General features: G+C 50.7%; 1 protein-coding gene, 2 long non-coding RNA genes and 2 pseudogenes across 3 annotated transcripts; 3 read left to right on the top strand and 2 right to left on the bottom strand.

The window, feature by feature from the left end:
• Positions 1–2,480: 2,480 nt before the first annotated feature.
• Positions 2,481–3,795, top strand: LOC139585561 (uncharacterized; annotated as a pseudogene).
• A 13,481-nt stretch (positions 3,796–17,276) lies between these two features.
• LOC139585560 (zinc finger protein 774-like) lies at positions 17,277–35,590 on the bottom strand (annotated as a pseudogene).
• LOC139585550 (uncharacterized) lies at positions 22,861–25,805 on the bottom strand. Its single transcript, XR_011677115.1, has 2 exons — positions 25,383–25,805; positions 22,861–25,016 (listed from the first exon to the last, which is right to left on the bottom strand). It is a non-coding gene; the product is annotated as an uncharacterized lncRNA (long non-coding RNA).
• An 11,067-nt stretch (positions 35,591–46,657) lies between the features above and the next one.
• On the top strand, positions 46,658–64,257 carry LOC139585559 (uncharacterized). The gene is given in 13 exon segments (XM_071418356.1): positions 46,658–46,720; positions 47,059–47,169; positions 49,513–50,170; positions 50,362–50,425; positions 51,255–51,303; positions 52,343–52,452; positions 53,209–53,326; positions 53,720–53,819; positions 54,242–54,438; positions 55,340–55,477; positions 58,386–58,531; positions 58,570–58,729; positions 63,706–64,257. Coding segments are annotated over 13 exon segments (2,466 nt in total).
• A 3,473-nt stretch (positions 64,258–67,730) lies between these two features.
• LOC139585554 (uncharacterized) lies at positions 67,731–69,614 on the top strand. The gene is made up of 3 exons (XR_011677118.1): positions 67,731–67,842; positions 68,499–68,564; positions 69,287–69,614. It is a non-coding gene; the product is annotated as an uncharacterized lncRNA (long non-coding RNA).
• Positions 69,615–70,905: the final 1,291 nt, after the last annotated feature.

The raw sequence follows: 70,905 nt of genomic DNA, 5'->3' as shown, positions 1-70,905 counted from the left end.
GACTGACACCCCACCGTGGGTGGATCAGTGGCCCCTCTCAACAGAGAAATTACATACCCTCGAGCTTCTAGTGGAGGAGCAGCTCTCCAAGGGCCACATTGTACCTACCAACAGCCCTTGGAACTCCCCTGTCTTTGTTCTCAAAACACCTGGCAAGGACAGGTGGACGCTCCTCCATGACCTTTGTAAAATTAACAAGGTCATTGAGGACATGGGTCCCTTGCAGCCTTCCTTCTCCGTCCTTGCTTCCTTGTGACTCGAGACTGGTGGTCGTTGATATCAAAGACTGCTTTTTCAACATCCCCCTCCATCCTCAAGATGCTCCCATATTCACCTTTTCCATCCCCTCCCTGAACAGACAGGCACCTCTGAAGCGGTACCACCGGTGAGTCCTCCCCCAAAGTGAGAAAAACTCCCCTATATATGCCAGTGGTACATGGCCCTTGTCCTATCTCCCATCCAAAGGACTCTCCCAGATGCCATTATCCTACATTATATGGATGGCATTCTGTCTTGGTTTGAAGACAGATGTCTGCTAAGGAAGGCAGGAGCTTCCTGTGAAATGGAAAATGTAAACCCCCTCCCTCTGAATTATTATAATTTTGAAATTAAAAAGCTCTTGAGCAAAGATATGGGAATAAGAATAACAGTTATTTACGAGGAAAACTAAAAATACAAATGCAATAGTACAAACAAAAAAACCCCACTGGCAGAGTCAGAATATGACCTGACACCCTGTGGGTCACAGTGGTGGTAGCAGTCCTATTAAATGGTGGCTGCAGTGCTCCTGCAGTGACAGGTGGGGTTCTGTTGAAGCAGTGATCCTGTAGAAGGGTGGAGTTTTCCTCTGAAGCTCCAGTGGTGGCGTAGATGGGCCTGGACTTCCTCTGGGAATGCAGTGGAAAAGAAAGCTGCTCCTCTGGGAATCCAGTGGGAAAAGGCTGTCTCTCTTCTTCCCAATGTCAAATTATATCCAGGTAGGAATGCTTGGCTCCTCCCTCTGGCCGGAGCATCTCACAATGGGATGATGAATTTTTCATCAGTCATGCAGTGACACTCAATGGCCCAATAACAGAAGATATCTCCCAGAGGGGGGGATTGTTGAGGAAGAGATAAAGTAAACTGTTGTAAGAGATGGTCTGAAGTTCCCCTCATTTGCCTCACAACCGTCACAAGGACAGAGAGGAAGACCCTGAAGACCCTGGCTGGAGTTCTGGCCTGGTTGGGGTGGATGCTCGCCAAGTGATTGTTTGCAGCTGTGCTTGCTGTGCCCCCACGTTGCAACTGCTTTGAGCAGGGGCTGACAGGGAGCGGCTTGCTCTGTACACTTACACCTGCTTCACGATCCCTGCTCATCACAATGGCCCATGAATTTCCCCACCTCTTGGCCAGATGAACTTTCTGGGGTAACTCTGGTGATCCCCCCATAGAAGATCCCTCATCTGCCTCACAAGCACTGTAAGGGAAGCCCCCTCCCAAGGACTGAGACTGAGACCCTTAAAATTCTAACACAGGGGCGCGGGCCTGACTGAAGTGGGATGTTTGCCAAGTGTTGCCTGCAGGTGTGTTTGCTGCACCAAGACTGGTTTCTCATAGACACCAATCCTGAAAACAATGGGTCTCGCTCACCGCTGAGATTGATTTGTCCTGTTTTGGAACATGGACTGTCTTACTCATTTTCAATAGACTAATTCTCCATTATCTTTTATCTGTTCTCCCCTTGGTGGATGACTATAAAAAACCCCTGAGTTATGCAAAGAATTTGAGATTCTCCCCAACGTGACAAGATGGATCTATTGGCTGGACCACGAGGATTTTGTCTCTCCATTGGTAGCTATTCCCACCCCTGTCTTCTTCTCTCTCCCTCTATCCTTTATCTCCTTTCTAATCCTTCTATTGCTTCTGCTGTGGGCACTCAATAAAAGGTGCATTTCTTTTGATCAAGACTGAAATCCCCTCTCTGTTGTTTTTGCACTCTGAGATCAGTTAATGAACCATCACAACCCCACTTGTACGAGCGGATCGTGACATTAAATTGGCGTCATGGACAGGATTCTCACAGACAGAGGGGTTTGCAGGGTTGTGTGTAGTCTGTAACAGGGGAAGGATGTTTCTCTCCAGCCGCACCGAGCCCAATACCCTGAAAGGGGTGAGTGGTTGTCTAAAAAGGAAAGGGAGTGACTCAAATTTCCCACAAACTGCACATGCCTAGGTGAAAAGCACCCCCATACTCAATTGAGGGTTCTGTCTTCAGAATTTCACAAAAGATCTCTTAGTGCAAAAAGGGAAACTGTTTTTGTGTATGTGTGAATCTGGACTGTCTGGGAAGTGAAGGGACTATTTGAAGTAACTGAGTAGAACCTCCCAGGCACACTTAGTCTCTTCACCCACCCAGGGAAGCAAGGGAAACACAGCAGAGGCTGTGTGGTTGTGTGCCTTAAGTCTACACCTCCCTGTCATGGTTTTGGTCCCTTCACAAAATGACGGAAAACCTCAGTGCAAAAGTTAAAGCTGAATTTTATGCTCTACTAGCCAAACACAATGCCAAACCTTCTCCCGGAGGAGAAGAACGGGCACAAAGTAACTGATTTAATTTGGAAAATGTTATTGATGGAGTATGTTCCTTACAACATGAAACAAAATTTAAACTGGGCAAAAATAAAACTATTCTCTGCTCAGTTTTGGGAGCTTGTCTCACAGCAGCTATAAAAACTCTCTTAAAGTGAAGAAGTGAGGAAAAAGCTATACTGGACTCCCTTCAAAACCTAGTTGAAATTTGGAAAAAAAATTAAATGAAGAAAGGAATGAGATCCATCTGTTACAAGCTGCCCTTAGAGAGGAACATGTTAAGAATTCACTGAATGCTGATTCCTCAACACAGGCAGAGGAAAAGAAACTCCTCACATTAAACAGATTTATCCCCATAAGGAACTAGAGGCAGTAAAAAAACTGTGGAGAAAACTGCTGCCCTCATTTGAGACCCCTGGTTAAAACAGAATATAATTATATTAATGATGAAGATTTTGAACCACATATCACAACTAAACAAATACCATTCAGCACTACCAAATTGGCTGAGCTGAAGAAAGAATTTGGGCGCCTCCCACAAGAATCGGAGATAGAATATGTCTTCCAAGTGTCCCTCACTGGTGGAGATCAAATTAAATTAACTGAACAGGTGGCCAGTGGGTACTGGGGACATGGAGTTTTCTTAACAACAGGAGATAAGCGTGACACGTGGTCCCTGACACAATGTGTGCCTTTCTGGGCCGGGGGAATTAATCCTTTGGAAAGGGGAGACCCTTTAGCTATAGTCAGTGCCCCCGACCAGCTTTTGGAAGGCGCCCACAAAGCCACCTGCCTGCAAATGATTCATGAAAAAGGTTGATTCCTGGTTTTCTGTCACCAATGCAATTACCTGTAAAGCCTGAAATTACGACTCCTTTAATTTGAGGGCTTCCTAAACCTACAGCAATTACTTTACAGAAAACCATAATGGCCTTGGGTCCCGTAGAGAGACTAGATAGATTCCTTGGTAACCCCACTGACCAAACTGGATCTACTGATCCTGGTTTCACTCCATACTCCATCCCCTCACAGCCCCCAGCTTCTCAGTCTGATTCACCTGCCAGTAGCCGTAAAGTTTGGGCATGGAGCGAGGTTGCAGTAGATTTGATTAATTACAGTAGATGATATGGACCTGTAAAAACCCTGGAGGAGAAATCAGAAAAAACAAACGGTGTTTGGTTTATCGGGGCTCCTCACGGTGAAAATTTAGGGAAGGGAAAACAGATCTCTAACTGCCAACGTTGGTAGTTGTTGGAAGTTAAAAGGGGGGTCCCCAGAGAGGTGATGGATGGTTTGCCCCTTGATAGATTACAGAAAATAATAACTAATTGGCACTATCGAAAACTGAATTTATCAGTTCAACCCAGTGCACCCCTCCCTTCTCAGAATCCAGCCAGTGAGCCAAAAGAAACCCTCTCCCAGCCTCTCCCTCAGAATTTAGGATGTGAGCCAAAGCAAACACAGAACCAGAGAAACTAGGCTCTCCATCCCTTATAGGTGAGCAAAGGGCTGGAGCATGGATGTATCTGAGAATGCTCACTAAACATAAATCAGGAGATATATTGATCACAGCTATCACAGGCCTCAAACAGGCACTTGTAACCTTTCTGATTGACACTGGGGCACAAATCTCTGCACTAACAAAAAGGATGCCCAGAAGTGTAGAATTGTTCCAACAAAGAAACAATGTTGTGCTTTAAATGCCCTAGGAACTACAGAATCTATGAATGTGGCCTTAGTAAAACTCATGCTCCATGGAGAGGAGAATCAATTAGTTGTCAAAATTGGGGATATTCCAAACAATTTATTAGGGATGGATGTTATTGCTGGGAGGCAGTGGGAAGATTCTGAGGGATTCCTGTGGTCATTTGGCGTGCCACGTCTTAACATTAGACTGCTCCAAGCTGCATCCTCCTCACTGTCTAGCAAAATTACTCATGTAAAACAATACCCTCTACCTTCTGGTGCCAAAGAGGGCATCAACTGGTTATACAGGACTTGTGAGACCAAGGAATAATAGTCAATACCCATTCTCTTTTCAACTTGCCAGTGTGGCCAGTTTGGAAACCCAATGAGAAGTGGAGGCTGACAGTAGACTTCTGCAGGCTTAATGCCAACACAGACCCTCTTACAGCAGCGGTCCCAAATTTGGCTGAATTAATGACATCAATTCAAGAAAAAGCTCACTCAATCATGGCAACTATAGATGTCAAAGACATGTTTTTTATGATACCTACACAGCCAGAAGATATGGACCGTTTTTCCTTCACATGGAAAGGACAGCAATACACTTTCACTAGGCTTCCCCAAGGCTACAAACACTCCCCCACTTTGGCCCGCCCTACTTTAGCCCAGCAATTAGAAAAAATACCCAAACCTGACAACGTAGCTGTTTATCAATACATTGATGACATTCTGGGGGGGGGGAGGTGTGTGTGTGAAATAGAGGTAGTAGGGAAACATCAGCAGAAAATAATCTCTCACTTAGAAAGTCTTGATTTGCAGATGCCCCCAGAGAAAATTCAGAAATCTTCTCAGGAAGTGAAGTTTTTGGGAATTTGCTGGAAAGGAGGTATGACATGTATTCCACCTGATATCCTAACCTCTTTAGATCAGATCAAAATGCCTGAATCCAGGAAAGATCTCCAGCAAGCTCTAGGATTATTAGTGCTCTGGAGAAAACACATTCCAGATCTTTCAATAATTGCTAGGCCCCTTCATGACTTGCTGAGCAAAGGGGTGAAATGGGATTGGACTCCTTCTCAGGAGGAAACATTGCAATTGCTGTTTTTTGAAGCAACAGCTCACCAAGCACTGGACCCTGTCCATCCCACAGATCCCTTTCAGGTGGAATGGGGATTTGGCTCCTCAGGGCTGTCAGTACAGCTACGGCAGCAGGGTCCTGAGGGTCCGATGTGTGGGAGGTTAAGATACTGCGATGTTACGGTCAGGCAGAACCCCTCCCCTTTTACTGTTACCTTTTACCATTAACCCCTGTTATAAATGACCAGGTTCAACTGTTAATCAAGGCCATTTTACCGTCCACCACATTGGTGTGTGCGTGTACTTGGTCCGTGTGGCAAAGGTGCTGCCACCGAGCCGTTCTTGACCCAGGACCCCATGCCCCAAGTGTCGGCAACAAGTGGTGCCAGAACCCGGGACAATCCGGGAAGCGGGAACCGCCTGGGCGAGTGAACGGCAGCCGGAGCAGCAGGACTGTCCCCGGCAGGGAGGACGCTCCCAGAGGACCGGCGAGAGGGGAAAGTCTCGCGCTTAGGACCGGCAAAGGAGGAAGTCTGGCGCCGAGGACCGGCGAAGGAGAAAATGGAGTACCTCCCAAAGGTCATTTTTAAAATTCATAGGCAGTGGGGCGTAGACTGCGAGCCAGGAGATTTTATCCTCGTAGTGTCGAGGCTCCTGCGGATTGGGGTTATTGGGCAGCTGGTGGATATTTTCCACCTCGAAGTGTGGGATAGTTGTACCGGGGCCCTAGCAGAGGAGGCTTTGTCCTCAGGCTCGGGGCGAAATCTTAAGTTATGGGGCAGAGTCACGCAGGCTCTGTGAAAAGTTCAGCAGGAGCAGGAAATGTGGAAAACCACACAGGACTGTGTGCAGGCGGGGCCCCGGCAGGGTGTGGGGGCGGCCGCACAGACTGCGGGTGATCGTGAGTCTGCCGAGTGTGGGGATTTACAGCCGCGGGGATGCTCTTCACAGCTCCCAAGCTCAGGCACGCTGGCTGAGGGGAAAAAGTGGTCATTTGGGACGGGCTGCTAGAGGAAGCGCGAGGTGCAGCTGTTAACTTAGAGGCATGGGGTGCTGCCATTGACTTGGAGGCGCGGGGCGCTGCCATTGACTCGGAGGCGCGGGGCACCGCCATTAACTCGGAGGCGCGGGGCGCTGCCATTGACTCAGAGGCGCGGGGCGCTGCCATTAACTCGGAGGCGCGGGGCGCTGCCATTGACTCAGAGTCCGAGGGAGCCTGGGCGGGGCCTCCGCCTTACGCGCCACGGGGTGGTGGGCGCCAGAAGGGGGGGATGCAGAAACGGGCGTGATCGGCAGAGACAGAGAAGGTCTGCAGGACAGCGCAGACACGCGCAGGCAAAAAGGAAGGAAAAGACACGGAGGGGGAGCTGACGCCGCTTGAAGCATGGGGTGGAAATCTCATTACAAGGCACTGGCCTCCCCCAGCAGGAGGCGGGGCAAGCCTAGAGGGAGGGAGCGGCCCAATGCTAAGACAAAGGGGCGAGGTCGAAGCCTGACAGAGGGTTTTACCAATTCCATCTGGCCAAAAGATCAAGCGCGCATCCTAGCAACCACCCTGCTGGCTTTAAATCAGTTCCCCAGGGGAGACGAAACAAAAAGTCCTGCCCAGAGGCACTGGGCCACCCGGGCACTAGAGGAAGGCCCACAAGTCATGATTAAAAATTAGTTAGGAGAATGGGAAACGGGTTGGAGGCTGGTACTCACAGGGCGAGGGTACACAGCCGTCAAGAAAAACAGTAAAATTAAATGGTGCCCGCTTAAGTCGATAAAACTGGACCTTCAGGGCAAAAACTAATGAAATTTGTAAAGCTTGTTTTGCAGGACTGAATCCTCAGACGCCCCCATGGCCCGTATACCCTGCTTCCTAAAGGCTGTGACGAATCATCAAGCAGCCCGATGGCAGACCATACCGGGGTCGTGAAAAACTCAGTGACCAAACTAAAGGAGAGGCCGGCGCAGAGAAGGACTGGGGGAAAAAAGCTCAACAAAAATGTTATCAGTCATGGTTCACATAAATGTTTTTGAAAGTCTTGTTTTAAGTGGTATCCATCAAGTAGAGTTCGAACTCTGGCCAGGTTCTAGCTCTACTTGAATGGAATGATCGCCAATCAGCCCAGAGTTTTTCTGTGTCAAAAGGTTCAAAGGGAGTTTTGGAGAAACGTGAATCCAGACATGAGTTCTCAACATCACTCTTCTTTTAAGGTCAGCTGTCGCAGACTCTGGGAGGATAGTTTGGTGCTGTGGTAAATGTATGATTTCAAATCATCAACTGTGTTAACAACTATCAGCCAAAAAACTGAGGAAGTCCTGCAAAGATATCCTAAGTCATGGTTCAGTCAGCCCCCATGACTGATTGCCCTTGGTTCTACCTTATTAGGCCCTATTATTGATCTTGGACCTTATATTTCAAAGAAGTTAGCATTGTTTATTAAAAACCAGTTAGAAATAGTTACCATTTCACCATCCACCACATTGGTGAGTGCGTGTACTTGGTCTGTGTGGCAAAGGTGCTGCCACCGAGCCGTCCTCGACCCGGGACGCCACGCCCCAAGTGGTGGCAACACCGAGGAGGCCTGTTGGTTTCTATTCCTGTGGTTTCAAAGATGCTGAGAAAAGATACACTACCTGGGAAAAAGGATTGTTTGTGGTTAGCTTAGCTCTCATAGAAGTGGGAAAAATTGCACAACAACAACCAGTTGTCTTGAGAGGCCCTTTCAAAGTTATTAAGACAGTCACTACTGGGACCCCCCACCCCACCCCCACCGACAGGGTGGCCCAAAGGGCCTCAGTTGCAAACTGGTATGCTCAGATTGAACATTACTGTAACATTTTCTCAATAACAGAAGGAGCTGTAAAAAATTTAGCGCTACAAGAAACTGAGGATTTGGGCAGCAGCCATGACAAACCTTCCTCTGTAATTAAAGTATCCCCTCCTTTCTCCACCAAACGATCAGCAAATTCTTGGTTCCCTGATGCCTCTGCTAAACAGGAGGGGAAGGTGTGGAGATACAGGGCAGCAGCCCTCCACATTTCCTCTGGTGAATGAATCATTACCGAGGGAGAAGGCAGTGCTCAGGTTGGGGAGCTGAGAGCTGTTTGGAGTGCTTTCCAACATGAGGTACAGAATACCTCTCCTGTCTGCATCTACACGGACTCCTATGCTGTGTATAAAAGATGTACTGAGTGGCTTCCTTTTTGGCAGCAAAATGATTGGGAAGTTAACAGAATTCCAGTATGGCAAAAGGAAAAGTGGCAAGAAATTTTCAACATCACAAGCCAAGGGAACTTTGTTGGGGTGGGCAGCCTTTCACCAGACAGATGGAAATCCAGCAGGAGAGTGGAACAATAAAGCTGATGATTTAGCAAGACTAAGTCCCCTGAAAAAGAACAAATTACAGAAGACTGGGATCAACTATTGTCGGGTTCAGCTCTCTGTCTCTGCCCCGACACGGGTAGGGTGGTTCTTGGGTGGCACGCACTTCAAAGGATGAGTCTGGACTCTTCAGCTTTTCGATCTTCAGATTGTTTATTGTTTCTTATCTACAAAATTTTCTGTCTGCCCAACAGAGGTCTGATCTGCAAGGCAGCCAAGGGCACTCGTGACCACCCACGGGGCGGTCATGTCTTTTTATACTAAAATCTACGTACATGATATTTACTTTTATTTTCCAATACTTTTCACCCATATTAGCAAGTACACCTTCACCATAAACCAATCCCCAAGTGCCAACATCACCACAGGAGATGGAAGACAAGAAGAAGAAAGAAGAAGGACGAGACACGCCCTGATCCCTCCATCTTGTCTCCATAACCCCCCTGTACCAAAAACCTTAAAGTTTATATTTCACCCTATAAATGTGTCCCTTTTACACCCTTCACTCGAAAGTGATTCTCATGTCCTCAAACTGCTGTCACTTCTGTGGATGGATCAAAATCAAGCCACCAAACACTCTTGGCAACATTCCAGGATTTCCGAGACCCCCAAGGGTTCTCCTGGCATCTCTGGACATCGGGAGCGATGTGCTGAGTTCCCACAAACTATTAGAATAGCTGCATGTAAAAAGACAGCACACAGGTGTGAAAGATTTGTACAAGGAAGCTCTTGCCCAGCGTTGGCCTGTCACCAAGGAAAGGTGTAAAACATGCGTATCAACCTGTGAGCAATCGCAGACTGGAGACTGGAGAGACATCCTTTGGAAGGTGACCCTCTGCATTTCAGAAAGGGTAAAGGCTTATGGGACGCATGGCAGGTAGACTATATTGGACCCTTTAAGAAGTCAGGAGTTAAACACTTTGTGCTGGTAGGAGTAGAAATTGTATCTGGGATGGTCCAGGCCAATGCTTTTAAAAGAGCTACAGGAGATAATACTGTAAAAGCATTGCAGGGATGGTTTGGAATTTTCCCAAAACCACAGGAAATTCAATCTGATTATGGGTCCCAATTCACTGCTAGAACTGTACAGGATTAGGCAAAAAATGAAGGAATTAAATGGACTTTTCACACCCCTTACTACCCTCAGGCTAACGGGATCGTGGAAAGGACCAATGGTCTTTTGGAATGACTTTTGAAACCAGAGGAGGGAAATTGGGATGTTCGGTTATGGGAAGCTGTGAAAAGTGTGAATGACAGATGGGGGGGTAAACGGGTGTCCCAAAATCACTGTTTTTTGCCACATAGCTCCAAGCATAATTGCCTCTCTAGGGAGACCAGATGATTTCAAGATTCCAGCATATTACCCTGGACCACCTGTTCTGGTGGACCTCCCTACTGTAGGGGAAGTACCACTAGTGCTAAAAACCCCTCTGAATAAACATGCATGGGTAGCCTCTGATGCTCTAGGGAGAGAGCATCGGATAAATACACACTGGATAATTCCATCATTCTAACTTTTTCTGTCCCTTAGTGGCAGAATTCTGTTGTGTTTACTTTTACAGAAGAACCCTGAGGAACATGAGGATCATCTGAACCATGATAACACTGGTGATACTTTTCTGCATCCTACCACAATTCCGTGGACAGAATCCTGCTGAGTGGTCGTGGTCTGAAGCTACCATCCATCACACTAATGTTCTAGGATCATATCCCAAGGGTCACCACCTGAACCTAGAGCCTATAGTGCTGCATGACTCTGAGATATATCGCCCAAGTGAGTGGGGATGGGATCAGAAGGACTGGACTAGAACCCTAACTGGAACAATTGGTGAGTCGATTGTGGTAGCGTGCAGAAAAGTGGAAGGATCTCTCTATCAGAAAGCCACCTCCATTGCAGGTGCTGGAAATTTTTTAGAACCAGATGGAAAAAACTATTTGCACATCCCTACAACAGAACTGTGTCCTACGACAAAGTGGGAGTGTACCAAACAAATTCCCCTCACTCTGTGCTGCTGGCAGGAGTACGTTGGTAACTACAATTTAGGCCCCAGAACCAACAATGCAATTACAAAGGATTGTAGAAATTAATCAACTGACTGCTGGCATAATTTTACTTTAGCCAAACCAACTTATGTGACACGCTGTTGGCAAAATAACTTGACAAATCCATTAATTTTAAAAGGCCTAGTTTACAAACTTAAGATAAATGCTATAACAAAGCCCACACTGAGTACAGTAGTCACACCCCAGTGGGTAGAAAGGACTGAGAGCACCCTTAGTCAACTTGATACTGAATGGCCTTGGTCCCAGGCTTTTGTTCATTTTTCCAGATCCACGGGAAACGTGAGGGATTTAAACCTATCAACTGTCATTATGCATGAAAATCAGATATACACTAGGCAGGAATGGGAAAACCAAAAAACCTGGCAGCTTCAAGGGATAGTGGGGAAAAAAAATCAGTATAGGATCCAAATGATTAACGGAACTACCCATAGTAACGCAACCTCAATCGGTGTTTTGACAGATCAAACAAATAAGCATGAAAAGGTTTGTACGCACCCAAGCTTACAGGATTGTTGGCACAATTTTACATTAGCACAAACCATAGAAGTGGTTTGTCTTTGGTCCAAAAAATGTAGGCCTGTAGGGCCTACATTTTAAGTTTATAGTAAATGCTATAGCCCAACTGGTTACAATTTACACCACCACCACTCCAGCCCAACCACCGCTTATGCTTAGCCCAAGAATTTTTGAAAATGGACCAGATATAATTAGGAAAACAGGATAACAACAAATACTGTTCAATCCAGCATGGTTCTCTTAAACAAGTCAAATTGCTGATGCAAAGTAATGTCTCAGAAATTCAGCCGGCCTGTTCACCTTTTTTGCAAACTTCCTTTGAGGGTTGGATGACCTGGTTGCAAAAGCGGAACTCTTTTAAAAGACGGACGCTAAGAGACATAACCGGTGTTGTGGGAACAGGATTGGGAATTCTAAAGAGTATTGATTCAGAAGTATTAATGAATAAAATTGGCTGCGACAACTAGAGATTTGACCAAGTTACAACAACCACTGCAGTCATCCTTATTGGCTTTAGGAACACACCAGTGGCTGCTATCAAACATTTTGACAAATTGGGAAAAGGTAAATGTAAATGACCACAAATTGGTAAATGATGCACTCGGTGCTACACAAAACAACATTTCTTTGGCTCTCAGCTGTATCCAGGCACAATTGTGGATGCAGTCAGTTGCTGCCTCAATGATAAGAGAAGGTGAAGAAGGCACTTTTCCTACTGAAATTTGGAGAATAATTTGGGACAGTGCCACTGATTTTGAAAGAGAATTCCAATCCTGGTGGAACCTGGTGAATTTTACTTACAATCCCATTACAAACATAGCCATGGCTTTTGTGTTAACCATACGTAATGCCTCAGTGCATTTGATATTTCCTATGATTGCATTAGGGCTGAATGATGATGGAGCTGTTCTCTATCCTTATGAGCATTGGGAATGGGCCCGTCAAATTGGTGAGAAATGGCAAAATGTTCATTTAGAATCTTGTCTTGTCCGAGAACAACAAGGGTTCATCTGTGAAAGCAATGCAATCATAGCTCAAGACATTTTTTCAGACACAGAGCAAAATATCTGTCATTTTGAAATTCATCCTAATGAGACTCCTGAAACAGTCCTTATATATATAGGCAATAGATGTGCATGCTTCAGACCTGCTTGTGATTATGTATTTGTAGAGAATGTTGTAGTAGATACTAAAAATTATTCAAATGTTTGTGCTTGTAACTTTACCAAGATTACAGGATGGGATTTCTCTTATGAAGCTCCAGTTACCTCTCACTACCTATTGCAATCCAACTACACACTGATTCACAAACTGATGCCTACTCCTATTGGGATGGATCTCACTTTGGTAAGACAACTGCTGCTCCATCGAGACTTAGTTGAAATCCTTGAGAAGATTGAGAAAAACGCACAGAAAGCCCTGGTGACTGTTCATCACAATGTGAGACAGATACCCCGTGTCATGGAAAGGGTGGAGAAAGATGCCCAGCACAGGGGGTGGGATACTCTTTTAGGTGGTCTCCTACTGCCACGGGTGTCCTGAGCAGTCTGTGTCATCCCATTGTTATCCTTTTGATACCAAATCTGTTTGGTTTTATTTTATCAGCAGTCCCATTCGTTATGAATTGGAGCATGAAACAGCTGACAAGATTGACATCTATAGTTCATGCACACAACTTGGCTGATGTCCTATGCACTGTGAAGATCCCCAAGACTTTGACACAAGGCAATTATGAATGAAACATATGTGTTTTGGAATAATCCTAATTTCCATTTATGATTTTGTGGGAATTACTTTTGATTTTTAGTGAATTGGTTTAGAAAATCATTTTAAAGTTAGTGCTTATATTATGATTTGTTTATTGCTTTTGCTTTTGATATTTGTGATTTGTTTTGACCATTTGAGAATGGTTATAAAAATAATACTATTTTAATTAATTAACCATTTGAAAATAGTTATCAAATTGATACTGTTGTGATCAATATTAATTATGTTTGTTTATTGTCTCTCTTTTTTTTCCCCCTCTTCTTCCTATCCTTTCTTTTCCTCCTTTCTCTCTCTCTCTCTCTGTCATGCTGTCCCTATTTTTCCGGGTTCTACTACCAACGTACAGCAAGTCATGAAGACCTATCAGCGACACTCCAGAGCCCTGCTGATGACGATCCCTTCAAGACAATTGTGAGTCACGGGGTCGTGTGAGAGTCTGTCTGAAATATCCCTCATCTGCCTCACGATCGTCACTGGGGACCACTGAAAATCTCGGGCTTTGTAGGAGAAAGTTACACAAGCCAAAGGCTTCGAGACCTGAGAGCACAATGTTAGGGTATTGTTTTCACAGGTGTTGTTTGCTGTATGCTACACTGAGCCCAATGAGAAGAAGAAGGAAGCACCGTGCCCTTTTTGCAACAACAGCCTTGGGAGCTGTCCCACCTCTCGGCCTGGCTGGATTCTCCTGAGTTCTGGGTGGTCCCCCACAGAAGACCCTCACCTGTTTTACAACCACCGTGACAGACAGACTGAGATGTAAGGAGCCTCTCCATCAAGGAGTGAGACATGAAACCCCCATGTGAAAAGGCCCCTCTGCTCCTTCCAAGGACTGGGACTGAAACCCCCAGCCCGGGGCAGGTGTGTGGGGGAGGCAAGCTGACCAAAGCGAGATGTTTGCCTGCAGGTTGTGACCGCTGGACCAAGAAGACAATGGCTCTCGTTTACTGCTGAGAACATGGACTACCTGTTACATCTATTCCTTATTGTATCTGTTTCCCCTTTTCGCAATTTCCAATAGTTATCCTAATGAAAACCTCTGACTTAGCCAGAGATTTCAAGATCTCCCTGACGTAACAGGCGGATCCTCGACTGGACTGGACCAAAGGACTTCGTCTCTATGTTTCGTAGCTCTATCCCCCTCTTTCTCTCTCTCTCTCTCTTTTGTCTCTCTCTTCCTCTATCTTTTTCTCTCCCTTAATCCCTCTCTCACATTTTGCTGTAGTCATTCAATAAAGGTGCATTTGTTTCGATTATCACTGCAAACCCCCTTGTACCGTGTTGGTTCTTTTTGCACCCTGAGATCAAATCCACGAACCATCACGAAACCCGTCTGTTAGGACGGATCGTGACACCCCCCGAAGAACCCTCCCCAAATTCCCCCCCAAAGCCCCCCCAGCACCTCCAGACCCCGCTAAAACCCCCTCAAGTTCCCCCCAGACCCTCCCCAAATCCCCCCAAACGTCCTCAAGACCCCTCCCCAAATTCCCCTTACGACCCCTCCAGGACCCCTCACCTGTTCCTGCGCCTCCTCAGCAGCTCCCGGAGCCCCCCGTCCTCTCCCAGCGCCTCCCCCGCTCTCTCCAGCGCCTCCCGCAGGACCCGCCCGAGCCCGGGGTGGCTCCCGGGGGTCCCCGAGGGGGTCCCGGGGGGCGGAGGAGGTGGAAGGGGGGCGCCCGCTCCATGCCCGGCCCCGGGGTCAGGGGGCGCCGCTTCAGGCTCGGCTCTGATTGGCTGGAGCGGCGCGGGGAGGGCAGGAGTTGCAATGGAAAGACGCCCGGTGATTGGTTGTTTTCGTAGAGGGCGTGGTGATTGACAGGAGAGGGGCGGGAGAGGCGGGCTTTGCTGAGGAGAGGTGCGCGGTGATTGGTTAGTTCAGCTCGAGAGAGGCGGGCATTGCTGAGGGGAGACCTGCGGTGATTGGTTGGTTCGGCACATCAGAGGCGGGCGTATCTGACGGGAGGTGTGCGGTGATTGGTTGGATTGGCGCACGGGGAGGCCGGTGTTCCTGAGGGGAGGTGATTGGATGGTTTGGGGCGGGGCGTCCGCTATTGGCTGGGAAAAGTCCGGGATTTTTAAGAGAACATTCCCGGTTTTCTGGGGAAAACCTCTCAGATTATTAAGGAAAAATTCCCGTTTTTTGAAGGAGAAACATTCCCTGATTTTTTGACGCCACATGACCCCAATAACCCAAATAACCCCGAAACACTCGAAATAAACCCCAAATAACCCTAAAAAAATCCAAACAATACCTAAAAGTCTGCCAAATAACCCCAAACAATTCCAAATAACCCCAAAAAACAAAAAAACCCCTCAAATTAAACATAAAAACCCCCAAATGATTTCAAGTACACCTAAAAAAAAACCATATACACCAACATAAACCCCAAGAACCACAAATAATTCCAAATAAGCCCAAATTAACCCAAACAACCCAAAATAATTCCAAAGAACCCCATATAAATAGAAATAAACCAAGTAAAACCCAAGATAAACCCCAAATAGTCCATAAATACCATAAATAAACCCCAAACAAACCCTAAATAAACCCAAATAAACCCCAAGTAAGCCCAGTTCCTCCCGTCCCCACGCCAAAACAGATCCCGACCAATCAGAACGCGCAGTACTGATGACAATCCAGTTGCTGGGCAGAAACCCAGAGCACTGGCCCCGCTCAGCGATTTTCAGCGAATCCGCGCCCGGCCCGACTCTGACTCATCACTTGCCAGGCACAGTCAAGGCCTCTCACTGCGTTCAATAATCAGAGACTGCGCGGGGTAATTTCCAGCCAATCAGAGCGTGTCTCGCTGATGACTCATCAGTTGCGAGGAGCGGAATTTGGGGACCGGGGGAAGGTGACCCTGAGGATGGGCTGGGGGCCCCAAATTAATCCAAAACGGGGTCGGGACCCCAAAACGGAGCAGGAGGGGCCTGGAGCCCCCAAAACCAAACACAGGGGAGGGGACTGGGGGAACGATTGGAAAGGGGAAGGAGAGAGGGGAAAAGAGGGGGGTGGGACCCCCAAATTGAGCTGAGAAGGGGATGGGACACCCCAAATTGAGCTGGAAGGGGGGTGAGACCCCCAAACAGGATGAAGCCAATTTTGCTCCTGGAATATGTAAAGTAGTTTATGGATATGCAAAAAGTCTATGAATATGTTACAGGCTGATGTCATGGGAGACAAGGACCATCCAGCAAAGGTTGTTATGGCCACTGAGACCTCCGAGTTATTTCCGGGGACACCCTTAATTAATCTGGTTTTAATTCCATCAGTCTGTTGCATATTCATAGACCCTCATGCATATCGACAAACTCATTTACATATTTCAGGAACTATTTTACATGTCCCGTCTTTGGGAGTGTCTCCCCATTTCAGGAGCCTCCACTGAAATGGAAAATGTAAATCTCCTCCCTTAGAAGACGAAGAAGAAGAAGAAGAAAAGAAGAAGAAGAAGGAGAAGGAGAAGGAGAAGGAGAAGGAGAAGGAGAAGGAGAAGGAGAAGAAAAGCTGAAATTTTGGGAATCCAGTGGGAAAATGGCTGATCCTCTGGGAATCCATTTCTTACCCCCCAAAGACAGGGCAAAGGCAGGGCAGTGGGGTTTTTATAGGGTATCCCAAGGGTGGAGTTGGGGTTTGGGTCAGGGGAGGAATTCTTAGCAACACAAGAATGATGAGATCAAATTCCTGCCTCTTAGCAACAGCAGCATTCCACACAGAACGTGTCCCTAAATCCTAAATTTCCTCTAAAACAACTGAGAAATTATGGAACTGCAGATATATTCGATCAATTTCCTTCATCTAACCCAGTTTGGAGAGTTTTTCAAGGATGAAGGTGAAGCAGAGGAAAATTAAGGCCAAACCAAAGGGCTAAGCAGCCAGGTGTGTTCCCAACATGGATCACAGGGAATGTGCGTGACCAGGGCTGTGCCCAAAGTGCCTCCTCCAGTGGGGGATGGAGCTGGAGCAGCGCACGAAGCTCTGCCCGCACTCGGGGCACTCGCAGGGCTTCCCTTACCGGTGCCTCCGTTGGTGTTGGGTCAAGTTAGAGCTGCTGGAGAAGCTCTTCCCACACTGGGGACACTCGTAGGGCCTCTCCCCTGTGTGGATGCACTGGTGGGTGACGAGGGTGGAGTTGTGCTTGAATCCCTTCCCACAGTCAGGGCATTGGAAGGGCCTCTCCTCTGTGTGAATCCGATGGTGCAGGAGGAGATGGGAGCTGGTCTGAGTCTCTTCCCACACTCCCCACACTCGTAGGGCCGTTCCCCAGTGTGGATCCTCTGGTGCCTGATCAGGTCGCAGTTCCACCTGAAGCTCTTCCCAATCTCCCCGCACGTGTGGGGCTTCTCCCCATCATGGAGCTGCTCATGGAGCACCAGCTCCGAGCTCTGGCTCCATCTCCGGCCGCCTTCCCAGCCCAGGCTGGCTCTTTCCCCCTCCCATCCCCGCCATCTGCGTTTGCAGCCCCTCCTCGTGCGGCAGCTCCGGGGCTTTTCCTCCCCGTTGGCTTCCTGTGCCGTGGAGCCGCTCAAAACAGCCTCTGCCACCAGGTTCTACCGTGGAGATTTGTCCTCCCTGCTCTCCATGCTCAGCTCCTGCTCTGGGGGAGGAAGGACAAGGACAGCATGGGATTTGCCTCCGTGCCACAGGCAAGGGCAAGGAGATCCCCCCAGGGCTGAGCTGCAGCCGGGGGCCCTGCTGGGCTGGGAGATGGAGCAGCACAGAGGGGAAAGGGGCACTGACTTCCTCCTCACCTGCCTCAGTGTCCCGGGGCATCTTCCTCTTCCTCCCAGCTTCCCTGGGGTGGGCAATGGGAAATCCTGGTTTGGGGGAAACAAGGGATGAGCGCGTTTGTAGGAGCGTCGGGGGGTAGGACGGTCGGGATGGAGGAAGACAAGAGATCTCTGCAGCCAGGCCCTGGAACCTGCGGTTTATTGCAAAGGGCCCAGGTGCAGGGCCCTGCTTGGAGCTGCCAGGCACAGCTCGGAGCAGGCCCGAGAGAAGAGAGGGGTAGAGAGGATGAGAGGTTGAAAGAGTAAGAGGGTAAGAGCACAAGACATTAAGGTTCCTGTTACAATACAATAAATCTTCTTCTGTGTTGAATATTCTATTTCTCACTAGCCAATCTAGTACAAGATACAAATCCTAGAGCATTTACATACAGCCTGTAAGAATCACTACATCACCAGACCGTGTTACATTTTAAATGCTAAAAACTCCTCTTTGGACCCCTTCTGCTGAGCTAGTAGGGTCTGCTCTGACCCTTGGATCTGTCTGCAAGCAGAGGGAATTGTTTCATTAAAAGGGGATTACCTTCAGCCAGCCACACCATTGTTTTCCAGTTGTTCACTAACTGAGGTATCTCAAAGCTTGCTTTCATTTCAATCTTGCTTATAGTTTCTATATTGCCAAAATCTTTCGCCAGACAATCATATTTATAAGGCTTTCCTGTTTCATCTTCCCCAACACACGTTGAGTTTGAAGGTTCCTCTGCCCAAGTCCATCTCTACAAGTCAGAGGCCATCTGGGCTCCAGAAAAACCTCCCAAACACCAAGATTCAGCCCTGAAAAAGCCTCCCAGGAGTTCCCTGTCCCTGGTCCCTCCCCTCTGGTGTTCGGGGGTTCCCCCTTGTTCCAGCTGCTGGGGTCATGCTTGGATTGGGGATCCCCCTTCTCCTCGGTGCCCGCCCTGCCCAGGCTGCGGGCAGTCCCAGCAATCCCAAAAGCTGCCCCCGCTTCGCTCTCCCCATTTCGGGATGCCGGGGCTGTTTGGGCTCCTAGGCTCCCTTCTCCTCTCATTCTCTGCTCTGGGCTGCAGCGGCTCCAAGGAGTCCCCCCTGCCCCTCTCCAGGCTGTTGAGGCTCCCGCCAATGGCGGCACTCCCCCCTCTCTGGGCTCCCCACTTTGGGCTCCTGGGGCACACAGGGCTCTGCTCCTCCAGGCTGCCTCTGCCGGCAGCCGCCACCGCCACCCCCCAATGTCCCCCCAAGGGGCCTTTTCCGCTCAGCCTTGGACTTCTTCATTCTCCAAAATCCCCCCAAAAACCCAACCCAGGGACCTTCTGGATATCTGGGCCGAGCTCCCCCTCCCCGCTCACCGGCGCGATGTGGGGGGTGATGATCCCACAGGTGGGGGCTGCGAATTCAGGCAGGGATTGACGGCCTGGCTCCCTCAGCTCAGCCTTGATCCGCCTTTGTCCCTCCTCCGCCTCCTCCTCCTCCTCCTCCTCCTCCTCCTCCTCCTCCTCCTCCTCCCTAACCCCACCTCCTTCTCCTCCTTCCATCGCTGCTCTCTGTCCACCTTCATCCCTCCTCTTCCATCCCTCCCCCCGTCCTCCTCCCCCCTAGCCCCACCTTCTTTTTCCCCCTTCATCCCTGCCCTTCCCTGCCTCCTCCTCCTCCCCCAGCAGCAGCCACACCCTCGGTGCCCGTTCCCGCAGCCCTCGCAGCCCGCGGCAGGAGCGGGGATGGAGCCGGGACGGGTCGGGATGGGCAGCGCGGGGCTCTCGGCTGCTCCCAGCCGCTGCGGGTGGGGGGAACCCGGCCCGGGCCAAAGGAGAGGCAAACTGGGCAAACTGGGGGCTGCACATCCAAACTGGGCCTTGCTGGGGACCCTGCCTGGCCACTGCCAGCCCTTGGGGCTCCTCCCGGCACATCCGCCAGGGGGGAACGCACACAGGGCTGGGGGATCCCAGCAGTGGCAGCACTGCCAGGGACTGGGCTGCACTGGGACCGTACTGGGAGTGACTGGAGCTGTACTGGGCTTGTACTGACATCATACTGGGATCATACTGGGATCATGATGGGACTGTACTGGGTTTGTATTGACATTATTCTGGGATCATATTGCCATGCCAGGGCAGACTGTGATCACACTGATGGACACTGGGATCATACTGGGATCATACTGGGAGTGATTTGGACTTTACTGGCTTTGTATTGACATCCTATTGGCATCATACTGGGATTGTACTGAGTTTGTACTGACTCCATACTGCGATCATACTGGGATCATGCTGAGATCACACTGGGAATGAGTAGGAGCCTGTGGGGGGCAATTGAGACCATGTCAGGGGTAAATGGGATATACTGGGATGAACTGGGATTTCGCTGAGGATGGCTAGGATCATACTGGCAGTGAGTGCCACTACACTGAGGCTGACTGCAAGTGCTTGTGAGCAAATGGGATCATACTGGAAGGAACTGGAAAGATGCTGGAGGGAAGTGGCGTACCCTGGGAGATTTTGGAAGTGACTGGAAGGAAAGTGAGGGTGAAAGAGACCAACTGGAACCATGTGGAGCAAAACTGGTTTATTCTGTCAGTGACTGGGAGCACACTGGGGCCATATTTGGGTCATACTGGGAGTGACTGGACTAATACTGGGACTAACTGAGAGTGACTGGGAACATACCCTGCACATCATCCCCCATACTGGGCAAGACTGGGAGCAACTGGGAGCACGCTGCGAGAAAATGGGCTCATACTGGGACTGACTGGGCTGATCTAGGAAGCAACTGGGGCCACGCTGGAGGCAGCTGGGACCATACTGGGAGAGATTGGGAGCAACTGGGATTATACTGGGACCACGCTGGGCGGGCTGGCATGTGACTGGGATCAAACTGGAGCTTACTGGGATCATATTTGGAGTCAAAAGGAAGTGACTGGGATCACACTTTGGGCTACTGGGAGCAACTGAGGGAAACTGGAATCATGCTGCAAGCAAATTGGAGGAACTGAGAAGGACTGGATGTGTGCTGGAGGCAACTGGGATATACTGGGCATGACTGGGGGATGATACTGGCATAACTAACACCTTACTGGGGCTACTGGCAGTGTCTGGAAATGACTACAGACATGCTGGGGGCAACTGGGATATACTGGGAGTGTCTGGAACCACACTGGGGGGACTGGAATCACACTGGGAACAACTGGGACCATGCTGGGGGCAACCGGGAGCAAGTGGGATCATACTGGGAGGGACTGGGATCATACGGGGAGTGACTGAGACTATAGCAGGGGCAACTGGGTTCAACTGGGACCATACTGGGAGTGTCTGTAACCACAGCGGAGTGATGGAACCACACTTGGAACAGCTGGGCCCATGCTGGGAGCAACTGGGATCACTCTGAGGGCGACTGGAATCATGCTGGCATTGACATGGAGCAACTGGGATCTCACTGGAGGCACAGGAATTGTACTGGGAGTGTCTGGGAGCAACTGGGATTAGACTGCAAGTGACTGGGATCATACTGGGAGTGGCTACAATCATACTGGGATTAGAGTGGGTGTGATTGGACCCTGACTGGGGGTTACTGGGAGCTACCAGGCCCATGCTGGGAACCAACTGGGGACTTAATTAGAGGAACTGGGAACAACTGGGAGACAACTGGCGGCACATGAACAACACTGAGGTGACTGGGAGTGCCTGGCAACAACTGCCAGAATGTTCAGCGCAACTGGGATATACTGGGAGGGTCTGAGACCACAAGGCTGTGGGACTGGGACCAGACTGGGAGCGACTGGAAATGTGCTGGGGGAACTGGGAACACGCTGGGGGCAAGTGGGAGTGACTGGGGCCCTGCTGGGAGAGACTGGGATCATTCTGGGAGTGCCTAGGTGTATGCTAGGGACAACTGGGAGAACTGGTTCAGCCGTCCTGGTCCGGATGGTCCCAGTCCATATTTGATCCCACTCCCTATTTGATCCCAGTCCATATTTAATCCAAGTCCATATTTGATCCCAGTCTATATAATCTCTGTCCAGTTTATCTCAGTCTGTGGGATCAAAGTCCATATTTGATCAAAGTCCATATTCGATCCCAATCCATATTTAATCCCTGTCTATATTTGATCTCAATTCATATTTCATCCCATTCCATATTTAATCCCAGTCCATATTTGATCCTACTTCCATATTTGATCCCAGTCCAAATTATACCAGTCCATATTTATCCCAGTCCATATTTGATCCCAGTCCAGTTTATCCCAGTCTGTATGGTCCCAATCCATAGGATCCCAATCCATAGGATCCCAGTCCATATTTGATCCCAGTCTAAATAATCTCAGTCCAGTTTATCCCAGTCTGTACAATCCCAGTCAATATTTGATCCCAGTCCATGTTTGATCTGAGTTCCTATCTGATCCCAGTCCATATTTTATCGAGTGCCTATTTGATCCCAGTTCCTATTTGATCCCAGTCAATAGTTGACCCCGGTCTGTATTTGATCCCAGTCCATATTGGATTCCAGTCAGTATGATCCCAGTCCATATTTGACCCCAGTCCATATAATCTCAGTCCAGTTTATCCCAGTCAGGATGATCCCAGTCCCTATTGGATCCCTGTCCATAGTTGATCCCATTCCATATTTCATTCCAGTCCCTATTTGATCCCAGTCCATATTTGGTCCCAGTTCATATTTTATCCCAATCCATATTTGATCCCAGCCCATATTTGAACCCAGTCTATATAATCTCAGTCTATTTTATCCCAGTCTGTAGGAACCCAATCCATATTTGATCCCAGTCCATAGTTTATCCTAGTCCATATTTGATCCCAGTCCATATTTCATCCCAATCCATTTGATCCCAGTCCATATTTGATTCCAGTCCATATTTGGTCCTAGTCCCTATTTGATCCCAGTCCATATTTGGTCCCAGTTCATATTTTATCCCAATCCATATTTTATCCCAATCCATATTTAATCTCAGCCCACATTTGATCCCTGTTACCTCTGCTGAGGTGTGATGACCTGGTTCAGGAACGGCATGGCAGCAAACCTCCAGCTGCTCGGGCCATGTGCTCACAGAAACCAATATGGTGGATGGCAAAATGGCGTTTATTAACTGGTTACATGGGGTTATATAACCTCGGTTCTGCTTGTGTCATAAATGGGGCTTAGGTAACTTTAACAGCTGAGGGGAGGGGTTCTGTCTGCCCGTACAACGCGATATCTTCCGATCGCCTGTCCCTAACTTCCCACATTTCCCCCTTCCCTCATGATTAGTTAAAAACACACGAAGTGTAAAGGTTATAAAAATGCAAAGGCTGTTAAACTGATTTATGGTAAAACCGACAAATGGTAAAAGGCAATGCAACATATCCGCAACAAGCGTGCCTCAAAGCAATTGTTGGCGGTCAACAAATAAAATGTTAACTTTTTCTAAACGGTTTTTAACAAACAACACTAATTTGTTCAATATGCAAGGCCCAAAAATCAATGTCAGGAGTATCATAGTAAGAGGGCCTATTAAAGTGGAAACAAGGGTAGTCAGCCATGGGAACTGGTTGAACCATGACTCGAACCATCCTTGTTGAGCTTCTCTTTTGCTCTTTCTCTGGGCTAGCCTTTCCCTTAGTTCAGCCATCGAGTCTCATATGACCCTGGTATGGTCTGCATAAAAACAACATTGTTCCTTCTAGGCGACACACAGACCTCCTTGTTGCATGAACAAGAGGTCTAATCCTCGTTTGTTCTGCAGGACAACCTCTGAAAGCGAGGAGATGCATTTCTCTAGAAAGGAGATGGATTTTTCAATTCTCTGTAAGTCCTCATCGATGGTCATCTGCAGTTGAGAAAGTTCTTGGTGTGGAGGTACATGGCCAAGACACCTGTGGCTGTGCCAGTAGCTCCTAGACCAAAGAGCATTGCAATGGTTATGCCCTTTATTACTTCCCTTCTGTGGAGCCGGTTGGATTCCTCTAAAAGTTGATATACTTCTTCTTCTCGGTGGTACAGGACTCTAGGAACAATTAGAACTTGGACACAAAAATCAACAGAGTTATTGAATTTATCAAGGAGCACACAGGGGCTTACTCCAGATTGCTGACAGACCCACATTCCTAAAGTAGTCGGAATCGCCCACTTATAGATCCTTCCATTAGGTTCGATAAATTCAGTGCAGATGTTGCCCATCTGCCTTGCTAAAATTGCATTGCCGAAGCACTTGCCTTGGCCTGTGACCTGACTCAGGGTAATTCCCCTCCGGGGGGTGTCCCACCTGCACTGATGTGGATTCTCTGCTATCAAATAGTTAAAGGGGACATTAAGGGAAACACCCTCATAAAAAGGGGGCTTTGCATCATAGCGATAAAAAGGTGGCATTTAATACATCAAGAAACTAATTGTAAGGAGCTGGTTTATCTAAAAGGCTGTATGGGGACGAGGTAGGATTTAATGCTTGTACATTAAGGGTAAAATTGGCGCTAGTTGTGATCCCCCTCTTGGGCCCGTAAGAATTAGATTGGGTCCGATTGATTGGGATACTGACGGTAGGAGCCTGATAATTTGTATGTTCACCCAAATGTCGTGAAAGGTGCGGACAAACACTGACCACACCTTACCAGTGGTCCAACTCTCATGGGTCGGCTGCAAAATTGTCATTGTGTCATTGTGTAGCTCGTACAATTGTGTTTTCTCCCGTCTTGGGGCGTGTATATTTGATTGTGTCTTCTAAATTTTGGTTCCAGACAACCATGGGGAGCATACCTGACTTGCAGGAACTTATCAGGTTGCTGTGGTTGCTACCTATTGCTTGTCATGATAGTTTCACACCCCCAATATCTGCAATATCCATACCCTGGATAGTTACAGAAACTTTTGCCTGGGTTGGAAGCAGGGCACCAATAGGTCTGGTATAGTGATAAATCTCTAAAATCGGGGAATCCTAGCCGTGGGGGAAAAATGTCCCTTAGCTGAAACTCAAAAGATGGGCTGTCAGGTGTGATGGTTTCTTTGATAGCATTATTGCTTGAGACATGGCGTAAAACCCACCTGAATGGCTGGTGAGGGTAATGCCCTGCATTGGCCTGCCCTCTGCCAATTAACCCTAAAAGCAAGATCACACAGAGATACCATTGCCGCTTGGATCTCACTGGTGTGGGATTCTTGGGAGCTGTCAGGCTGCTTGGTGATTTGTCGCTTTCTTCAGGTACTGGGGTCTATGGGTTGTGGGGATGTCCAAGGATCCAGTCCTGCAAATAAAACTTCACAATTCTCATTAGTTCGACTCTGAAGGTCTGGTTTGATAGACTTAAGTGGGCACCGTTTGACTATACCGGCTTTTTTAACAGCTGCGTACCCTCGCCCCGTGAGCACTAGTCTCCAACCTCGCTCCCATTCCCCTAGTTCATTTCTAATTATAACCTGTGGGCCTTCCTCTAGCGCTCAGGTGGCCCATTGTCTCTGGGCGGGGCTGCTTGTTTCATCCCCTCTAGGGAATTGATTTAATGCTAACAGAGAGGTTGCCAGTATGCGCGCTTGGTCTCTCGGGGGAATGGAGTTAGTAAAACCCTCTGTTTTAGCCAATACCTCCCTGGCTCAGAGGTTTTAGCCAATACCTCAATTTGGCTTTCAGAGATTGATTTGCTCGCTCAACAATGGCCTGCCCAGTGCTATTGTATGAAATGCCATGTACTGAAGTGATACCCCATTTTGAAACGAATGCTTGGATCAATTTTGAAACAAAATTGGGCCATTGTCTGTCTTGATCTGTTTTGGAACACCAAGCCACGCCATAGCTGTTAATCAATGTTGGATGGTTGCTTTGGAGTCAGTTTTTTGATGTTGTGTGTCCATGTGGCCACGATCACCCCGCTATATGTATCCACAGTCACCGCGAGCCATGCTCGGGGTCTTAGCAGCTGACATTATGTAAAGTCTGTCTGCCATATTTCTGCGGCTTTGAGGCCTCTGGGGTTGATGCCGCTAGACCACAGTGGTGATTTTTGGCAGTGGGGACATGTGGCGACAACGTGCTTCGAATCAGCAGCCGAAATCCCGCATTTTTTCACAAGTGCTTTAGCTCCGATATGAAGGGACTCATGTAGTTGACCGGCATTTCTCAGCGTTCACAGTCCTCTTGCGGCGGCGTCTGCCTTGTCGTTGCCGATTTGAAAGAATCCCTTAACCCGATTATGGCTGTTAACGTGGATGATAGATATAGTGCCTTTTTGCAAAAAAAGTGCCTCTTCAAGCATAATCACCACTGTGGACACTGATATGCCAGGTCCAGACATGGCTAGGCAGAGTTTACCCACAAATATAGAGTCCGTTACAACATTGAGGTGCTCTTCTGGGAACAGTCCACATGCTAGTACTACTGTGGCTGCTTTGAGTTGCTGGACAGAAAGCATAGGGTCAGTGGTTTTGATGCGTTGCCACTGTACTCCTGACTGCCATCCCGCTGCTGCGGTGGAGGTTAGCGAAGATGCGTCTGTGAAGACCCTGGGTCCTGCTTGCGGCTGATCCATTATTTTTGATGGGACATCAATGTCGACGATCGCAAGCAGCTGAGTCCAAGCGGGTTTTGCTGCGTAGCGAATCTCTCCTCCAAATCCAGCAAGGGCTATGGCTAGATGCTCTGATATTGACGCTGACTGCGTGGAAAGCTATTTGCGGATGGGCAGATATATCTTGGCGGGTTCGATGCCCAAACGCCTTAGGGCGAGTTTCCTGCCTTTCATGATAAGGCTGCTAAAGCACTCAACTCCTGGGGAAAAAGTGCGTGATGGTTTTCCTAAGACTACCCATTGTATTGGTTGGGCTTTGTCAGGAGCCCTTGGGCTAGCGCTCCTACTCCCCCTTTCTTTGTAAAGTGGACATACAAGTCAATTGGTGCGCCTGGGTCCCATCTGGAGAGCGTGCTTACCAACATTTGATGTTCAATAAAATTGAGCGAGCTCATCGCTTCTAGTGTCAGAGTTTTCTGCCCCGATGGGTTTTTCCCTCTCAGGAGTCCGTTTAGGGGGTCCATGACCTCGGAAGGGATCAGGATGATATTGCGGAGCCATTGTAGGGATCCTACCAGCTGCTGCATGCCATGGAGTGCCTTGATGTCTCATTGAATTTTTATTTGGGGAGGGGTTATATAGGAGTTCGAAATTCCCACCCCTAAAAAGGTTATGCACGATCCCTTTTTTATTTTTGCACTCATGATTTTGAACCCATTTATTTTCAAGGTCTCCAAGACTGTCGACACTAGCTGGTCTACTTGGCTCGCTGATGGCACAGCGATCAGAATGTTGTCGAACGATGGTCGCAGTCGGATCGCTCTGCCAGACTGGCGCTAGTGCTCAGTCTACCGTGATTTGACAAATGGTTGGGGAGTTGACCATTCCTTGGGGCAATACTCTCCACTGGAATCGCAGGTTGGGCCGCTGGCTGTTCAGGAAGATGACAGAAAAGGCAAACCACTCTTTGTCTTCATCGTGCAGGGGAATGGAAAAGAAACAGTCTTTAATGTCAAGCACCGCACAGGGCTGTCCTCTTGGTATCATCAAATTCATCGGCAACAAAGTTTGTACAGGACCCATTGGTTGAATTCTTTTGTTCACCTCTCGCAGGTGAACAAGGAGGCGGAAGCCCTCACCAGATCATTTGGGTATCACAAAGATTGGGATGTTCCACGGGCTTGCGGAGGGTTCTATGTGGTTCCGCTGTAGCTCACGGCTAATTAGCTCAAGAAGGGCAATCATTCGAGGCTTTGACAAGGGTCACTGCTCGACCCACACTGGGTCCACTGAGCTCCATGTTAGTTTGATAGGTAGCAGCGGGTATGCAGCAGTGGTCCTTAGACTAAATTTATCATCCTGACATCCAACAGGGCTAGGGCATCCCTCCCCAGCAAGGGTGGGCATTCTGACATGACATATGGGGAAAGGGTGATAGTTCTCCCCAGTCCTCTTTCGGTGCAGAGTGTTATCGCTACCGGTTGGGTGCTTTTTCAGGCCCGGGACAGCCCTCCAGCCCTGCCCACCATGGGGGCTTCTTCCAGTTTCCACTGTGAAGGCCAGTGTATGTTTGGGATGATGGTAACGTCTGATCCCGTATCAACCCAAAAGGGGAGGCAGATAGCAGAATCATCAGGGCTGTTATAGAGACGGCAAACTGCCCTCACTATCAGCGGGTGCCTGCCCACCTTCATGGCAAAGGCCACCCAGGGGTCCCACTCCCATGCTTTCATGGCCAGGGCCACCCAGGGGCCTCGCCCCCAGGGAGCCGTTCTTGGCATTCCTGGGGTGTTGATGGGTTTGGCTGAGCCGTTGGTTGAATTGCGAAATTGGTCATTGGAGGGGGCAGTGGGTGCGGGAGCTGCGCGCCCCATTGAAAATTGGTGTAACTGGGCCGCTTCATGTCCCAGGTGGGAGGGAGCTGTGTGCGGCCTGGGTGCCCCCTCCCCCTCCCGCTTCCCTGATGTTTAGATCTGCACTCTTTGGCAAAATGCCACTTTTTCCCCCATGCCCAGCATGGCCCCCTAGGTCTCGTCTGGCATGGGGGAACGGCTGTTAGTGGATGCCCTGACTGGGGGCAATTCATTGCAACGTGACCTGCCTGGCCACACTTAAAGCATGCTATCACACTGGTTATTGCAGTGCGGACGGCTGCCTGGATTGGAGCTAGATGTTCTTCTTTTGTGACATGCCTAATCATGTCCACCATGCTAGACCGGGGCCGTAATGACCGTAAAACGTCCTTAGTAGCTGAATTGCATTGTTGGCGCAAACACTCCGCTAACACAGGGCCCTTCTCTTCTGAGGGTAAAGCCGAGGAATTGAGTGCTGCCTGGAGGTGGTCCACAAACTGTGTAAAACTTTCACTATCGCTTTGCTTTATAGCAGACCATGGCAATGGTCTAGCAATGACCTTAGAAGCAGAGTGGATAGCCTCTCTAGAGGCGTGGGTAGTTGTCATAACCTCATGGGCCTGAAGGCCCTCGGCCTGTGCCTGGGGGGTGATCATGGTTGGGTCTGTGCCCATGAGTCGCTGTATACTGGAACCGTGCAGCGGGTGGTCTGCCCCAGTCACTAAGGCCAGCTGCTTTGCGCAATTGTCCTCCCATTCCTGTTTGAAGACGATCATCCCCACCCCGTCAAAAATTAATCTGCAGGTTTGTTTAATGTCAAATGGGAGCATGTTATCTCCTCCAAAAACACTATCGATAAGAGTGGAAACCACAGCTGAATTAATCCCTCTGTCTGCAATTGCTTTAACAATGGCTTGCACATCCTTGGGGTTTACCAGTGAGTAGGTCCTCTGGTTTCTGCCTTGCCCCCCCACTTGGACCGGGAACGCTACCGTGACTGATGGGGCTTAATCGGCACATGCTATTTTTATTTTCCTCCAGTCTGTAAGCGGGGTTCGTTTCTTTCCTAACTTCCCCTTGACCCAAGCAGGAGCATTGTGATTACTAATCTTGTATACTCTCACTCCCTCTTTATCAGAGTTGGGAGTTGGCTACGGACCACTTGTCAAACCATTCGTCCCAGCTCGAGTCTGACTCGGGTCCGGAAGTCGACTGACTGGATACTTCCAGACTCCGGGACCTTTTTGTCAGGCTTCGACCCTGCCCCTTTTAACTAGCATTGGGCCACTCCTTCCCTCTAGACTTGCCCCGCCTCCTGCTGGGTGAGGCTCATGTCTTATAAGAATATGTTTTCAGACAAACACTCTGAGTGGGCCTAATTCCCCCTCCACGTGTCTCCCCTTTCCTGCTCACGCGTGTCTGCGTTATTTGGCAGACCTTCTCTGTCCCTGCCAACCGCATCCGCATCCCTGCCATCTCTCTGGGGTTCGGCACCACCCTGCGGCGCGTAAGGCAGAGGTCCCTCCCAGGCCCCCTCAGACTCAATGGCGGCGCTCCACGCCTCCTTTGCCAGCCCGTCCCAAAAAGACCGTGCCTGCTCTTTTCCCTCAGCCGGTGGGCTTGGGGTCCAGAGCCGCGAAGAGCGTCCCTGTAGCTGCAAATCCCTGCGCTCAGCAGGACCGCAATCGCCCATAGTCTGCGTAGCCGCCTCCATCCCCAGCCAGGGCACGGCCAGCAAACAGTCCCGTGCGGCTTTCCAAGTTTCCTGCTCTTGCCGAGCCTTTTGGAGAGCCTGTACGACTCTTCCCCATGATTTAAGATTCTTCCCCGAACCTGAGGATATTGTTTCCTCGGCCAGAGCCTTAGTACACTTGTCCCATATTTCTGGGTGGATATGTCCACCGGCTAGTCAATGACCCCAATTTGCAACAGCCTCGACACAGCGAGGGTTAAGACTTTCGGTTTCCAATCAATACCCCATTGCCTATGAATCTGAAATACGACCTTTGCGAGAGCTTCCATCCTCCTTGCTGGTCCGGGAGTGTCCTCCCCGCTGAGTTGGCACAGCCGCTTCGGCCGCCATTCACCTGTCCAGGCGATTCCCGTTTCCCAGGTAATTTCCTGGGTTTTGGCACCACTTTCTTGCCTCTGCTGAGGTGTGATGACCTGGTTCAGGAACGGCATGGCAGCAAACCTCCAGCTGCTCGGGCCATGTGCTCACAGACACCAATTGGTGGATGGCAAAACGGTGTTTATTAACTGGTTACATGGGGTTATATAACCTCGGTTCTGCTTGTGTCATAAATGGGGCTTAGGTAACTTTAACAGCTGAGGGGAGGGGTTCTGTCTGCCCGTACAACGTGATATCTTCCGATCGCCTGTCCCTAACTTCCCACAGATCCCAGTCTATATAATCTCAGTCTATTTTATCCCAGTCTGTAGGAACCCAGTCCATTTGAACCCAATCCATATTTGATCCCAGTCCATATTCGATCCCAGTCCATATTTGGTCCTAGTCCCTATTTGACTCCAGTCAATATTTGATCCCAGTCCATATTTGATCCCATTCTTTATTTGATCCCACTCTGTAGGATCCCAGTCCCTATTTGATCCCAGTCCCTGTTTGATCCTAGTGCATATTTGATCCCAGTCTATATAATCTCAGTTTATTTTATCCCAGTCTGTTGGAACCCAGTCTATTGGAATATTACCCCAATGTTAGAGGAACATGTCTGGGCTCGTCTGGCCTTGCTGCTTGACCAGAGGCGGCAACTGTGGTGTTTTTACCTCAGAGACACCCCTGGCTAGCTGCTTGTTGCAACTGGGCACTTGGAACAAGTCCAGGCAAGCAGGAACTCAGTTTTACCTCTGGTGGAAAGGCCTTAGGCGATGGCAAAGAGGAAAGGAGACGGATTCTGCCAGAGGGTTTAATCCAGAGTTTTATTCCAGGGTCACAGATCTCTGAATCTTGGTAACAGCTCCAACAGAATGTCGACCGCATGGTCTCAGTGTCCTTTTAAGCTCGAGGGGAGGGGGAGGGAAGGGGCAGGTATGGCACCAAGCAGGTGGGAGGGGGGGAGTCTCAGGGGACAAGTGACACTTGGCTAGGCCAATGACCCCAGGGCTGAGAAGCATCTTTTGAACTTTTGCCAATCACACAACGACGCCTTGCTGGAATGTTAAGCTTGACAGACACCACTTAGCAGGAGGCAAGGGGAGGGGAAGGGAGAAGGTATTGCCACACCTGGGAAAGGACTGGGATAGCTAAAACAGGATATTGCTTCATACTGCAACACCAGTCCATTTGATCCCTGTCCATATTTGATCCCAGTCCATATGTGATCCCAGTCCATATGTGATCCCAGTCCACATTTGATCCCAGTCCCTATCTGATCCCAGTCCCTGTTTGATCCTAGTCCATATTTGATCCCAACTCCTATTTGATCCCAGTCTATATTTGGTCCCAGTTCATATTTGATCCCAATCCATATTTGATCCCAGTCCATGTTTGATCCCAGTCCATATTTGATCCCAGTCTATATAATCTCAGTCTATTTTATCCTAGTCTGTAGGAACCCAGTCCATTTGATCCCAATCCATATTTGATCCCAGTCCATTTGATCCCAGTCCATATCCGATCCCAGTCCATATTTGATCCCATTCCATATTTGATCCCAGCCCCTATTTCATCCCAGCCCCTATTTCATCCCACTCTGTAGGATCCCAGTCCCTGTTTGTTCCCAGTCCATATTTACTCCCAGCCCCTGTTTGATCCTACTCCATATTTGATCCCAACCCAGTCCGTATTGCCCTGCACACATTCCAAAAGTCTGGAATTCCAGGTCTCAGCTAGGAAAAGATGTTCCCACCCGTGAAGGCAAATGGAGCAAAATCCTACAGAGACATTTCCCTGCCAGCCTTCAGGACTTCAGCTCCTGGGACCGCAAATTAAAATAATAATTGGGAAATAAAATAATAAATAATCAGGGGAGGGTCTGTGGGGACAGAGGCGTCAATTAAATCAATGCAGGGTCAAGTAAATCAGGGAAGGGGGCAGTTAAATCAGGGCAGGGGTCAATTAAATCAGGGGAAGATCTTTGGTGGCAGAGAGGTCAATTAAAAGAGGGCAGAGGTCAATTAAATCAGGGATGGGGTCAATTAAATCAGTGGAAGGTCTTTGGTGGTCATTGGGGTAAAAAATCAAAGGAGGGTATTTGGTGGTCCCTGAGGCAATTAAATATAGGGAGGGTCTCTGGTGGTGCCTGGGTCAATTCAATCAGGGGAGGGTCTCTGGTGGTCCGTGGGTCAAGGGAGACACTGAGAGAGAAACAGAGCAGGCAAAGAGAGGCAGGAGAGAAAAGGGGACACAAAGACAATGAGTTGAGAAGGCGGCACTCTGCAAACAGAACTGCAATGGACTGAACATGAACGGGAGAGAAATCAGTAAGTCTGAGAGTTTTATTTGCTATCAAATACATCCCACACACCCAGCCCCACACAATCCCCATCCCACCAATCTAATGGAGCTCCCACAACTCTAAATCACCTCCCAACCCCTTCTCAGCCTGGTGGCTGTGGAATCAAGTGAGTTTGGTGTGGGGTTGAGTTTTTTGAGGTGGGTTTGAGCCCTTCTGGGGTAAGATTGAGCTGTTTTCACTGGGATTTGAGTGGTTTTGAGGTGACAGATCCATCCCCCTTGGCTTTTGGAGTGCAAAGAGATGGAGAATAGAAAAAAAATAAGGTGAAATTAAAAGTAGAAGCAGCCAGGTGTGTTCCCAACATGGATCACAGGGAATGTGGTTCACCTGGGCTGTGCCCAAAGTGCCTCCTCCAGTGGGGGATGGAGCTGGAGCAGCGCACGAAGCTCTGCCCGCACTCGGGGCACTCGCAGGGCTTCCCTTACCGGTGCCTCCGTTGGTGTTGGGTCAAGTGAGAGCTCCTGGAGAAGCTCTTCCCACACTGGGGACACTCGTAGGGCCTCTCCCCTGTGTGGATGCGCCGGTGGGTGACGAGGTTGGAGTTGTGCTTGAATCCCTTCCCACAGTCGGGGCATTGGAAGGGCCTCTCCTCTGTGTGAATCCGATAGTGCTGGAGGAGGTAGGAGCTGGTCAGAAACCTCTTCCTGCATTTATCACACTCGTAGGGCCTCTCCCCAGTGTGGATGCGCTGGTGGGTGATGAGGGTGGAGTTCTGCCTGAATCCCTTCCCACACTTAGGGCATTGGAAAGGCCTCTCCTCCATGTGAATCCGATAGTGCAGGAGGAGATGGGAGCTGATCCTAAACCCCTTCCCACACTTGGAACACTCATAGGGCCTTTCTCCAGTGTGGGTCCTCTTGTGCTTGATCAGGCTGGAGCTCTGGCTGAAACTCTTCCCACACTCCCCACATTCGTAGGGCTGTTCCCCAGTGTGGATCCTCTGGTGCTGGATCAGGTGAGAGTTCCGGCTGAAGCACTTCCCACACTCGGAACACTCATAGGGCTTCTCCCCAGTGTGGGTCCTCTGGTGCCTGATCAGGTGGGAGCTACGGCTGAAGGTCTTCCCACACTCCCCACACTCATAGGGCCGTTCCCCAGTGTGGATCCTCTGGTGCACAATCAGGTCGCAGTTCCACCTGAAGCTCTTCCCAATCTCCACGCACGTGTGAGGCTTCTCCCCATCATGGAGCTGCTCATGGAGCACCAGCTCCGAGCTCTGGCTCCATCTCCGGCCGACTTCCCAGCCCAGGCTGGCTCTTCCCCCCTCCTATCCCCGCCATCTGCGTTTGCAGCCCCTCCTCGTGCGGCAGCTCCGGGGCTTTTCCTCCCCGTTGGCTTCCTGCGCTGTGGAGCCGCTCAAAACGGCCTCTGCCACCAGGTTCTGCTGCGGGCATTTGTCCTCCCTGCTCTCCATGCTCAGCTCCTGCTCTGGGGGAGGAAGGACAAGGACAGCATGGGATTTGCCTCCGTGCCACAGGCAATGGCAAGGAGATCCCCCCAGGGCTGAGCTGCAGCCGGGGGCCCTGCTGGGCTGGGAGATGGAGCAGCACAGAGGGGAAAGGGGCACTCATCGCCAGCTCGGGGCTGTGCACAAATCACAAACAGGACTGGACTGCTAGGAACGTGTCCTGAGCTGTTTTATTTCCCAGCATCTGTCTCATTACTTGGTTATGACAATGGTAAGTTGCCAGTAGCTCACATCACAGGTAGCAGACAAAGAACTTCATGTTAAAACTTACTTTAAAAGGTTTTTGACCAATCACGCAAAGCAAAGCCATACTGACAGTAGTTCTATCCAAGCACTATAAGCACATTGACGGTTAAAACAATTCTCCCTTATTTCAAATACAATACCTGCTTGTAAGCCTTAAAACACAATGAACAGAGCTCCACTATTAAGCTTGGAACTTCCTAATATCTATCTAGATACACTTTTCTGCAGGTTAGGGAGTTATTCTAGATAAGTGTTAATGCACAGACCATTGTTCTATTTCTCCCTACTTTCTACTTCTTATATAACTTTTCTGCTGACCAATCTTATGGTTACTGCAAAGCTCTAATCAGTTCTACTGTCTCTGAGGCTTGTCTTTTGAAGCTTTTCCAAAACCCTGTGATTTTAAGCATTCAACAGACACTGATTTCCCCCTCACCTGCCTCAGTGACCCAGGGCATCTTCCTCTTCCTCACAGCCTCCCAAGTGTTGGCAATGGGAAATCCTGGTTTGGGGAAAACAAGGGATGAGCACGTTGAGTTTGATGGTTCCTCTGCCCGAGTCCATCTCTACAAGTCAGCGGCCATCTGGGCTCCAGAAAAACCTCCCAAACACCAAGATTCAGCCCTGAAAAAGCCACCCAGGAGTTCCCTGTCCCTGGTCCCTCCCCTCTGGTGTTCGGGGGTTCCCCCCTGTCCCAGCTGCTGGGGTCACGCTTGGATTGGGGATCCCCCTTCTCCTCAGTGCCCGCCCTGCCCAGGCTGCGGGCAGTCCCAGCAATGCCAAAAGCTGCCCCTGCTTCGCTCTCCCCATTTCGGGATGCCGGGGCTTTTTGGGCTCCCAGGCTCCCTTCTCCCCTCATTCTCTGCTCTGGGCTGCAGCGGCTCCAAGGAGTCCCCCCTGCCCCTCTCCAGGCTCTTGAGGCTCCCGCCAATGGCGGCGCTCCCCCCTCACTGGGCTCCCCACTTTGGGCTCCTGGGGCACACAGGGCTCTGCTCCTCCAGGCTGCCTCTGCCGGCAGCCGCCACCGCCACCCCCCGATGTCCCCCCAAGGGGCCTTTTCCACTCAGCCTTGGACTTCTTCATTCTCCAAACATCGCCCCAAAAACCCAATCCAGGGACCCTCTGGATATCTGGGCCGAGCTCCCCCTCCCCGCTCACCGGCACAATGGGGGAGGCGATGATCCCACAGGTGGGGGCTGCGAATTCAGGCAGGGATCGAAGGCGTGGTTCCCTCAGTTCAGCCTCGATCCGCTTTTGTCCCTCCTCTTCCATCCCTCCTCCCCCTGCTCCTCCCCCCTAGCCCCACCTCCTTTTCCCCCTTCATCCCTGCCCTTCCCTCCTTCCTCCTCCCCCAGCAGCAGCCACACCCTCGGTGCCCCGTTCTCGCAGCCCTCGCAGCCCACGGCAGGAGCGGGGATGGAGCTGGGACGGGTCGGGATGGGCAGCGCGGGGCTCTCGGCTGCTCCCAGCCGCTGCGGGCGGGGGGAACCCGGCCCGGGCCAAAGGAGAGGTAAACTGGGCAAACTGGGGGCTGCACATCCAAACTGGGCCTTGCTGGGGACCCTGCCTGGCCACTGCCAGCCCTTGGGGCTCCTCCTGGCACATCCGCCAGGGGGGAACGCACACAGGGCTGGGGGATCCCAGCAGTGGCAGCACTGCCAGGGACTGGGCTGCACTGGGACCGTACTGGGAGCGACTGGGGCTGTACTGGGCTTGTACTGACATCATACTGGGATCATACTGGGGGTGACTGGGGCTGTACTGGGCTTGTACTGACATCATACTGGGATCATACTGCCATGCCAGGGCACACTGTGATTGCGCTAATGGAGAGTGGGATCATACTGGGATCATACTGGGATTGTACTGGGAGTGAGTAGGAGCCTGCAGGGGGCAACTGAGACCATGTTAGGGGCAAATGGGATATACTGGGAGTGACTGGGAGTCACTGTGAGCAACTGGGAACATACTAGGACCAACTGAAAGGAACTGGGTGCATACTGGGGGTGATTGGAAACTGCTGGGCTTACACGGGGATGAACTGGGATCATGGCTGGAGGTGACTGGGATCATACTGGCAGTGAGTGCCACTACACTGAGGCTGACTGGGAGTGCTTGTGAGCAAATGGGATCATACTGGAAGGAACTGGAAAGATGCTGGAGATAACTGGGGTACACTGGGATATACTGGGAGCGACTAGAAGGAAAGTGAGGGTGAAAGAGAGCAACTGGAACCATGTAGCGCAAAACTGGTTTATTCTGGTAGAGACTGGGAGCACACTGGGCTCATATCTGGATCATACTGGGAGTGATTGGACTAATACTGGGAGTGACTGAGTGTCACAGTGAGCACACCCTGCACAGCATCCCCCATACTGGGCCTGACTGGGAGCAACTGGGAGCAAATGGCATCATACTGGGACTCACTGAGTTGATTGAGGAAGCAACTGGAACCATGCTGGCGGCAGCTGGGACCATGCTGGGAGAGACTGGAAGTAAGTGGGATTATAATTATGAAAAGTGCATATTTTGTGATTGGGTTTTCACAAATATGAAAATGAATATTATACATCTTGTGTTAGAAACTAATGCTGTATTAATTCTCTTAAGAAGTGGATTAAATACAGTTTTTATATTATATTTAATATTACAAAATATTAAAATAGAAACTATGTTTGGTAAGAGACTTTCTTTAAAGAAAGGACTTGCAGTGAGATAGCAGCCCCAGGAAACCTAAATCATTCAGAGAAAAAGAATTTATTGCCCTCTTATCAGATGAACTTCTTCCCGCCTCGAAGGCGCTGTTAGGATTCAGAGGAAGAAGGTGGCACTGACTAGAATCCCACGTTTGAATGGAATTTATGCATCATGTATGAAGTGTACGAATATGCAACAGGCTATTGTTTTTAAGGGTTAATCCTTTGTTAACAGGTGTCCTTTTTAGGGCTTGTGCTGCCCAGAAAAAGGTACCTGGACTCCATAACACTTTGTATTTGTTGTCTCATATTGTCCTAATTCAAATTGTCCAAATTTTTATTACTCTAATAGTATTACTATTATGATAATTATTTTATTACTATTAAACTTTTAAAATTTTAAAAACAAGTGATTGGCGTTTTTCACAATTTGGTAGCAGAGGATGGTTACCAACACCTCACTGCCGGTGCTTCAGGAGAGTCAGAGTGGGGAAGGTGCCCCCTGCCCTCTTCGGCAGCCTCGCTCTGTTTGCCCTGGGGTGACCGGCAGACGCAGGTTATGGTGGACAAAAGGAGACAATAAAACAAAGACAAGGGAAAAAGGCTCCCTACAACCATGGCAATTGGCCCCCTAAGAGTAGTAATGTGCACGAAGAACATGGGAAGGAAAAGGGATTGGTAAGTATTTCTCAGGGGGGATGAATGTGAGTGAATGAGAGGCGGGCTGGTTGTGCCAGACCTGCCAAGTGAGTGCTGGAGTCTCCCATGCTGCGTTTCTGACTTTCCGCGGTAAGTGGCCAGTAAAGAGACAAAGTGAATGTTAAAAGGAGTGAGAGAATCCCCCGGGGTAACTGGGACTGGGTCTCAGAGAGGGGCTGGACCCCTCGGAGGAAGGGAGCAGAGGAGTTTCCTAGCCCAATCCACTAGGAAATGGGACAAAAGGGGCTCCTAAAAACCTGCTGGGTTGAGGGATAAGAGTGCCCAAGATCATCCAGAATTGAAACCTGCTGGGCTGAGGGATTAATATTCCAAGAGCATTCAGGGTTAACCAAAATTCTGCTGGATTGAGGATATGCTCAAGAGCATCTGGGATTGGACAACACAGGTGGATTGAGAAATAAAAAAATGCCCAAGTGTTGGGGAAGATGAAACAGGAAAGCCTTATAAATATGATTGTCTGGCAAAAGATTTTGACAATATAGAAATTATAAGCAAGATTGAAATCAAAGCAAGCTTTGAGATACCTCAGTTCCTGAACAACTGGAAAACAATGGTGTGGCTGGCTGAAGGTAATCCCCTTTTGATAGAACAATTCCCACTGCTTGCAGACAGATCCGAGGGTCAGAGCAGATCCTGCCAGCTTGGCAGAAGGGGTCCAAAGAGGAGTTTTTACGGTTTAAAATGTAACACAGTGTGGTAATGTAATGATTCTTATAGGCTGTGTGTAAATGCTATAGGACGTGCATCTTGTACTAGATTAGCTGTTGAGAAATAGAATATTCAACACAGAAGATTTATTGAATTGTAATGGGAACCTTACTCTCTTACGCTTTTGCTCTCTTACGTTTTACTCTCTCACCCTCTCATCCTCTCTACCCCTCTCTTCTCTCGGGCCTGCTCCAGCTGTGCCTGGCAGCTCCAAGCAGGGCCCTGCACCCGGGCCCTTTGCAATAAACCGCAAGTTCCAGGGCCTGGCTGCAGAGATCTCTCGTCTCCGTCCATCCCGACCGTCCTACCCCCCGACGCTCCTACACCCAAGAGCATCTGGGGTTGGCCAACACAGCTGGGTTGAGGAAAATCCAATAGCACCAGGACTGGCCGGAAACACCTAAACTTGTAATAGGTGATGTGAATGTAAAAGGTACCTTATTGTTGTCTTGTTTGTGTGTGAGAGTGAGTCACACACAAAATCAGCCTCAGCTTCCCGGGCAGGTGGGAAGGGGGGGCTGTGGAAAGAGGTGTGTGTGACCCACAAATAAGCCATTGTCCCTTGGGTGGGTGGGGGCTGTGACAGAGCATGTGTGTGACTGCAAACGGGCCATTGTCCCCCCGGGCCTGTGAGGGGGCCGTAGCTGAAGAGTGTGAGTGACACAAATCAGCCTCACAGGTGAACGGGCACCGGAGGCAGCAGAGTCAGGGCCCTCCCAGGAGGCCGGGAGATACTGAGACCCAGAGGCCAACGCCAAGGGGAGGGGGCCACAGGGACCCGCGATTCTCTGTCAACAGGGATCCACTTTGTGTCCTGAGCGTGTGAAAGAATGTGTGGAAGTGAATGAGAAATAGAAGCGAGGGAATGTAGACAAATCAAAGTATATGTAATGTAGATTGTGCATTTTAAGCTTCACTATATCTCCTTGGAGAGAGGTGGATTGCACTGAAAGCAGTGTGAGAAAAGGTTTTTTATTTTTAAGTGTGTAGTTGAAAGAAAAGTGGTATTTAGGTTGTTAGTGAAAGTGAAAAACAGAGGCAGATGATGAATAGATAAGATCTTGAAAAATGAGACAGAAAACCAGTAAGTTGGATTACAGGGAAAAAAAAAGAAAAAAACATAGCCCTTTGGGAGTTATGTTAGGTAACAGAGATACAACTCCTTGCAAAATGAGAAAGTACAGGGTATGTAGTAGTTGATGGGAAAAACATGCAAACTATGGAAAAAGGGAAATTAACCTTAAACTAGTAAGCTCAAACTCGTGAATTATATACTTTAAAAAGAGCACTAGAATATTTAACACAAAATAAAGGAACCATATCTACTGATTGAAGGTATGCCTTTAGCGTAGTACATACCTTTAAAAATTTGGAAAGGAAAAAGATTACTTAATTCAAGAGGAAAAGGTTTAGTACATGAGGAACTTATTTCAGAGGTTTTAGAGGCATTAAAATTACCTAAAAGACATAGCTATAGTACATATTAAGGAACCCCAAAAGGGAAAGACCCCAGAAATAAGAGGAAATAATTTGGCAGATGACGAAGCCAAGGATACAGCAGAAAGTGGAGCTGAGTGAGTTATGTTAATATTAACTCCAAACGAGGAAAAACTGGAAATTCCAAAGTTTAGGGAAGGCGAGAAAAAAGAATGAAACAAGACAGGAAGTGAACAAGATAAATCAGGGAAATGGAAACTTCTTGATGGAAGACAATTACTTAGTAAAATGTGCTTACTAGGAAAATATTAGAAGACATGCATCAGAAAACCCACTGGGGTACTCAAGCTTTGTGTGATCATTTTCTAAGGAACTATGGGTTCACTGGGATTTTTGGAGTAGCAAAGCAAGTTACTGAAAGATGCTTAATTTGCCAAAGGATAAATAAAAAGGTGATGAGAAAAACAACATTAGGAGGTCGTGAGTTAGCTCGTCGACCATTTCAAAGTATCTAAGCAGAAGTTTAGATTTGTTAGGCTCTGGATTTATTTGTAAAAAAACCCATTTAATCTAGAAGAAAGAGAATATGTCATAGGTTAGACAGGAGATTTTAGGAGAATAAAAATCTTTAAAGTATCAGAAAGCCCCTAGACAAAACAGGAAGAGAACAAGGGGAAATGAAAGGGAGGGGAACAAGAGGAAAAGTCAGAAAGAGAGTGGGATCCTCTGCAGCTCTTGCCCCCTCCGTTCGCGGCCGAGGCGCCTGTCCCGGGTCCCGGCTCGCTGCCCGCCTCAGCTCCGCCTGCCCCGGTTTCCATCCCAGGTGCGGGCTCACTGCCCAGGGCAGCTCCACCTGCCCCGGCGCTGGCGGTGAATTTGTGTGCCCTGCTCCCACTGCCCGGCCCGCGGCCGCTCTGCCGGCCATGCTGGGGAAGATGGGGGTTGCTCTGTCCTGCCGCGTGGGCCGAGGTCACCGCGCCGACCGCACCGAGGCCGGGTCCCAGCCATCCCATCCCCGGCTGCCCTGCCCGTGCCAGCTGCGCTGGGCACCGCCGCTGCTGCTGCCGGGGTCTCCCACCTGCCTTTTCTCTGCCGGGAGCTGCCGGATCAGCCGCCATAAGCCATGTGGGGGCTGCCCACGCTCCGGCTCGGTCTCCACGGGAAGATCCCCCTCTGGCGATTCCGGCAGCAGACCCTGCCCACACTCCCACCGAGCCTCGCCGGGATATCCTCCCCTGACCCCGGCCTGCTCCGAGTTACATCCCCTTGGTAACCACAGCTCCAGCTGTTCAGGAAAACTCTCTCTCTACAGGAAGCACCTTATCTAAACACTAGGAGCTCAGTTAAAAGGCAGCCCTCTCCAAATTCCTTCTCAAAACACAGGAGAAAGGCTACAGAAGGTAAAAAAGTGAAAGAGTTAGATGAAGGGATTGCTCTATTTCCATTAAGAGAGGTTCCCATGGCAGGGATGCGCTGCCCTGCCCCGCGGGAGCCACCAGCGCCCCTGCCGGCCGTGCCCGGAACTGCACCCAAGGGGAAAGCGCCGCAGCCGAAAGGCCGCGACTGGGTCCGGGCTCTGTTTGTTGTCACTGCCGGAGCTGTGGTTGTTTGTTTGCTTTATTATGCACACTAGTAAAGAACTGGTATTCCTATTCCCATAGCTTTGCCTGAGAGACCCTTGATTTCACTATTGTAAAACTTAAGAGGGAGGGGGTTTGCATTCTCCATTCCAAGAGAGGCATTTTCTGTCGTAACGGCGGGAGAGATGCGACACACCATATGCGATGAATAGCAAATCTCGAAGTTTATTGAAACTCCACACATATTTATATTAGTGTTAATGAAGCTTATACATATTGCAAAATCTGAGCTCATTATTGGTTAAAGCACACTATGATCAAACACACCTACTTCTATCTCTTAACAATTATTTTGCTTCTATGTGTACATTCTTCTAATTTCTCTACCTTGGGATAGCTACATTTTCTGGCAAGCAATTTTCTCCCCCGTCTTCCCGTTTTAGAGAAGGTCACTGTGACCTTCGTCAGTAATTGGGCACCGGTTGCTCAGTTCCCAGCTTGTTTCTCTTACCCTTATCCATCGGTATCACATCGGAATGTCCTTTCTCAGCTAACCAATTATCCAAAAAGCTCTCTACAATTTTCTGCCTTCCCAAGCAGACACCTGTCTTGTAAAGCAAGACAAACACCCACAGGCACTGAGGGGGGCTGCAGGAGGGGAAGAAGAAGGCCCTGCAGCACTTGGGCACAAAGGCCCAGCAGGTGAATGCAAGAAGGAAGCAGAAAAAGACCAAGCTGAAGGCAAAGGCCAGGGCAGAGTTCCTACAGCCCCTGAGGGATCAACCCCAGGGCCCAAGGGGGCCCCAGCACCCAGGGCACGGGCTCGGCCACAAGCACCCGGCAGAGGCATTGCCCTCCTCACCAGGGGACAGCCCACCCAAACAGCCCCTGGCAAGGAATCAGGGCTCCAGCTGCAGGGCACAAGGACACTGCAAGCACAGACAGCAGCACCCTCAGGACCAGCAAGTCCACCCCTTGATGGACATGGATTGGCAGGGCTGACCCAGCTCCCATCACACCAGGGACCCTCCACACTGGAGCCCTTGAGAACATTCAGGTGGGTCTGCATTGAGAGGAGGCATTTTCAGATGGACACAGGGGCCTCTCAATCCACTCTGAATCTTAGACCTAAGGGAGGGAGAAATGCCAAAAATGTCTTTGATTATTCATGGCATAAGTGGGAAAGCTGTATGGTTTTATTCAACCACTATTAGTAGATCTGGGAGATGGATTTGAAATGCATGAAGTTTTATTTGCTCCTAATTGCTATCATGATTTACTGGGAAGGGATTTGATCGCTAAATTTGGAACGCAAATTAATATTATAAAAGGTGATACAGAGGCCAGTTCTGTTGTACCTCTGTGTCAAATGTCTGGCCAGGCCTATGCTGAAGTGAACCCAGAAGTGTGGGCAGCCCCAGGGAAATAGGGAAGATCAGATTTGGAGCCTCTCCAAAGTACTCTGAAGCAACCAGGACAAGTGGTGTCTAAAAGCAACAGCCTGTTCCAGGGGAGGGAAGGAAGGGGAATCAGACAAAGCGCAGGTCACCGCCCCATGCTCAGCTCAACCCAAGGAGCTGTGGGTGCTTGTAAGAGCCTGGCACTGAAATGCCCTGAGCAGGAAGGCTTCAATATCTTCTGCTGACACCATGGCACCTAACAGGGCGGCAAAAGCAATTCTGACTGCTTCAGACACCACTGGATCAGAGATCAAGGTATATTCTCCCCCAGGAAGCTGGGCTGGCACAGAGCCTGCCCTGGCACTTTGCTGGTGCCAACACCCAGCCAGGACATCGGCTCCTGCCTAAGGAGTGCAAAGCAGCACCACTGGTGGCCAAGGGGCCCATGCCAAGTGTCCCTGAGGCCAGAAACAGCCGCCAGCACAGCTGAACACGGGGGGGACCCCTCAGCCTGGCCTCAGGGGCTCTGAAGCCCCGGAGATTTGCACTTCCCGCCTGCAGCAGGACCATGGGAGCCCCCACTGAGCCTGCCCTGAAGGCAACGCAGCAGCAGCCAGGGCTCCACAGCGGGCCAAGCCCCTGGGCCTGCCCACAGATCCTCTGCTCAAACCCTCGGAAATCCTGGCCACCCTCCCCTGGCACCTCCAGCCACTGCGGCCAAGCCTTGCTGCCACTGCTGCAGCTTCAGCGCTGGCTGGGCCTGCACTGCCACAGCTGCTGGGGAGCACCACGGCACAATTCCACTCTGGGGCTCACTCACACCCACACTCTGGGCTGCCTAGAATAAGATTACACCATGAGAATGTTTTTTCTAAATAATCCTACTTTCATATTGTCAGTTAGGTTTGGGGGTGAGAATCAGTTTTGATTCTCGGCAGAAGAAGTAGAAAATATCTTTATTGCTTTGGATTCTTTTTCAGTGTGTGTTTGCCTGGCTGGTGGAGATGGCAAAATTTTGGTCCGCGTTTTCTGGTGTTTACCTCCAGGCTGCGTTTAGAAGAGCTTTAAAGGTGACCCTTTAACTCACAAACCGTTAATAGAACACTCTTCAAAAAAACCCCCAAAAATTAAAAATACCCCAAACCCTGGCTTTTGGGGTGGAGCGCATATGAGTCATGCTCTGGAAGAGAAGCTTCATTCCAGGCAGCCTGCAGAGGAGCTTTAGAAATGCAAATGAACACTGCTGGGCAAAGCCTGGACAATGTACCTGGATCTCTTGCCTGGGGCAGGAATTGGGCTGATTCCCTCTGCCCCTCACCCCAAGCTCTGCCTGCTTGCACTGATGGAATTTGCACAGCTCAAGGCAGAGCCCAGGGTGAGGATATCTGACCCTGCAACAGAAACGGGTGAAGCTGCAAAGGGAAACAGCAAATGAAGAATGTTGGGAAAACTTCACTATAAATAAATGGGGGGGAATCATCCCTCTGCCCACTCCAACATGTGCTGTCACTGTCAGTGTTATATAGGGTGTATTAGAGCACTGAAATGTTCTTGCTACCACAAGTTCAGGGAAATCAGTTGGGAATCCAAGTATTTGATGATTTAAGTAGAGAAAAGCATCAATTGATGCACTCCTTGCTGGAGAGCGTGGCCAAAAATGGAGAAAAGATGAACGGCCAGCAGAACAAATCCTATAACACCATGGACCAGCCCCTGCGAACCCAAACCAATTCATGTCAGGAGCCACAGAACCGATTTCTCATTTCAATGGCACCATTAGATTACAAACTGCCCTGGGAATAACCAACCAGACAGCTCCAGCTCCTGACCTTCCTGCTGACCAATCCACTGAAATGAGGAACATTTCAGTGGATTGGTCAGCCGTCCGTGACTGACGGCACCGTCGCCCAATCGCAGCCAGGGGCGGGCTCTGCACACGGCACAGCCTCGCCCCGCGCTCTCAGGGCCCCCCGGGCTGCGTGAGGGCAGAGCCGGAGATGAGGAACAGCCCTGGAACGGGCCCGGGCCCGAGGGGGATTGAGCTGAAAACACAAACTTCTACGCACCTCCCGCCACGGCTTTCCCGAAGCACTGCGGCTTCTGTGGCTCCGGTCAGCGAGAAGCCCCGGAGCCTCACTACTGCTACCTCTAATTAGGAGCATCAAGGAATCGCTTTGATTTCCCCCAAAAAGGGAAAACTGCCCCAACCCTGTGGATGAGTGGGCGAGGGGAGAGATTTCTGACAGAAAACTCCAAAACCTCAGAGCAGGATAATGAGAAGTGAGTGAAGAGCCTTAACTCCAGCCTTCCCCCACGCCTCCCTCCTTCCAGCTGCACCTCCTACCCCGGCGGTGCCGGAGACAGGGAATGAGGCCGTGCTCACTTCATGCCCCGGGGCTTCTCCCTCTGCTCAGGGACGGGAGTCGTTCCCCTGCTGCACCCTGGGTTCTCTCCAACCGGAGACTTCTCCAGGAACTTCTCCAAGCTGAGTCCATCCCACGGGGCACAGCCCCCCTCCAAGTGCTGCAGCGTGGGTCACTGTGCCCCGGGGTCAGTCCTGCCAGGACAGGCTGCTCCAGCAGGGCCCCTCTGGCCACGGGGTCACAGCCTCCTCTCAGGCATCCCCGTGCTCCAGCGTGGCTGCTCCGGGGGCTGCAGGGGGATCTCTGCATCCCCATGGATCTGCAGGGGGATCTCTGCATCCCCATGGATCTGCGGGGGGATCTCTGCATCCCCATGGATCTGCAGGGGGATCTCTGCATCCCCATGGATCTCTGCATCTGGCACCGCCGTTTTTGGAGGCACCAGTTATAGGCTGAGCTCTGCCTGAAGCTCTTCTCACATTCCCCACACCCTTCCCGGCACAGGGAAGCTTTTACCTCCTCACAGCTCCCCAGGCTGGGTTGGCAGCCCCTCCTCATGTGGGATCTCTGGGGCTTTTCCTCCCCATTGGATTCCTGCGCCGTGGAGCTGTTCCAAATGGCCTCTTCCACGAGGTTCTGTGGCAGGGATTTGTTCTCCCTGGTCTCTGTCCGCAGCTCAGTGCATGAGGGAGGAAGGACAAGGAGAGGAAGAGACAGGGAGAAGGGAAAAGGAAAAGGCAGGAGGAGAGGAAGGAGATGGGAAAGGAACATAGATGGATGTAGGACAGAATGAGGAGAAGAAGGAGGGTGGACAAGGAGAAGATGGGATTTGCCTCCATGCCAGAGGGAAGGGGAAGGAGATCCCCCCCAGTCCATCCCTGGCAGGATGGCGTTGGCAGTGAGGCTGTCCTGCAGCAATGCTGGGCTGGGAGATGGAGCAGCAGGGAGGGGAAAGGGGCAGTGATTCCTCCTCCCCTGCCTGGCTGTCCCAGTCTGGAGCGTCCTGGTGCTGCCGAGGCCCTTGGAGCGTCCGGCACTCAGGAGCCCGGAGCTCACGGCTGCTTTATAAAGCTGACAAAGTCGGCAGGATGGGTCTGGGTATGCTCTGCAGCAAACTGGGTTTATTGGTACAGGAACAGGGGACAGGTAAGGTTCATCTACAACCGGCAAATGTTCATGCACTTCAACAATGACGTGGGTCAGTACAAGGACCGGGAGAGATCCCTCAGCAAATCCCGCACGGGCACAACAGACCCAGCCTGGACACAGGGAGGGAATTTATTACCAACCAAATCACAGCAGCACAAGGAGAAGGGAAAGAAATCTCTCCTGCACCTTCCCCCTACCCAATGGGGATCACCCAGAACAGGGGTCACCAGGGCTCTGCCCAACGGGGGTCACTGGGGATCATCCAGCACAGATCCTCCCATGGGGGATGGAGCTGGAGCAGCACACGAAGCTCTTCCCACACTCGGGACACTCGCAGGGCCTCTCCCTGGTGTGCAAGTGCTGGTGAGTGACGATCTCTGAATCCCATTTGAAGCTCTTCTGACATTCCAAGCACTCATACAGGGCCATTCCCCAGTGTGGATCTTGTGGTGCTTGCTGAGGTCGGAGGTCCCACTGAAGCTCTTCCCACATTCCCCACACTCCCAGGGCCTCTCCCCAGGGTGGATGTTCAGGTGTTCCATCAGGGTGGAGCTGTAGCTGAAACCCTTCCCACATTCCAAGCATTTGTGGGGCTTCTCCCTGCCATGAGGCTTCTCCACCAGCTCTGAGCTCTGGCTGGATCTCAGGCCGCCTTCCTGGCTCAGGGGGGCTCTTTCCTCCCTGCAGCTCCCTGGGCTGGGTTTGCAGCCCCTCCTCGTGCGGAATGTCTGGGCCTTTTCCTCCTCCTCCATCTGGCCACAGCTTGGGAATGACAGACCCTGGTTTGGGGAAACCAAGGTGGGAGCGCCTTGGAGTAGAGGCTCCTCCTGGCCAGGTCCATCTCTAGAAGTCAGCAGGAGTCTTGTGTCCATGAAAATCCCCACAATGTCAAGATTCAGCCCCAAAAAGCTCTCCCAGCAGTTCCCTATTGCTGATCTCTCCACTTTTGGGGTTCCAGAGGTTTCCTTTCCTTAGGATCATGGGGGTCCAATGGTTCCAGGGCTTCTCCATTCTCTGGCATCCTGCTCAGGGATGATCCAGGGCCTTTTGGGGGTCCATGGGGGCCCTTCTCCCCTGATGCTCTACTCTGAGATCCCAGGGATCCCAGGGGTCCCTCCTCTCCAGGCTCCCCCCCTTTCCAGTCTGCCGGGGTCCCCCAGCTCTGGGATCGCCCCTCTCTGCTCTCCCCACTCTGGGGGTCCCAGGGGTTCCCCTCCTCTGCTCTCCCGGGGGTCCCCAGGACCAATGTCCTCCCCTGCCCATACTGGGCAATGGCCACGTGCACCCCCAAAGATCCCCCCAAGGGGCTCAGCTTTGGGCTCCTGCAAGATCCAAACCTACACACACAGAGAAAATAAAACCTCCCAGAGACACCAGATGATATTTGGGGTCAATTCCACAATCTGCGAGCTCCAAACACACCCCAATAAAAAACCCTCTCAGGGACCCCCCGACAGATTTGGGACGACCTCCCCCTCCCCGCTCACCTGCAGGACGAGGTGGGGGCGATGGTCCCGCGGCTGCGGCCACAGGGGGCACTGGAACCTCCTGTTCCTCCTGTTCCTGCTCCTGCTCCTCCTCTTCCTGCTCCTCCTTTTCCTCTCTCCCTCCTCCTCCTCCTCCTTCCTAATCCCACCTCCTCCCCAGTTCCTGCCTTCTGTGTATTTAGAGTGGAGGACCTTGCTTGTTTTTAGAACTAGAACAAAGATCCCAGATGGAGCAAGGCTTGCTGCTTTTAGTCAGAACTATCAGTGACTAAAGGTCACGTTTCCTTTGCTTTGGTCCTGTCCTTGTTCTCCTCAGTGTTCAGGCTGGGCTATGGGGTGTCCTTGTTTGCTGCATTTTCCGAGTTCCTCTTGCATCCTTTGGCCCATGGGCTGTGCCCTGGGAGGGTTCTTTGTGCTCCTTTGTGACACAGAAGAACCTTCCAGGCGGTTTCTGCGTGAGCTGCTGCTGGGATGTCACAGGAACAGCGCCACGTCCCCGTGGTGTTCCCGTTGCTGTGGGACACGGAGGCCTCAGTGCCCAGAGTGGCTCTGGGCTCGCTGCCGGAGGATCTTCCTGCCCGAGGCATTCTCAGCAGCCAGCCCAGCCCTGTCCTTCTGTGCTTGCAGGGCTACAGGCTGCAGGCGTGTGCAGCACAGCCAAAATGATCCAGCACGTGGCTGCTGCAGTTTGCACTCTGTACTCTGTGGCTTATTCGGGGTATTTTTTAACCCATTTGGCACGTAAGTTGAGGTTTTCCCTCGGTGCAGCATCTGTGGCTTTGGGCTTGCTGTGTGCTTTCTGTTCTTCCTCTGGAGCTGAGTTGATTTTGGAACCAAATGGCCAGGAAAACACCATTGCTTTGGGAGAGCTCCTGCCAGCAGCTGCAGCTGAAAAAGGGGGTGTCTGCAGCCAGCGGGGCGTGCACAGCATCTGCAATGAGCCCTGGGGGGTTCTGTTCCCTCAAGCAGGGAGTCTGTGCCAGTTCCATCTGAGCCTGGAACTGCCTCCCTTTGCTGCTCAAGCCAAGAACTGACCCAGCCCAGTGTTTTGTGCTTGTTCTCTTGCTTGCTGTGGGAAGGGACTGTGGCTCCTGGAGGGATGCAGTGAAAGCAAAATGCTCTCTTGGGGTTGCCTTGCTCCGTGGCATTTCCCAGCACTGGCAGTTTTTCTCCTAACAGCATCTGGTTCATGTTCCCTCTCCCATTGCAGGGCACCTCATGTCTGCATTCCGAGCAGCTCCTCCTTCGGTGAGTGGGAAAGGAACCTTTGGTGTTTGGAATTGTGCAGCAAGTTGTGAGCTCGGCATGTGGCAGTCGAGGGCCAGCCTGGGAGGCTGAAGGAAAGGTCCTGTCAGTGTCTTTGCAGCAGCAGCAGCAGCAGCAAAGGGATCCCTGGCAGTTTTCTCCTTTTCTGCTGAAGAGTTTTTGAAGAGCTGCAGGTCTGGTTTTGCAGGCAGAGGATTGCTTGCTGGCTTTAGCCATGGTGGAATATCGAATTCCCAACAATAAGTGGCAATGTCGACTTTAGCCCATTGTTAGTTGGAACAGCTCCAAACCCCATTTCTGCTTAGTGCAGCTGGATGTGCAGCTGAGGATAAATAAGGTGATAACTGAGATAGAACTTCCTGTCCCTCACGCTGCCGTCTGTCCACAGGGCACAGAAGCAGCACCAGAACCTCCTGGGGCTCCCTCTGCTTCCGAAGAGGAGGCCCAAGAGGAGGAAGACAGCAGTGAGCTTCCTGCTGCTCTGGGGGACGATGGTGAACTTCCCTCAGTGCTGGGAGATGACAGTGAACTTCCCGCTGCTCTGGGAGACGAGGGCGAACATCCCGCGGGGTGGGAATGCAACGGCGAGGCTCCCGCGGGGTGGGACAAGGACAGGGGACATCTCCCGGCCTGGGACGAGGATGGTGGATGTCCCCTGGTGTGGGACCAGAGTGGCCAAGCTCCCACGGAGTGGGATGAGGACAATGGACATCTCCCAGTGTGGGATGAGGATGGAGGACATCCTGTGGCTTGGGAAGAGGAGAGTGAACATCTCCCAGCATGGGAAGTGGACAGCAAACATCCCCTGGCTTGGAAAGAGGATGGCGAACCTCCAGCATTTTGGGAAGAGGATGGAGAAGCTGCAGCATTTTGGGAAGAGGATGGAGAAGCTCCCTCTGCTTGGGAAGAGGACAATGAACCTCCCTCCGCTGTGGGATCCTGGGCTGAACATTCTGACAGCAGCACAGCCGGGCAGCCAGAGGGGAGAGGGGAGTGGTGCCTGATGCAGCTGAGTACGTCTGCTCTGTTCCTGGGTGCCCGAGCAGGTGCTGTGTGTGTGTCTCGGCATCAGCTGCACCCAGTGTTGCTCTGCAGCTGAATGTCACCGAGCCATTTATTGTCCTTCCCCAGCTGACACCAAGGGGCTCACGGCCCCAGGGAGTGGGGCTGGTTGTGGCTCTGCTGCAAGGCGGGGTCTCACTCTGGGAGGGAGCGTCTTCCACGTGGTTTCTTTCAGGGAACACCGTGAGCGAGGAGGAGCCTGCCGAGAAATACCTGGAAGTGGAGCAGATTGGCCAAGGGTAAGTGCACGGCAGCTGCTGCTGCACAAGCAGGGGCGGGTGTTGTGCTGGTGCAGGATCGAGTGAGAAGTCAGGAGAGCTCCAAGCACCTTCAGACACTGGGCTACCATCCTGCTGTCTCTCAGTCCTGATCAGAATTGATAACTGTGGTCAGAAGGTGCCGTCAAAGGCCCCTGAGGCTGGCAGTGTCCTGCCTGCAGCAAGGAGCAGGACCTGGAAGATCTTCTGTCCCTGGAACTGGATTGCCTAAAAGAGCAACTCACCATCTGGTGACTGTCAGAAAACAGTTCTCAAGAAGATTTCTTTCAAATATTTTCCTTCAAAAAATATCACTGGTCAGGGTTATCAACCTAATGGTTTAGAAACAGAAACCAGAGATGAACTAATAAGTGCTCTATTCTAGCACAGGTAGCAGACCCCATCCATTCAGTAACAGACACAGAGCTGATGCACTCTGGGGGAAAAAGCATCACCTGCCTGATGGCAGGGCCCTTGTAGAACCTGCAGGTCTTAGGCAGGAAATGGAAAAGGATGAAATGCATTCTTTTCCAGTTCTTTAGACAGCCATCTCTCACCTCAGGTTTTGAACTAAAGCAATTCAGGGTGGACATTTGGATTTGCTCCAGCCCAATTCCTTCATGTTGGGTCTCAGTTTTCTCCTGCACACCTTGCATGGCAGAGGGCTGGTGGCTGCTGTGCTGTTGTTGGAAGGGTCGATGCACCCAGGTGTTTGTGAACGCTGCAGGCAGCAGAGATCTCCTGTCTGGGCTGGCTTTCACTGCCAGGGCCTAAAGCGCTGCTTCTTTCTTCTCTGCTGTTTTGTCTCCAGGGCTTTTGGAACCGTTTATAAAGGACTCGACAGGGCCACTGGAGGAGAGGTCAGTGCCAACACACCCAGCACGTCTGGCAGCTCTCCAGGGCTTTCCCCTCTGCTGGGAGCTGTGGCTGCAGCTTTGGGGGCCAGCAGAGCTTTCCTGCCCAGGCTGCTCCTCTGAAGGCAGAGCAGTGTCAGCCTGCAGAGCACAGCTGGGACAGACTTGGTCCTTCTGAAGCGCCAAAGGAATGCAAGGAGGGCAGCGGTGTCTGTCAGAGCAGGACACGCTGGCTTGGCCTTCATATCTAAAAGTGTGAATGCATCAGCTGCTGGAGACTGAGGCCCAATTTATCTTCATCCCAACCTCAGACAGGAACATTATTTAGCTATTCTTAGCTAAAGTATAACACTATTATTTCCATCCTGCCTTTCATTTTCAAAGGATACCTCAAGGCCTAATTAGGGAGAGATCCTGCTTGGGCTCAGTTTGGGGTTTTAGTCCTACTTCAGCTGTTCACAGAGAGAGAGGGAGAGAAATGAGGAGATGGATATCCAGAGCAAAGCTCTCTCCTAAACCCTGAAGTTTTGTTTGGTCTGGTGTCAGTGACAGCCTGTGACAGGGATCACCTGAGCAATGGGTGTGCGTGTCTGCTTTGTTCTGCAATCCCAAACAGAGCAGCTGGATCTGAAATCATGACCAAATCCCATAGAATTGCTAAGGGGTTCCTGGCGGTTTTGCTCTGTTTTCACAGAACCAGAATTACCTCCTGCTTGCAAAATGTATTTGAATAATAATAGTAGGAGTGTTGAGGCCATTTGAGAAGACTGTAGGTGCAGAGAATGTTGTTAGAGCTTTGAGGCTGACAGCTGAGGGACCATTTCTGCAGAGCTTGCAAGGCCAAATGTCTCTGGCCATGTGTCCTGTAAGCAGCCCCCAGCTGGCAGAGCAATGGGCTGTGGGAATGGCCCTTGCTGAGCTCTGGTGTCCCATCCCAAGGCAGTTTGGCACAGCCCGGCTCCGTCGCTCCACAAAGACTCGCTCCGTGTTTGCTGTGGCCTCCTGCCACAGACTCCTCCAGTTCAAGGCTGCAATGTCTCTTCAGGTGGCCATCAAGAAAATGAGTCTCAGAGGGCAGAACAGGGAACGAGCTGTGAATGAGATCCTGCTCCTGAAGGACAAGAAGAACCCCAACATTGTCAACTCTTTGGACAGGTGAGTGATTCAGCTCTGATCCCAAGCCCGGGCCCTGCGTTAACCTTTCCTGGCATCCGGAGTCTGTAGCCTGTTTTGAAAATGCCTGACCCAGCCACATCTTCCCAAAATAACAGCCTGGCAGTTCACTCCCTCCACGTGCTTTTGTTGCTTTGCTTTGGTTTTTCCTTCAAGTGACCCCGTTTGCTGTGTCTCCCAGCAAGTGCTGATAAACCACAGCAGAAATTATTTCCCTTGGCTTCTTCTTCCCAGCCCTTTTCCATTGCTACAGATGCCAGGAAGATCGGGTTCTTGTTTCCAGAAATGCCTCATTTGCCCATTTTTCACTGGCCTTGCCTGTTTCTGAAGGGACTTTCTGAAAGGTTTTCTGACTGCTTTTGTCCCAAGTGCTGCACGGCCTCCTCCCCTGGATAACCCTGGCAGTTGTGTTGCCTTGTTCTGGAGGGAATGGTGGAACTGATGAGTTCAGAAGCTGAACCAGCTGGGGCCAAGGGTTGTGGTTCCACATTGATCTGGGCTGTTGCTAAACTGCATTTTTCACCTGCTTGCCATCTAAGGCCTCTCCTTTCTCACAGGTGTCTCCTTCCCCTTTAGACTGTGCAGATTCCAAGGGCTGTGCAGCCTGGCAGGAATGTCTCTCCATCTGATTCTGTCCTCACTGACAAGTGACCTGGAAACAAAACTCCCCTCCAGGCTTTTCCATGGGGGAATTGAGCTCTGCACTTTCATCTCCATGCCATTGTTTTCCTCTTCCAGCTTCCTTGTGGATGGAGATCTCTGGCTGGTGATGGAATACATGGATGGAGGAACTTTGCGGGACGTTGTCAGACAGACACGCATGGCTGAAGGAGAGATGGCAGCTGTCAGTCGGGAGGTGAGGGATCCTGCTTGTCACTCCCATGGCTGGGACACGATGGTCCTTCCAAACAGGGTGTGAGAACAGGAGTGGCTCCATGCTCAGGGCTTTGTTTCTGAGTTGTTTTCATGAGCTGGAGAAGAAAGAGCCTCTGCAGTGAACGGCCTGCCAGCATCACTGCACTTCTACTCTGTTCTTGTTCTCTCTCCTGCTGTTGTGGTACTCTCTGTGTGCTTTGGATTTGATTTGCTGTTCTCAGCTTTGCCTTGAACCGTTTGCCTGGAGCTTGTGTGCACTGCACTCCTGGCCTGTCACAGCAAAGCTGCTGCTGGCAGAATTCTGAGCTGTCCTTTCTGGTGTGATATATTCCGGCCATTGGTTTTTGCCCTCGTGTTTCTTGTTCTCTCTCAGTGTCTGCAGGGCCTGGATTTCCTCCATTCCAACCGGGTGATCCACAGGGATCTGAAGAGCTCCAACATCCTCCTGGGCATGGACGGCTCTGTCAGGCTGGGTGGGTGTTCCTGGCCAGGCACGGCGCTCCCGGGCTGCGGGGCTGGGGCTGCTTCCCAGGGAGGGCCAGAGCCCCACAAGGGCTGCTGGGGGCACTGCCCGGCCCCTGCTGCCAGCTGAGAGCGGCTGCCCCTGCAGAGAGCTCAGGAGAGGAGCAGGGGGCCAGCAGTGCCTTTGCTCTGGCCATGGCCCTTCCAGAGGGGCAGCAGTGGGAATCTAAAGCTCCAAGGGAATCAGTAAAAGCCACTGCAGGAAAGCAAGCTGAGGGTTTCTTGAAGGGCCCAGTTCCATCTTTCCTTGGCTACAGCCCTGAGGGCTTTTCCAGCTGACTTCACTACTACACTCTCAGACTGAGCGTGGGGAATCTTTGTGCTTGGTTTCCTCATTGCAGCTGCCTTTGACAGGGTTTGTTTCTGTCCTCAGCTGATTTTGGCCTCTGCGCTCAGCTCAGCCCTGAGCAGGACCAGCGCAGCTCCATGGTGGGCACTGCTCACTGGATGGCCCCAGAAGTTGTGACCAGATCTCCTTATGGCCCCAAGGTGGACATCTGGTCCTTCGGCATTGTGACCATCGAGATGGTGGAAGGAGAACCTCCTTACTTCAGGGAAACGGCGGCCATGGTAAGAGGCAAATTCTCCAGTGGCTGCAGAGGCTGCGAGCACAGGGGGACCCTACACTGGGAGCAGCAGCTGGAGGTTTCTGCACATGGGAAGGGAATTCCCAGAGGACTTGTGCCTCCACACAGACGAATGTTCTGCAGTCTCCAGCAACAATTTGCTTTGGGCTTTTCGTTATTGCAGCTCTTCTAGCTGAGAGGATGACCTGGAAATATGAAGCAAGTGCATCAGCTCTAATGTTATCTTGCAAGAAAACCCCACACCATCCCCAAATCCCAGCCCCAAACCCAACAAGATTTCTGCAGGAGTTTCTAAAAGAGGTTTTGCAAGATGATCTCCCCTGATTCTTCTCACTGGGAAACTTGTTGAAAACATGAAGATGATGGTTTAACATCCCCATAGTCTAACATATTTCTTTCCTAGTCCAAGCTACTGTGTCACCAAGCCTGAGCTTTCAGCATCACAAACCTCCTGTTTCTTGCCTGGCAGTTTCTGGGATGGGGCATCAGGAATGCATTTACTTGAGTGTCAGTGGCACTGCAGAGATGCGCTTGATGGAAGAATCCTCTGAAATAACACAGGCAGACCACAGTGACTCTGGAAAATGGCCTGTAAAGCTGGTGTCCATATTTGGAGAAGCAAAATGGGCTATTTCTGATGGAGGTTCCTACTAACAAAGCCAGCCAATGAAACTGGCTCTCAAGGCGAGATCATTTGGATGTTGCAGTGGCTGTGGCAGCCCCAGGGTTTGGGTTTTTTGCTTGGCATAGCAAAATGAGCTCTGAGCAGCATCTCTGGCAGGGAGGAAAGTGGCCCTGGAGCTGGGGCTGAGGCCCCGGGGTGGATGTGAGCCCGTGTGGGTGTGAAGGGAGCTGGCAGAGCGCTGAGTTTGCTTTCCCTGCAGGCTCGCGCTCTGATCCGGCAGAACGGGACCCCGCAGCTGCAGGAGCCCCGGCGCCTGTCGGCTCTGCTGCGGGACTTCCTCGAGTGCAGCCTGGAGCCGGACGAGGAGCGGCGCTGGGCTGCCCAGGAGCTGCTGCAGGTGAGAGCCAAGGGCTGCAGGGGAAGCAGCAGCGCCAGGGAGGGGTTTTCTTGTGGGGCCCCCTCCGATAGTCTCCAGTCTCGCTGCGTTCCACGCGCAGAGCGAGCAGAATCCTCGCCCGCTGTGGCCTGGCAGGCTCCTTTCGAGCTCATCTGGACCTGGTGCCCCACAGCGAGCAGGGACATCTTCAAGCAGCTCAGGGGCCTCAGAGCCCTGCCTGACCTGAGCTTGGATGTTTCCAGGCAGGAGGCACCTCCCGCATCTCTGGGCACCTCCTGTCAGTGTTTCCCCACTCTCCCGGTTAAAAAATTCTTCCTTAGATCTAATCTGAGCCTGCTTCCCTCGATTTTCAAATCATTTCCCTTTGTCCTGTTGCAACAGAGCCTGTGAGGAACTTGACTCTGGAAAGTAACCGTTCATTTCTTTATTTTTTATCCTTTGGGCAGCACCCATTTTTATCATCAGCCAAGCCTCTCTCCAGCCTGACCCCTCTGATCACTGCAGCAAAGGACCTGAGGGAGCAGCAGAGCAGATGAAGCACTTGAGGACAGCTTCTTCTTACAGTAGTTAGGACAATTAGTTAGTCATGGTAGTTAGCACTGGTAGTTAGTTAGGGTAGTTAGCATTGCTAGTTAGTTATGGTAGTTAGAGCAGCCTGATTGTTATGAAAGTTTTATGAATAAAAACGCTCTTAAACCTCAACTCCCCTGACGTGTCCCTTCCCTCTCCCGCTGTGACTCAGCTGCCTGGAGCAATGTGAGGGGAGGGCGGGCCCAGCCTGGCCCAGAGCTGAGCCCCAGCAGAGCCCTGGCAGAGCCCAGAGCAGCCTCGGCACCTGCAGAGTCAGCCTGGAAGGAGGCGCTTGGAGCCTTCTCGGCTGCACCCGGCTCTTGGCTACAAACTGTGTGTGCTGGAAAATGCCACCGGCTCTGCAGGAGGGCAGAAGGGGCCCGGGGAAGGCCCAGGTGCTCCATGCAAGGGAAAAACCTGCCCTGGGTTTGTTATAAATAACTAGGTAGTGCTGGCTTTTGCTATTATGTATTGACTTCTGCAAAATATTCTTAATCACAATGAGTTTGATAGAGTACAGTTTGTAATCACTTTTCACTGCTTTTGCTATAGTATAATTTGTCAGCTCTTTGTGGCCAATGCCTGGCCCGTGTGTAGCTCATATCCTCAGAACATCATTTATGGATGATATTTTAGTTAGTGGACAGTGTGAAAAACATACATTATAGTTTTGGCTTTTGCAAAATATTAAAGTGGATGCCATGTGTTGTGCATTAGAATGTTAACTTTTACAGAAGTAGCCGTAGTTGTGAAATAATAACTAATGCTTTTATTTTTGTAACTAACTGACAATAACAACTCAGAGATATTTGTGAAAGAGCTAATGTTCATTTAAAGTACTTGTGGAAATAGCTAAAAGCGTCTGCATGGTCAGATAACATCTAAGGAAGGGATGTGATGAGGCCCCTGCCACTGACCCTTCCACTGTCAATAACTGTCACCTGCTGAAACCACAGAACAGGGGCCCTTGTGAGACAGTGACACACAACCCTCAAAACAGCAATCCACGATTCCTGCACGTGCTCTAAAAAGGCGAGTTGGGGGTCAAACCAACCTAAAGAATTCCTGGAACATGTAAATGAGTTCAAGGAAATGTTTGAATATGTAATCATTATGAATATGTATTTGAACAATACAATGGAGAAACTAGACAAGAAGAGTTGCTGTGGTTAACCGGTGTGCCTCTGGCCATTGCCAACACCCAGCGCTGTTACTGATTTGTCCCTTATTATTCCTTATTAAACTTTCAAAAATTCTAAAGAGTGAGGCTCATTTCTCACAAAACCCAAGGTGCTCACCCCTTGTTCTTCCCCCAAAGCCAGGATTTGTCAATCCTAAACTTTGTCTGGACGGAGGAGAAGGAGGCTGCGAGGAAAAGGAAGATGCACTGGTGTGGAGGCCCATGGGAGTCTCAATCTCCCACCCGTGTAGGACTGGTCCCTAATAAGAAGAATAGATTTCAAGGTTATGGTGACAAGCTTGCTTCTCCTATAGATCTTTGCCGGCACATGCTGATTTTTGGAAAGTTATGTTACCCCATTGGCCTGTTGGCCTAATTACCCTAGTTCACCCCTATTACCCATCTTTGATTAGTCCCTAGCTCTCTGTCCCTCCATTGGCCCCAGTTTACTGCATTCCTCTGCCCCTGTTTCCCTATTAGCTGTCCCGACCCTTAACCCCTCCTTTGCACATTTTCCCCCATATCCATTGGACCCTGACCCTCAGCTCCACCCTCACTACCCCATATAAAAACCCCCTGTGCCCTCAGCTTGCACCCTGTCTTTGTGCCTGGACCCTGTTCAGCTCTGTCCCCTGCTCCTGTACCAATAAACCCAGTTTGCTGAGATCATACCCAGACCCATCCTGCCGACTTTGTCAGCTTTATAAAGCAGCCGTGAGCTCCGGGCTCCTGAGTGCCGGACGCTCCAAGGGCCTCGGCAGCGCCAGGACGCTCCAGACTGTGACAGCCAGGCAGGGGAGGAGGAATCACTGCCCCTTTCCCCTCCCTGCTGCTCCATCTCCCAGCCCAGCATCGCTGCAGGACAGCCTCACTGCCAACGCCATCCTGCCAGGGATGGACTGGGGGGATCTCCTTCCCCTTCCCTCTGGCATGGAGGCAAATCCCATCTTCTCCTTGTCCACCCTCCTTCTTCTCCTCATTCTGTCCTACATCCATCTATGTTCCTTTCCCATCTCCTTCCTCCCTTGTTCCTTCTTGTTCCTTCCTCTCCTCCTGCCTTTTCCTTTTCCCTTCTCCCTGTCTCTTCCTCTCCTTGTCCTTCCTCCCTCACGCACTGAGCTGCGGACAGAGACCAGGGAGAACAAATCCCTGCCACAGAACCTCGTGGAAGAGGCCATTTGGAACAGCTCCTCGGCGCAGGAATCCAATGGGGAGGAAAAGCCCCAGAGATCCCACACGAGGAGGGGCTGCCAACCCAGCCTGGGGAGCTGTGAGGAGGTAAAAGCCTCCCGGTGCCGGGAAGGGTGAGGGGATTGTGAGAAGAGCTTCAGGCAGAGCTCAGCCTATAACTGGTGCCTCCAAAAACGGCGGTGCCAGATGCAGAGATCCATGGGGATGCAGAGATCCCCCTGCAGATCCATGGGGATGCAGAGATCCCCCTGCAGCCCCCAGAGCAGCCACGCTGGAGCACGGAGGATATCCCGCCGAGGCTCGGTGGGAGTGTGGGCAGGGTCTGCTGCCGGAATCGGTCTCTCTTCCCGTGGAGACCGAGCCGGAGCGTGGGCAGCCCCCACATGGCTTATGGCGGCTGATCCGGCAGCTCCCGGCAGAGAAAAGGCAGGTGGGAGACCCCGGCAGCAGCGGCGGCGGTGCCCAGCGCAGCTGGCACGGGCAGGGCAGCCGGGGATGGGATGGCTGGGACCCGCCCTCGGTGCGGTCGGCGCGGTGACCTCGGCCCACGCGGCAGGACAGAGCAACCCCCATCTTCCCCAGCATGGCCGGCAGAGCGGCCGCGGGCCGGGCAGTGGGAGCAGGGCACACAAATTCACCGCCAGCGCCGGGGCAGGTGGAGCTGCCCTGGGCAGTGAGCCCGCACCTGGGATGGAAACCGGGGCAGGCGGAGCTGAGGCGGGCAGCGAGCCGGGACCCGGGACAGGCGCCTCGGCCGCGAACGGAGGGGGCAAGAGCTGCAGAGGATCCCACTCTCTTTCTGACTTTTCCTCTTGTTCTCCTCCCTTTCATTTCCCCTTGTTCTCTTCCTGTTTTGTCTCGGGTGTTTCTCATGCTTTAAAGATTTTTATTCTCCTAAAATCTCCTGTCTAACCTATGGCATATTCTCTTTCTTCTAGATTAAATGGGTTTTTTTACAAATAAATCCAGAGCCTAACAAATCTAAACTTCTGCTTAGATACTTTGAAATGGTCGACGAGCTAACTCACGACCTCCTAATGTTGTTTTTCTCATCACCTTTTTATTTATCCTTTGGCAAATTAAGCATCTTTCAGTTTCTTGCTTTGCTACTCCAAAAATCCCAGTGCACCCATAGTTCCTTAGAAAATGATCACACAAAGCTTGATTACCCCAGTGGGTTTTCTGATGCATGTCTTCTAATATTTTCCTAGTAAGCACATTTTACTAAGTAATTGTCTTCCATCAAGAAGTTTCCATTTCCCTGATTTATCTTGTTCACTTCCTGTCTTGTTTCATTCTTTTTTCTCGCCTTCCCTAAACTTTGGAATTTCCAGTTTTTCCTCGTTTGGAGTTAATATTAACATAACTCACTCAGCTCCACTTTCTGCTGTATCCTTGGCTTTGTCATCTGCCAAATTATTTCCTCTTATTTCTGGGGTCTTTCCCTTTTGGGGTTCCTTAATATGTACTATAGCTATGTCTTTTAGGTAATTTTAATGCCTCTAAAACCTCTGAAATAAGTTCCTCATGTACTAAACCTTTTCCTCTTGAATTAAGTAATCTTTTTCCTTTCCAAATTTTTAAAGGTATGTACTACGCTAAAGGCATACCTTCAATCAGTAGATATGGTTCCTTTATTTTGTGTTAAATATTCTAGTGCTCTTTTTAAAGTATATAATTCACAAGTTTGAGCTTACTAGTTTAAGGTTAATTTCCCTTTTTCCATAGTTTGCATGTTGTTCCCATCAACTACTACATACCCTGTACTTTCTCCTTTTGCAAGGAGTTGTATCTCTGTTACCTAACATAACTCCCAAAGGGCTATTTTTTTTTCTTTTTTTTTCCCTGTAATCCAACTTACTGGTTTTCTGTCTCATTTTTCAAGATCTTATCTATTCATCATCTGCCTCTGTTTTTCACTTTCACTAACAACCTAAATACCACTTTTCTTTCAACTACACACTTAAAAATAAAAAACCTTTTTCTCACACTACTTTCAGTGCAATCCACCTCCCTCCAAGGAGATATAGTGAAGCTTAAAATACACAATCTACATTACATATACTTTCATTTGTCTACATTCCCTCGCTTCTATTTCTCATTCACTTCCACACATTCTTTCACACGCTCAGGACACAAAGTGGATCCCTGTTGACAGAGAATCGCGGCTCCCTGTGGCCCCCTCCCCTTGGCGTTGGCCTCTGGGTCTCAGTATCTCCCGGCCTCCTGGGAGGGCCCTGACTCTGCTGCCTCCGGTGCCCGTTCACCTGTGAGGCTGATTTGTGTCACTCACACTCTTCAGCTACGGCCCCCTCACAGGCCCGGGGGGACAATGGCCCGTTTGCAGTCACACACATGCTCTGTCGCAGCCCCCACCCACCCAAGGGACAATGGCTTATTTGTGGGTCACACACACCTCTTTCCACAGCCCCCCCTTCCCACCTGCCCGGGAAGCTGAGGCTGATTTTGTGTGTGACTCACTCTCACACACAAACAAGACAACAATAAGGTACCTTTTACATTCACATCACCTATTACAAGTTTAGGTGTTTCCGGTCAGTCCCGGTGCTCTTGGATATCCCTCAACCCAGCTGTGTTGGCCAACCCCAGGTGCTCTTGGGTGTAGGAGCGTCGGGGGGTAGGACGGTCGGGACGGACGGAGACGAGAGATCTCTGCAGCCAGGCCCTGGAACTTGCGGTTTATTGCAAAGGGCCCGGGTGCAGGGCCCTGCTTGGAGCTGCCAGGCACAGCTCGGAGCAGGCCCGAGAGAAGAGAGGGGTAGAGAGGATGAGAGGGTGAGAGAGTAAAACATAAGAGAGCAAAAGCGTAAGAGAGTAAGGTTCCCATTACAACACAATAAATCTTCTTTTGTGTCGAATGTTCTATTTCTCAACAGCTAATCTAGTACAAGATGCACGTCCTATAGCATTTACATACAGCCTATAAGAATCATTACATTACCACACTGTGTTACATTTTAAACCATAAAAACTCCTCTTTGGACCCCTTCTGCCAAGCTGGCAGGATCTGCTCTGACCCTCGGATCTGTCTGCAAGCAGAGGGAATTGTTCCATCAAAAGGGGATTACCTGCAGCCAGCCACACCATTGTTTTCCAGTTGTTCAGTAACTGAGGTATCTCAAAGCTTGCTTTGATTTCAATCTTGCTTATAGTTTCTATATTGTCAAAATCTTTTGCCAGACAATCATATTTATAAGGCTTTCCTGTTTCATCTTCCCCAACACTTGGGCATTTTTTTATTTCTCAATCCACCTGTGTTGTCCAATCCCAGATGCTCTTGAGCATATCCTCAATCCAGCAGAATTTTGCTTTACCCTGAATGCTCTTGGAATATTAATCCCTCAACCCAGCAGGTTTTTAGGAGCCCCTTTTGTCCCATTTGCTAGTGGATTGGGCTAGGAAACTCCTCTGCTCCCTTCCTCCGAGGGGTCCAGCCCCTCTCTGAGACCCAGTCCCAGTTACCCCGGGGGATTCTCTCACTCCTTTTAACATTCACTTTGTCTCTTTACTGGCCACTTGTGACTGTAGTCACAAGGGTTTTCAGGATGAAGAAGAGACGAGAATGTTGACTCCATGATCAGAAGGCTTGATTTATTACTTTATGATATATGTTACATTATGATATATGTTACATATGATATACGTTACAAATACATTATTTTATGATATATGTTACATTATACATTACATGATATATGTTCTATTGCTAAAAAGCAATAGAAAGGAAAAGGTTTCTTGAGAAGCTAGCTAAGCTAAGAATAGAAAAGAATGAATAACAAAGATCTGTGTCTCAGACAGAGCAAGAGCCAGCTCTGCCATGAGTGGTCAAGAAATCCAAACACCCACAGGAGACCAATCACGGGTCCACCTGTTGCATTCCACAGCAGCAGATAACCATTGTTTACTTTGGTTGCTGAAACTGCAGCTTCTCACAAGGAAAAATCCTAAGAAAGGATTTTTCATGAAAGATGTCTGCGACATGTCACCTTTTTTTATTTAGTTAAATTAAAAGGAAAAAGTGTTTGTAATTTTCTCTGCTGTACTCATGCCGAAGAAAAAGACAAACACTTGACAGGTTTTCTGTTGCCAATCAAACTCCACTCAAGTGCTCCTGTGGAATGCACTGGCAATTTCTTCACCCGTAGAACATAAATTCTATCATATCACTAAAACAATTCTATAATATAAGAAAATGCAAAAACAATGCAAAGAAAATTCAAGTCCAAGCAGCTGAGTTTCAGGAAAAGTCCATGGCTTGAAGATGTTCCTCTTTGCCATATCTGAAAGTTTCTTTTGGTCCTGAAACAGGCTTGCTACAGAAAAGTCCATCAATAGTTATCAAAAGTCCATTGATAGTCTTCAAAGAATTTTGAGAAAATTTCTGAAATGTCTTGCCACAGCCCTTTATTGAACAACTTGGGCTGAAGCCAATCCCTGGCTCCTCAATGCCTCTGAGCTGCTGCCAGCTCTTTCACCCTTTTTTATTCAATTCAATTTAATTGAAATGGTTTGTTTTGTTGTTGTTGTTGTTGTTGTTTTTTTTTTTGTCGGAAAGAGCAGCAGCAGCAAAGGAGCCAGAGAGAGGCCCTTGGGGGCCCTGGCCCATGTGGAAGGATCAGGAACCCCAGACCTGGCCCACAGAAAGGTGGCCCAGGACCAGAAGGGGGAAGCAAAGCCCCCAAACCCAACAGGAGGCCGGGAGGTGGCCCTGGCCCAAGCAACCAAGGCAGACAGCCCAGGCCCAGCCCCCGAGGCAGGCTCTGCATTGGCACAGACCCGCACCCTGCTGCCAGTACAATGGCAGAAGGGGTGACCAAACGCTTCCTTTCTCCAAAATCACCGAGGCATGCCGGCAATGGGAAGACAGAAGCTGTCCCGAGAAACTTCGTCTCGGGTCTGGGGATGTCCTTTCCCCACAGCAGACAAGCGATGCTCGCTTCCTGCTGTGCCCTCTGCCGCTGCGATGCAAATGCACCAGGTGTTCCTCCCATCTGCCTCATGGCACCACCGCCACCCCCTCTGGGCTGGGGACCAGGGGCAGAACTTTCGGGACCCAGCTCCCCCTCGCTGCTGGGGCGCGCGAGGGGTGGCAGAGAGATCCGCATCCCCCAGGGGGAAACTCCGGACCAAACACCCCCCAACCCGCCAAAAATGCTGATCTTGAAAACAGGCAGCCCGGCTGCGCCCACAGCCAGCTGTCGGGCCATGCCTCCTCCATGGAAGGACAGGCTGACGCCCTCTTCCCCTGTCCCAGCTCCCCCCGTAGGGGCAGCCCCGGGACAACCCGAAAAACTCGGGGAGGAAGTCACGCTGGATGCAGGAGGCGCCGCTGCAGCTGCCGCCGGCTCCAGGGCAGCCTCTGACGCAGACACAGAGGACGGAGTCCCCGCAGGGGCGGGCAGCGGGGCCGCCTGGGGAGGCGGCGGGGGCGGCGGGGGCGGCACGGGGTCGGCAGCATCTTCTGCTCCGGGCTCTGACATCGGCCGCGGAACCGCAGTCGCAGAAGGCGGCGGGACGGCCGGGGGGAGCGGTGGATCGCTGTTGCCCAGCAACATCGGCGCAGCTGCGGGAAGCGGTGTCTCTGAGACCTCAGATGCAGGCAGGGAAGCCGGCGGAACCGCGGCCGGAGCGCACACAGGCTCCCCCGCAGGGGCGGACGCGGGAGGGGCTGCGCGGGAAGCGCCCGCACGCGCGGGGCGGGTTGAGGCGGCGCTCGCGGCGCTGGCCGGGGCGGCGCTCGCGGCGCTGGGCGGGGCGGCACCGCCCACTGCCATCCCCCCGAGAGCAACGGGAGGGGGGAAAAAACGGCTCCGTCTGAGCATGCTCGGAAGACGCAGTAAAAAAAACTTCGGCTGCGGGCGAAACTTCGCCCCCCGCTGTGGTTCAGGGGGGCTGGAAAGCAGCAGAGCGTCCCCCTCCAAAGGGTCTTCCCCCGGAATCGGGGGGAACGGGGCTTTGCCCTTGCAGTTAGCAATCCAGGGAAAAACAGCTGCTCTCCGTTTCAAGACTAGAAAGAGCAACAAAAAGGTTGGATAAATTGAGGGGCATCCGAACCCACGGCCCAAAAAGAATTGGAAAATTTAGTCCATACACTCCCAGACAAACATATCGAGGGCATATAGCACATTCGTAAAAAACCCAAAGAGCTTTGCCCATCGAAAAAACTCATAGAAATCTGTCTCCAACAGGAGAATTCCATCCTCTTCACCCCATTTTTGCCAGAGGGCAATAAGTTTCTCCTCTGAAGGGGAGAATGGAACCTCATCCTCTAGGGGAGAAGTCCTCTAGGTGAGCAGCCACAAACTGCGAATGGCCTCATCTTCAGGAGGGCAAAAACCAACAGTACCTTGTGACAGTGTCCAGGACTCTCTGGCTACCTGCATGGTGCTGCTGAGCTTTCTGAACATCTTCCTGGAGGCTTTTCAGAAGGTTCTCTTTGTGGTCAGCCTTGCTGTGAACTAGGTCCAAATTTGGATCTTCAGTTCTTCAGCTCCTGGCTAGAATCCACTTCTGTGGTCACTTGTGAAGCAACCATCAATGCCACACATTCAGGGTTTACCCAGTGCAGCAATGCTCCTCTGGTGGTCTCACCAAGTGATGATTGTCCTCCTCAGTCGAGGGTCACCAATTGTGACTGTAGTCACAAGGGTTTTCAGGATGAAGAAGAGACGAGAATGTTGACTCCATGATCAGAAGGCTTGATTTATTATTTTATGATATATGTTACATTAGACTATACTAAAAAGCAATAGAAAGGAAAAGGTTTCTTGAGAAGCTAGCTAAGCTAAGAATAGAAAAGAATGAATAACAAAGATCTGTGTCTCAGACAGAGAGCAAGAGCCAGCTCTGCCATGAGTGGTCAAGAAATCCAAACACCCACAGGAGACCAATCACGGGTCCACCTGTTGCATTCCACAGCAGCAGATAACCATTGTTTACTTTGGTTGCTGAAAACTGCAGCTTCTCACAAGGAAAAATCCTAAGAAAGGATTTTTCATGAAAGATGTCTGCGACAGCCACTTACCGTGGAAAGTCAGAAACGCAGCATGGGAGACTCCAGCACTCACTTGGCAGGTCTGGCACAACCAGCCCGCCTCTCATTCACTCACATTCATCCCCCCTGAGAAATACTTACCAATCCCTTTTCCTTCCCATGTTCTTCGTGCACATTACTACTCTTAGGGGGCCAATTGCCGTGGTTGTAGGGAGCCTTTTTCCCTTGTCTTTGTTTTATTGTCTCCTTTTGTCCACCATAACCTGTGTCTGCCGGTCACCCCAGGGGAAACAGAGCAAGGCTGCTGAAGAGGGCAGGGGGCACCTTCCCCACTCTGACTCTCCTGAAGCACCGGCAGCGAGGTGTTGGTAACCATCCTCTGCTACCAAATTGTGAAAAACGCCAATCACTTGTTTTTAAAATTTTTAAAGTTTAATAGTAATAAAATAATTATCATAATAGTAATACAATTAGAGTAATAAAAATTTGGACAATTTGAATTAGGACAATATGAGACAACAAATACAAAGTGTTATGGAGTCCGGGTACCTTTTTCTGGGCAGCACAAGCCCTAAAAAGGACACCTGTTAACAAAGGATTAACCCTTAAAAACAATAGCCTGTTGCATATTCATACACTTCATACATGATGCATAAATTCCATTCAAACATGGGTTTCTGGTCAGTGCCACCTTCTTCCTCTGAATCCTAACAGCGCCTTCGAGGCGGGAAGAAGTTCATTTCTTCTGATAAGAGGGCAATAAATTCTTTTTCTCTGAATGATTTAGGTGTCCTGGGGCTGCTATCTCGCTGCAAGTCCTTTCTTTAAAGAAAGTCTCTTACCAAACATAGTTTCTATTTTAATATTTTGTAATAACCTAAAACTGTATTTAACCCACTTCTTAAGAGAATTAATACAGCATTAGTTTCTAACACAAGATGTATAATATTCATTTTCATATTTGCGAAAACCCAATCACAAAATATGCACTTTTCACAATTATAATCCCACTTACTTCCAGTCTCTCCCAGCATGGTCCCAGCTGCCACCAGCATGGTTCCAGTTGCTTCCTCAATCAACTCAGTGAGTCCCAGTATGATGCCATTTGCTCCCAGTGGCTCCCAGTCAGGCCCAGTATGGGGGATGCTGTGCAGGGTGTGCTCACTGTGACACTCAGTCACTCCCAGTATTAGTCCAGTCACTCCCAGTATGATCCAGATATGAGCCCAGTGTGCTCCCAGTCTCTGCCAGAATAAACCAGTTTTGCTCTACATGGTTCCAGTTGCTCTCTTTCACCCTCACTTTCCTTCCAGTCGCTCCCAGTATATCCCAGTGTACCCCAGTTATCTCTAGCATCTTTCCAGTTCCTTCCAGTATGATCCCATTTGCTCACAAGCACTCCCAGTCAGCCTCAGTGTAGTGGCACTCACTGCCAGTATGATCCCAGTCACCTCCAGCCATGATCCCAGTTCATCCCCGTGTAAGCCCAGCAGTTTCCAATCACCCCCAGTATGCACCCAGTTCCTTTCAGTTGGTCCTAGTATGTTCCCAGTTGCTCACAGTGACTCCCAGTCACTCCCAGTATATCCCATTTGCCCCTAACATGGTCTCAGTTGCCCCCTGCAGGCTCCTACTCACTCCCAGTACAATCCCAGTATGATCCCAGTATGATCCCATTCTCCATTAGTGCAATCACAGTGTGCCCTGGCATGGCAGTATGATCCCAGTATGATGTCAGTACAAGCCCAGTACAGCCCCAGTCACTCCCAGTATGATCCCAGTATGATGTCAGTACAAGCCCAGTACAGTCCCAGTCACTCCCAGTATGATCCCAGTATGATGTCAGTACAAGCCCAGTACAGCCCCAGTCACTCCCAGTATGGTCCCAGTGCAGCCCAGTCCCTGGCAGTGCTGCCACTGCTGGGATCCCCCAGCCCTGTGTGCGTTCCCCCCTGGCGGATGTGCCGGGAGGAGCCCCAAGGGCTGGCAGTGGCCAGGCAGGGTCCCCAGCAAGGCCCAGTTTGGATGTGCAGCCCCCAGTTTGCCCAGTTTGCCTCTCCTTTGGCCCGGGCCGGGTTCCCCCCGCCCGCAGCGGCTGGGAGCAGCCGAGAGCCCCGCGCTGCCCATCCCGACCCGTCCCGGCTCCATCCCCGCTCCTGCCGCGGGCTGCGAGGGCTGCGAGAACGGGGCACCGAGGGTGTGGCTGCTGCTGGGGCAGGAGGAGGAGGCAGGGAAGGGCAGGGATGAAGGGGGAAAAGGAGGTGGGGCTAGGGGGGAGGAGCAGGGGGAGGAGGGATGGAAGAGGAGGGACAAAAGCGGATCGAGGCTGAACTGAGGGAGCCACGCCTTCGATCCCTGCCTGAATTCGCAGCCCCCACCTGTGGGATCATCGCCCCCCCCATGGCTCCGGTGAGCGGGGAGGGGGAGCTCGGCCCAGATATCCAGAGGGTCCCTGGGTTGGGTTTTTGGGGGGATTTTGGAGAATGAAGAAGTCCAAGGCTGAGTGGAAAAGGCCCCTTGGGGGGACATCGGGGGGTGGCGGTGGCAGCTGCCGGCAGAGGCAGCCTGGAGGAGCAGAGCCCTGTGTGCCCCAGGAGCCCAAAGTGGGGAGCCCAGTGAGGGGGGAGCGCCGCCATTGGCGGGAGCCTCAAGAGCCTGGAGAGGGGCAGGGGGGACTCCTTGGAGCCGCTGCAGCCCAGAGCAGAGAATGAGGGGAGAAGGGAGCCTGGGAGCCCAAAAAGCCCCAGCATCCCGAAATGGGGAGAGCGAAGCGGGGGGAGCTTTTGGCATTGCTGGGACTGCCAGCAGCCTGGGCAGGGCAGGCACCGCGGAGAAGGGGGACCCCCAATCCAAGCGTGACCCCCAGTAGCTGGGACAGGGGGGAACCCCCGAACACCAGAGGGGAGGGACCAGGGACAGGGAACTCCTGGGTGGCTTTTTCAGGGCTGAATCTTGGTGTTTGGGAGGTTTTTCTGGAGCCCAGATGGCCGCTGACTTGTAGAGATGGACTCGGGCAGAGGAACCATCAAACTCAACGTGCTCATCCCTTGTTTTCCCCAAACCAGGATTTCCCATTGCCAACACTTGGGAGGCTGCGAGGAAGAGGAAGATGTTCTGGGACACTGAGGCAGGTGAGGGGGAAATCAGTGTCTGTTGAATGCTTAAAATCACAGGGTTTTGGAAAAGCTTCAAAAGACAAGCCTCAGAGACAGTAGAACTGATTAGAGCTTTGCAGTAACCATAAGATTGGTCAGCAGAAAAGTTATATAAGAAGTAGAAAGTAGGGAGAAATAGAACAATGGTCTGTGCATTAACACTTATCTAGAATAACTCCCTAACCTGCAGAAAAGTGTATCTAGAAAGATATTAGGAAGTTCCAAGCTTAATAATGGAGCTCTGTGCATTGTGTTTTAAGGCTTACAAGCAGGTATTGTATTTGAAATAAGGGAGCATTGTTTTAACCGTCAATGTGCTTATAGTGCTTGGATAGAATTACTGTCAGTATGGCTTTGCTTTGCGTGATTGGTCAAAAACCTTTTAAAGTAAGTTTGAACATGAAGTTCTTTGTCTGCTACCTGTGATGTGAGCTACTGGCAACTTACCATTGTCATAACCAAGTAATGAGACAGATGCTGGGAAATAAAACAGCTCAGGACACGTTCCTAGCAGTCCAGTCCTGTTTGTGATTTGTGCACAGCCCCGAGCTGGCGATGAGTGCCCCTTTCCCCTCTGTGCTGCTCCATCTCCCAGCCCAGCAGGGCCCCCGGCTGCAGCTCAGCCCTGGGGGGATCTCCTTGCCATTGCCTGTGGCACGGAGGCAAATCCCATCCTGTCCTTGTCCTTCCTCCCCCAGAGCAGGAGCTGAGCATGGAGAGCAGGGAGGACAAATGCCCGCAGCAGAACCTGGTGGCAGAGGCCGTTTTGAGCGGCTCCACGGCGCAGGAAGCCAACGGGGAGGAAAAGCCCCGGAGCTGCCGCACGAGGAGGGGCTGCAAACGCAGATGGCGGGGATGTGAGGGGGAAAGAGCCAGCCTGGGCCGGGAAGGCGGCCGGAGATGGAGCCAGAGCTTGGAGCTGGTGCTCCATGAGCAGCTCCATGATGGGGAGAAGCCTCACACATGCGTGGAGATTGGGAAGAGCTTCAGGTGGAACTGCGACCTGATTGTGCACCAGAGGACCCACACTGGGGAGAGGCCCTACGAGTGTGGGGAGTGTGGGAAGAGATTCAGACCAGCTCCCATCTCCTCCTGCACCATCGGATTCACACAGAGGAGAGGCCCTTCCAGTGCCCTGACTGTGGGAAGGGATTCAAGCACAACTCCACCCTCATCACCCACCAGTGCATCCACACAGGGGAGAGGCCCTACGAGTGTCCCCAGTGTGGGAAGAGCTTCTCCAGCAGCTCTAACTTGACCCAACACCAATGGAGGCACCGGTAAGGGAAGCCCTGCGAGTGCCCCGAGTGCGGGCAGAGCTTCGTGCGCTGCTCCAGCTCCATCCCCCACTGGAGGAGGCACTTTGGGCACAGCCCTGGTCACGCACATTCCCTGTGATCCATGTTGGGAACACACCTGGCTGCTTAGCCCTTTGGTTTGGCCTTAATTTTCCTCTGCTTCACCTTCATCCTTGAAAAACTCTCCAAACTGGGTTAGATGAAGGAAATTGATCGAATATATCTGCAGTTCCATAATTTCTCAGTTGTTTTAGAGGAAATTTAGGATTTGGGGACACGTTCTGTGTGGAATGCTGCTGTTGCTAAGAGGCAGGAATTTGATCTCATCCTTCTTGTGTTGCTAAGAACTCCTCCCCTGACCCAAACCCCAACTCCACCCTTCGGATACCCTATAAAAACCCCACTGCCCTGCCTTTGCCCTGTCTTTGGGGGGTAAGAAATGGATTCCCAGAGGATCAGCCATTTTCCCACTGGATTCCCAAAATTTCAGCTTTTCTTCTCCTTCTCCTTCTCCTTCTCCTTCTTCTTCTTCTTTTCTTCTTCTTCTTCTTCGTCTTCTAAGGGAGGAGGTTTACATTTTCCATTTCAGTGGAGGCTCCTGAAATGGGGAGACCCTCCCAAAGACGGGACATGTAAAATAGTTCCTGAAATATGTAAATGAGTTTGTCGATATGCATGAGGGTCTATGAATATGCAACAGACTGATGGAATTAAAACCAGATTAATTAAGGGGTGTCCCCGGAAATAACTCGGAGGTCTCAGTGGCCATAACAACCTTTGCTGGATGGTCCTTGTCTCCCATGACATCAGCCTGTTGCATATTCATAGACTTTTTGCATATCCATAAACTACTTTACATATTCCAGGAGCAAAATTGGCTTCATCCTGTTTGGGGGTCCCACCCCCCTTCCAGCTCAATTTAGGGTGTCCCATCCCCTTCTCAGCTCAATTTGGGGGTCCCACCCCCCTCTTTTCCCCTCTCTCCTTCCCCTTTCCAATCGTTCCCCCAGTCCCCTCCC

The sequence above is a fragment of the Agelaius tricolor genome, unplaced genomic scaffold, assembly GCF_023055355.1.
Source record: "Agelaius tricolor isolate 1412-34295 unplaced genomic scaffold, bAgeTri1.0.p SCAF_84, whole genome shotgun sequence".
NCBI classification, from domain to species: domain Eukaryota; kingdom Metazoa; phylum Chordata; class Aves; order Passeriformes; family Icteridae; genus Agelaius; species Agelaius tricolor.
Note: the sequence above shows the minus strand (reverse complement) of the source record. Positions and strands in the feature narration are given on the sequence as shown.